The 72,089-nt window shown below is 40.8% G+C and overlaps 1 protein-coding gene across 1 annotated transcript; it reads left to right on the top strand.

Annotated features, from left to right (window-relative positions):
• Positions 1-39,209: 39,209 nt before the first annotated feature.
• Positions 39,210-57,362, top strand: LOC106543677 (keratin, type II cytoskeletal 75). Its single transcript, XM_014059734.2, has 9 exons — positions 39,210-39,793; positions 45,322-45,539; positions 46,916-46,976; positions 51,247-51,342; positions 51,806-51,970; positions 52,597-52,722; positions 53,462-53,682; positions 54,714-54,748; positions 56,308-57,362. The coding sequence occupies exons 1-9, from the start codon at positions 39,293-39,295 to the stop codon at positions 56,562-56,564; spliced, it is 1,680 nt and encodes a 559-aa protein (XP_013915209.2). The 5' UTR covers positions 39,210-39,292; the 3' UTR covers positions 56,565-57,362.
• Positions 57,363-72,089: the final 14,727 nt, after the last annotated feature.

Genomic DNA, 72,089 nt, shown 5'->3' with positions numbered 1-72,089 from the left:
TAAAATAGATGGTCCCTTTTGTTGTATTAAATGACTCTCCCCATTCAACCAGGAGTCAGAAAGAGGATCAAAGGAAAGATACTCCCACTGCAGAGGTGGTATTGAGCAGGTTCTGACCAGTTCTGGAGAACCGGTAGCAGAAATTTTGAGTAGTTCAGAGAACCAGTAAATACCACCTCTGACTGGCCCCGCCCCCATCTATTCTCTGCCTCCTGAGTCGGGAGGAAATGTGGATTTTGCAGTAACCTTCCCCTGGAGTGGGGAGGGAATGGAGATTTTACAGTATCCTTCTCTTGCCACCCCACACCATGCCACACCCACCAAGCCACTCCCACAGAACCGGTAGTAAAAAATGTTGAATCCCACCACTGTGCCCACTGATTGAATACCTGTCACTGATAAATGAGAACTAAGATAAAAATACCGGTTTTCTAAGATTCTATAATGTAAATCCTTGCTCTTTGCAGTTCATGAAAATCTTGCTTTCTTGGTAATGCTCCTGACAGAATTATGAAAAATCCCAGTTAACAATTAGAAACATCATTTGACACCCTGCAGCTTAAAGTATGCTAAGGGCTAAACTCCTGCTGAAACAGGACTGCTAGTAGTCCTGTATCTCTGAGTAAAGGGTGTTCCATAGAATGGGGATCACCACTGAGAAAGCTTGTTAAACTGGCCCACGCCCAAAGGAAGGAGAATCCATAACAGGCCTTCTCTTAATGACTGGGCTAGTTGGGCAGATTCGATCCTGGCAAGGCGTTGCCAAGCATATTCCAGTGATGTGCAGTATACAGCTTTGAAGATGATTATCAGGGCTTTAATTGGGTCCAGAAGTCTATTCGTAATCAAGGCAGTGACATCAGGAGCAGGATTATTCTAACTTGCTGGGGCTATCCTGTCAGGAATCTGGTTGCTGTGATTGATGCACAAAAATAGAGCATTATTATTTTTTTAATCAGAGAGTTGCTTTAAAATACACAGAAAATGTAAATGATACCCATGAATTTTGCTTCGCTAAGTTTTTCAATGAGGAACATTAGGGATACTTTCACAACACACTTTACCTAATTTGTCAGAGTGTACACAAAGTGTGCACAGGTCTATCCCATGTATCAACCCAGGAGCAACTACAGCCAACGGTGGTTTGTATCAAATAGTGGTTTTTATCTACAATAGGAATATAGGAGTACTATACATACATGTGCCACAAGCAGTATCTAAACAAACAGCAATTACAGCAGGGAAGAAACTCAATGAACCAATGAACACTCTAGCAGGGCCTCCTCTTATTACCCAGGCTCTTAATGGGATAACAGCCAAAGACCCTGCTGCCTCATTCCCCTCATTGCATCAGCTGATCAGCTCTTAAATTATCACCTTGACATAATTCTCAAGTAGCCAGGTAGGCAAGATAAGAAACAGGAGAGGTGACCTAATTCTATTTTACTGTAAGGCTACATTAGCAGAACCTTGCAAATCTGAAAGTACAACTCTCCCTCCATCTTTTTTTCTACCAGATAAATTAAAGATGTTCCTTTCTGAGTTTTTTTTCTTTGCCCATTCTGCAGCTGAGGGCTATACTCCCTCTTATCTGATCATTCCCTAGGTAGCACCTCTTTCCCCTGTCTCTCAAGGTCATTCTCACATATCAGTACAATAATGGAGAGTTACCGCTGCATATCAGTTGTCTTTCATTTGTTCAGGCTCCAAATCATATTTGAATAGCAATTTACATGTAAATCTTGGCAGGAGTTATGTATGTTTTGTTACAAGTGTTTCAAATTCAGTCAAGTGTCTGAGCATACATACCACCTTATTTTTGTAATTCTTCTGAATATACTGCAAATATTGAAACTAGAAGGCGACTTTTGACCAGTCTGAGAGTCCAATCAAATCAGATTCTTTATTAACACCCCAGACTAAATAAAAGTTATTGAATAAAACCTAATTATTAGAAATATGTTGTAATGATATGTGAGAATGACTTGGGAGACTTGAAAAGGGGGAGGAAAAGATGCTGCCTGGGGAAGATAAGATAAAGGGCACCTGGACAATGGGCAGAGAAAGAATCTTAGAATGGGAGCCCCCCTCCCTCAATTCTCAAAGAGGATGGTGAGAGATTTATACTTTCATATTTTCAAGATTCTATTAATGTAGCCTTTCAATAAAGTGGTAGTTCATCTCGTTGTGTTCCAGTCTGGTCCACCTAGCCTCTCCTATCTGACTGTCCCCTAGACCAGTGTTTTTCAACCTTGGCAACTTGAAGATGTCCGGACTTCAACTCCCAGAATTCCCCAGCCAGCGAATGCTGGCTGGGGAATTCTGGGAGTTGAAGTCCGGACATCTTCAAGTTGCCAAGGTTGAAAAACACTGCCCTAGACAACATCTCTTCCCTCAGCACTGCGTAGTTCACTTTAGGGAAGCAAAATGGAGGAATCCATCCCCGGGCGACAGGGCAGCTTCTTGCAAGTGGCTGCCATTTCGGTGCAACTCAAAGTATTGTCAAGAGTCAACAAGGGGTCAACTTCCTCTTTTCTAGTAGCTAGGCCCTAAGATGGCAGTTCCAGTCCCTTAAGAAGCTGTTTGTATTTTATTCTCCAGCCTTAGGCCAGGTGGATTAGTTATTTTTTCCTTTATAATGATTGCTGAATAAAAGCTAGCTATCTTGGATCCATTTGAGAATTTATATATGAGTTGATAAGAAAGCAGTCACTGCAAAGCAAGTTTATTTATGTTGGTAAATGTGGATATTTTTGGAATTGTCAGGCATGTGGCTCTTTCACTAATGGTTAAGCATTGTTATAGACTTTAACCACAGCTATTGACTCAGAAATTTAGATAATTCTGATAGGATCATGTATAAGCCATCAGTTTTTACATGACAACTTGTTTTTGCATATTGTTATGCATATTTTGCATAAGAGCCGAGGTGGCGCAGTGGGTAGAGTGCAGTACTGCAGGCCACTTCAGCTGACTGTTATCTGCAGTTCAGCGGTTCTAATCTCACCGGCTCAAGGTCGACTCAGCCTTCCATCCTTCCGAGCTGGGTGAAATGAGGACCCAGACTGTGGGGGCAATTTGCTGACTCAATTTGCTAAAAATCTGTAAACCGCTTAGAGAGGGCTGAAAGCTCTATGAAGCGGTATATAAGTCTAATAAATAAATAAATACATAAATAAATTGTTGTCTGAGTGCCAAAGACGATAAATAGAAGATATATGTAAGCAATATGTGATAGGTTACAAATCATTGTTCTCGCTCTCCACATTATCTGTTCACCTATAAGAAATAATAAAAAAGAAATGCATTTGCATAAACATTTATCATTTTAAAACTATTGCATAATTTCAACCCTAAACTACTGTTAAAAATGTTATATTTTATATAACATATATCTGAAATAAAATATAATTGTATACACTTTATCATATCTTAATTGTTCATGAAAACTAGAGTGAATGTCCATTGAGCTTCCTTATTAATTCAAAAACTTCTTTTAAAAAAAGCTGTTTTGCGTGATACTTTGTCAATTTGTCATACACATGAGTCATGAGTTTTAAAAAAGAGTCATCCTTTAAAACAAAAAGGAATCCTTAGAAATCTTTACAGCAGCAGTCTTAAAATGTCAGACAAGGATTTCCTGGGATTACATTCTTACATGGATGATTGCACAACGTTTAGGTTTTCTTATCTCTCTATTCATAGGAATTAGTCCTTGAAAATCTGAAAATGAGCACAAGATATACACCCATCTCAAAATATTAAACCAATAAGTTCTGAAAAAAGGGGGAGTCCACCCAAGAAAGAATTCTAGAGAGATTTTTTTTTAAAATCAAGTGAATGTTACAAATCTGCTATTCATAAATATTATGTGAATATTCAAACATTGTAAGAAAATTTGAAATCTGCATCGAGCAAGGGCTGATATTTGACATGGAAACTTAATGTCTGTCAGCACATGTTTAATGTACTGTACATTTCATATTCTATGAAAAATGTACAGAACATGCTAATGATTGTTATCTTGAGTCAGAAAATATAAAACTTATGGAAAAGTGGTAGAATGGCTAAGAGGTGTTTTTTTGTTTTACATTAGTTTCCAAAAATTGTTACCCACTCTAAGAAAGTGCCTGGTGTGTCTGTGTGTGTGTTTGTGTGTGTGTGTGTTTGTGTGTGTGTGTAAGCTGAAAAGCTAGCGCTGTCCAAAGACTTCTCTGTGGTCATGTGACCAGCATGACTAAACACCGAAGGTGCATGGAACGCTGTTACCTTCCCACCAAAGTGGTCCCTAGTTTTCTACTTGCATTTTTACATGCTTTCGAATTGCTAGGTTGGCAGAAGCTGGAACAAGTAATGGGAGCTCACTCTGTTATGCAGCGCTAGAGATTCAAACCACTGAGCAAAATTTCACCTTCAAAATTCAGCTTAAGACTTTAGATTTAAATGTTTGCATTCAAAATGTGAAAAGTTCAGAGGAAGATAAGGAGGCTTGTGATGCTACCAAAGAAACAATACATTCAGTGGTTGGATCTGTCTGCTCTGAAAGTAGCTCACTTTGTTTCATATCATTAATTCCCTTTTATCTGCTGGAGTTTCAAAAATAAAGTATTATTTTCAAGGTTCTCAAAATGTTTTCAGGAACAACAGCCTCTTTTTCCCCTCTTTTTTCCCCTCTCTGAGGAAACAATAGAAATCCACCTATTGCAAAGTGGTCTCATCCTTTTTAGCCAACTTTCCAGAATACCTGGGTAGAAATACTTTATAGGCAAATTCACTCAAGAGATTTTTTTACAAATAATCCTATTGTCTTCCAAGCTAAACTGCAATGCTTAGTCTGAGTTCTGAACCTTGTCTTTTGGGGGGGGGGGCTGTTTTAAATTCCTTCCTTTTATTTGATATTGTTGTTGTAGCACTATGCTTTGTAATGGATGTGGCTTTGAAATCAAATGGGAGAGGTGTAGCTTACTGCAGGATTGTAAACTGAGACAGGTTGGCTTAAAAATACCCATCCCACCTTCAGTGAAATAAAACTATCCTGAATAGCTATATTCTGTGCTGGGATCATGCTTTATCCCAAGACAAAACATATTTTTAGTGATATGTAGTCATCATTTCAGAATTAGAGAAAAGCAACACACTAGAAACAATAGAATGGTGGATAAACTATATTGGATGTGTGTATCAATTATAAATATATTGATTTATTGATACTATGCCACCAAATCAGAGTTGAGTCTTAGTGACCACATAGATAGATTTCCCCTAACCTGGTCTTTCTGGTCTCCCAACAGTGCACCCATCACCAATGTAATTGAGTCTATTCATCTTATTGTAGGTTGTCTTCTTCATTACCCATTCATCTTTCCAAGCAATAGAACTAGGGGTGAAATAGAACTACCGGTTCACACTGGTTTGGGCGAACCTCATGTTAATTTTGCAACTGGTTTGGCGAACCGGTTGTTGCAAGGACCGGATGCAGAGGTGGGTTCCTACCAGTTCACACCTATTTGGTAGAATCGGTTCATCAAATCTACCAAACCAGTTAGAAGAGGTTCCACCGGTGGACCCGGAAAGCAGGCCACACCTACAGAAGAGGTTCCAAAATTTTTTGAAACCCACCACTGGTCCTTGGATATGATTATTCTACACTATCATGCTCATATTTATAAAACTCAGTGCCTCTGTGAAAGGTAAGGATGACTACTGCGTTTGTGGTGCAATCAGAACATTGCGTGTGTTGAAGTTGTTTTAACGCAAACCAAAGATGTCTTTAAAAAAACAAGTTTACATCATATTCTTATGCATGCCAGTGCTGTGTGTGAGGTAATTTAAGGTGGTTCTGACAAATGTCGTCGGCATCCTTATATCCGGTCACATGGATGGCAAGCCACTCCCATCCGGTCACATGGGCGGCAAGCCACTCCCACAAAGGAGGCCACACCCACAGAGTAGGTTCGAACAATTTTTGAAACCCACTACTGACCGGATGGCTCCGCCCACTATGCCCCTCCCCTCCTATGAGTCTCTACATGGCTCGTTCATCATGCCAGGTATGTACAGGGCCTGCACAAAGGATCTGGGAGGGCAAAAAATGGGCCTCTTGGATGTCTGGAAACAGGCCCGTTTCTGGCCTTGGGAGGGCCTCCAGAGCCTGTTTTCGCCTTTCTGGAGGCTCGAGGAAGATGTTAAATGTTAAACCTTAAGACTGTAAATCTCTTGCCCTTTTCATTTCTGCATAGTAGAAATAGTTGGCTGATCTTAGCAGAATGAAAGAAATGAGGAGAAGAAAATTGTGGTTCTCTCAATATAATCCTCTATCCAAGGAAAATTTCTTCTCTAACTGTATTTTTCCCAGTTCAGTATAATTAATGATGAAGTCACAGCTTTACAAATGGCAATTGCATTGTGTTTTAAAGCTATGTTTTTAGTATCAGGAAGTTTAGATATATCTAAACAAGGAAATGCAGGCAATTGAAGATATATTTGATGAATCTGATAGTACAATCTTGCAAGAAAATGAAGAGGCAGTCATGCAACGTAAAAGTAATAGGCTTAGATAATTTGATTTGATTTTAACATAACTATTAAAGAAATGTTGGCATTTACAAAGCATGTTTATTTGGGAAGTCCTCCTGAAAGTATTAGAAAAGTAGTAAACTTAAAAAGGTAGGAAAACATAGTAAGTTATTTGAGATGAAAAAGATTTCCATCACCATTCTTATTATGAACAGGTTTGAGCATTTTGTTCAGATTTATTCCTGGTGGGATAAATATTACCTGAATGGAATTCCTTCCTTGGGAAAAAAATTCTGTAATGGGCAAATGGGAGTTGCATTTATTTACTCAGTGACAGACATGATAGTCTGGGGAGAAAAAGATGAGCTGCTTTCAGCTGCGAGATTTTCTCTCTCTCTAGTGCTGACTGGAATTGCAATATGATCATGTAACATTTATAATATTACACAGTCACATTATAATGTAACGAGGAGAGGAAGATATATATACTCCTCATACATTACTAATTATATACAATTATTCTACCCAATCTACTCATTTATATATTTACACATATTGCAACACTTTTCTGGTCTACAAATCAATTATATCCTGTTCTAACTTTCACCTCTCAGTTGGTAAAATTTATTCCATATATTGTGATATTTTGTCTCTTCTTTATACTTGAATTCTAGTGTCAATCTATCCAATTCTGTACAATCAAATACTTTATTATCTCTCTTTCTAAAGGTATTTTTTGACATTTCCATTGTTGGGGGTATAGTCTTCTCGCTGCTGTTACAATGTGTATTAAGTATGTTGACCCTTTATTGTGGTTCTCTGTTATAATTCCTAATAAAAATAATTCTGATTTAATTCTAATTTTTGACCATTTCTTCTAATCTCAGCTGAATCCATCACCAAAATATCTTTGCTTTTTTACATCTCCACCACATGTGATAATATGTGCCTGGTAGTTGATTGCAAGAAATGCACATTTCTCTTGTTTACCCCGTCGAACAACAGGATACGTAGGACGGGGAGACATTGCTAGAATAAAAAGTCCAATCAAAGCACAATATTCATTCACAGGTCCTACTTTACCATCATTGGCTGATTTAAGAAGGCTATTGGTTGTTACCAAATACTGCAGCTGGCTCTCGACTGTCACACAACAAATTGGAGATAATATATGAATGCCATAGTTTTCGGAGAATAAGACGCACCTTTTTCCCTCAAAAAAGAGGCTGAAAATCTGGGTGCATCTTATACACTGAATACAGCATTTTTTGCCTCCCGAAACCCCTCCCCCTTCACCAAAATGGCCGTGCATAGCTTGTAGGAGGCTTTTAGAGAGCTCCTGGGGGCTGGGGGAGGGCAGAAATGCCTGAAAAAACAGCCCATATTTGCTCAATTTTGCCCCCCCCCCCAGTCCCCAGGAGCACTCTATAAGCTTCCTAATGCACTTTTTTTTTGACAAAAATGGGTCCGTTTTTGTGAAAAATGGGCTGTTTTTCTGCTTGTTTTTGCCCCCCCCCCAACCTCCTCCCAGGAACACTCTACAAGCCTCGTGAAAAACGGGCCGATTTTAGGAGATTTGCAGAGTACAAAAACTTTTTAAAAAATTTTGCCTCTTCAAAACCTTGGTGCGTCTTATACTCCGGTGCTTCTTATACTCCAAAAAATATGGGTAAGTTCACAGGTAGAATCAAAGTCAAAGACCTATATTGTTGGAAGTACTGAAACACCTGTGATCCTAGTTAATCAAACTGATGGGAGGATGAAATCTGCTCAGAAGAAAATCTGCATCTGATAAAGTTTTATCATATTTCCTGCTGGGTATCTATGAAACAACAACAATCAGAGGAGTTCTAGTTTTTAGCGCATCCCTGATTTGCGGTTATTCTAATATAATCCTTTTATAATTATAGGGATAGGTGCTTCTTTACACAGCGAAGAGACAAGTTAAGAAAGAAATCAAATACCAACACACACACACACACACACACACACACACACACACACACACACACACAGGTAGTCCTCATTTAGCCACCACCATTGGGACTGGTGATCGATTATTAAGTGAAGTGTTGCTGAATAATACCATGACTGTGCTTATGGCCTTATTTCAGCTTTCTCTGCTTGAAATACCTGCGAAAGTCATGAATGTGAGGATTGCTCACAAAGGTCATCACTACTGCAACTGTGAATGGTTACTAAATGAGGCCCTTAGTAACAAGAACTATCTGTACTTTCAGGGTAAGGCACTGATGTCTGTAATCTCCATCCTTGCTACAGTACAGCCTTCATATATTCTTTGGTGCCCATTAGCTGAAAGGGTAATTTTCAAATTTAATACATTTATCCTTTCAGTTATTTGCCAAATTTCATTTGAAATCTGGATCCAGATTTTGAATATATTATCTCTCTTATCGGTGCACATTTATACTTAGAACTTAGAATAATTTTATTGTCACTTTGAATGTACTAATTGGCCTACATTAAATGAAATGTTATTGCATACAGCTCTCAAAGGGTTCCCACCTCTAATATACACTACATAAACATGAATAAACAAACAAACAAACAAACAAACAAACATATATATGACACCAAGAAACAAGACATTTCAGATGTATACATGCACAGGGTGAGATAAATGAATCTTGCGAGTTTACCAGATGGATGGCACATTTCTTTTTTATATAATCTTTATTAAAGATATTTTTAAAAGGAAGAAAATAACTCAACAAACTGGCATGACGTAAGGAAAAGATAAGAAAAAGAAGAAGAAAAGAAAAAGAAGAAGAAAAAAAGAAAAAGAAAAAAAGAAAAGAAAGAAAAGAAAAGAAAAAGAAAAGAAAAAGAAAAGAAAAAGAAAAGAAAAAGAAAAAAAGAAAAAAAACCAGGGATAATTAACAATGCCAAAAAAAAAGATAGATACAAAGAAGTAGCTACCAACCTTTTTTACAGCAGTTATTCGTACAATTATAAATTTACCTCCTATGCTTATGGTTACAGTTTAATTCTCCTTTTTTCTATAATCTAACTTGTCTAATGATCAAATCTTAAATCATGGGTGTCAAACTCACGACATCACATTGTCATGTGATGTATCGTGACTTTCCCTCACTTCGCTAAACCAGGGGTGGGTGTGGCTAGCGCGTGACACATCCAGCCTACCGGCCGCGAGTTTAACACCTCTGCCTTAAATTATAAGTTCATTTTTTTTTGTTTTACATAAAAAGTCTAGAGTTTACAGCCAAAAGTAAGAATAGATATTGTCTTTCTTTGTGTGTGCAACTTTCAAAATAATTATTTTTCCTAATGAGCATAATTGGGTAATCTTTATAATAATAAAACACAGTATTATCCTATAAAGATCTACCAAGACAAAGCTCCATGAAGTTCAAGGATATATAATTGTAGCATAGGAGTGCAGCCTTATTGCGTGTTGCCATCTGAGGTACTGAACACATCAATTTTCACTTCAGCACTTTTCTTTGCCAACTTTATTGCCATTATAAATCACCATATTTGCTTTATCTGACACCAGACACTAAGTATGAGGCTGGGGTGAGATTTTATTTGGAAACTTGTATCTCCACACTTGTATTAAAGTTGGAATTTTCAGAACCAGTTAAGGAAATCGTATGCCTGAAGCAAAGGATAAAATGGTATATCGCATCTGGAAGATGATAAAAATGGTAGTTGAATGGTACCTTCTGCCATACACAGATAGAGGGCTTAGGTTAAGAGGTGTGGAACAAATTGCCCAACTTGCAGAGCTTTTTCCTTCAATGCCTCATACTATCCCTCCATCTGCTGCTGGGGTAACTGGTTCTCATTGCCAAATGATAGGGCCAATCTTGAGTACCCTTTCCCAGCCTTTTATGATTCAGGAACAGGCTGTCACCAAACCTGTCATGATTTCAAATTTATCTGAAAAGGATTCAGTGTAGTCCAGTTCACTGGAATAGTTTTTGAGGGGGGAATTTCTCTTTCACAGTTGCTTTCATCTCCCCACATGACTGTGAACTAATCTGAAGACTTTTCTGGAAATTGCTGCACTATATCTGTTAACCTCACTAACAGATGAAGCCAGCAAACAGACAATAAAGAGATGGATAAGGATAGGACTTGAGATCACCCATAGATACCCCAGACAGTTGCTCTTCATGAGGAGACAGCAGTACAGTGCTCTGATGATTTTAGAGCTCTCCTAGATGAAGGAAGAATCATCTTGCTGAAATTGTGATCAGTACATTTATGGTTGCTGGGTTCACATCAGTGGTGAAATTCATTTTTTTTTTACTACTGGTTCTGTGGGCGTGGCTTGGTGGCTGTGGCAGGAGAAGGATAATGCAAAATCCCCATTCCCTCCCCACTCCTGGGGGAAGCATATTGTAAAATCTCCATTCCCACCCCACTCTGGGACCAGCCAGAGGTGGTATTTGCCGGTTCTCCGAACTACTCAAAATGTCCACTACCGGTTCTCCAAAACCTGTCAGAACCTGCTGAATTTCACCCCTGGTTCACATATTAACCTTTTTAAACACTTTCAGAAATTAACTTTTAACTGCTTTTCAGATATTAGGAACTTTTGGATTGACAAGCTTTACAGTAGTGAGCGAGTTTCCTTCCATCCTTAGTGAAAGAAATTTTAAATATAATTTTAAGGAATAAACAACAAAAGGTTAAGTAGTATGTTGATTTTGAAAAGTCTGAATTTGGGGAAAGTCCAATGGATTAAGGGTCCAGATAGATCTGAAATAAGATTTTGAAATTAATTATAAGAATCCTTCTTAAAGAAAAATGTTGGTGTTTTGAATTATTTTATTCATAATAGGATGAAACTTTGAAGGTTGGACACTAGAGGGAACCAAAAGGAACTAATGTTACAATTAAAGGAAAAGAACACTTAAATTTGACTTACTAATAAAAAATGAGCAAGATACTTTAATATTTGATGTATTGAATAATATTTGTGAGCAATGGACCCAGAAGTTAATTTTAACAGGGTCTGCAATTATGTGCAGACTGTGTTTAAAAGATGTTATGGAAGAGGAACAAGTTTTACCAGACAAGATGAGACTGATCTGAAAGTGGATTTTAAAATAACAGTGTACAAGAATGACACAGAAAAAGATGCTGCACTGGATAGACAAATAAAAACAGTGGATGGCTTAATAATTAAAAGGCTATGCAAATAACAAACCAAAGGTGACCTAGACAACTTTCCCATATTAAATTTACAAAAGAGTCTTGTGAAACTTTTGAAGAATTTTATGAGAAGGGACAAAGAAAAATAAAGGAATCAAGTTCTAGGACAGTATTTGAAGGGATAAAGATCAAAATGCTTAAAAATTGAGTAATATTATGTTGGCTAATTTGACCAAGATTAAAATAAATATATTGTTATCTCTGTTGACCCCTAATGTACTTTTGTTGACTACGGATCTGATGATGAGGATTTATGTATTTGTTTATAGATAAAGACATGGGGTATGGGAAGAAGAGATCATTTATTGTAGTTTAGGAGAAGGTGATAAGTTACTAAAATTGGTTATACTGAATAAATGAATGAAGAAACATATTTCTTTTCTGTTTCTGTATCACATTTTTTTTCTGTTTTCCTTTCTAGTTTTTCTCTTCTGCATCTATTTTTTTTAGTTTTTTTGGTTTGCAATGGTTTTTGCCTTTTTAATTGTCTAATATATATATTAGTACAGGACCCTGCATGTGGAATTGCTGAAAAATGAACAATTTGCTTCATGCTGTTCATTGTTAAATGCTAAATTACCCAAGTACTCATCCTATCCTCCCTTCCTTCCTTCCTTCCTTCCTTCCTTCCTTCCTTCCTTCCTTCCTCCCTCCCTCCCTCCCTCCCTCCCTCCCTCCCTCCCATTCTCCCTTCCTCCCTTCACCTCAGAGCAGATTAAAACCCCTTACTAATTTCCTTCCTCTTTCTCAAGATAATGAAAACCACACAATTAAAACCTTTTAAAAAATGTTATTACTTTTACTCTGCTTGATAAGCCGAACCTTAGGCAACTGGAGCACGTTAAACCACTCCTTTCTCTTATTTCAAAAAATGTACTGTCTTTGAAGTGACTTGCTAATCACATACCTGGTCCTCTCCCTTCTCCCATTTTTCAGGAGAGATCTCATTTCTTGTATATGACAATCAATATGTATTTTCATTTGCTAGTCAATGTTCATTTCTCTGCATACTTTCTCTCCCTCACCATGGTGTAACCTTCTCAGCCACAGGTTAAACTAGTTGTTCTAGTATCTACAGGAAGGGGTACCCCTGCCTTAGCTATAACCTTACATAGTGAGAGTCATGAGAAATGAAGCTTTGTTCACTTCAACAGCCATCCAATCCAATTGGATGATGAAAACAGACAGGCAGAGTTGTGTGGGAGAGGAAGGGGGTTAGAAATACAGAGCAAAAAATTGGGTAACTTGGGTCTGTTGAACCTAACACTCAATATAATCTCTGTTTGTCACTATCTATCACCATTAGTTCTGTTTAATCTTTAAAATCCCCCCAATACAAGCAGTTGTAAATCAATATAAAGTCAAGATTTTTTAAAAGGTATGTCTTTGATGGGAATGACCTATGTGACTACAAAGTGTTCAGCAAAGCAAAATTTGGCAGGTTTTTTTGGCCCCTTTGCCTGCCTTCCTATTTCTCCTTTAAAGTTCTCTTCTGCACAGATATAGTATTTTTTAAAGTATCCTTCTGCGGGGCAATCAATGTATGTCTGTATATGTGTTTATAAAGAGTTATCAGATGACTGTTGCTGTCTTTCTTGTGTCCTCCCACCGCCATTAAAAAAAAACCCACCTGTGTTTAGATAATTGAGAATAATGTTGTACCTGTTTCTCAGACAGGGATGAACACAAGTGAAAACATGCTTATAATGGATTCACTTAATCAACATGTTTTCATTTAGTTACAACCCACTTAAATCCCACAAGTAGTTTGATCTGAAAATGGGATTCAAGAGTGTTTGTGTTCTTCCCTGCCTTTATTGATTAATTGATTAATGTGTAATTAATATAATGATATATCATTATACTTCATGCAATCAATGCAGTGGGGTCATTACACATTGGGAGGAGTATTGTAATCTGTATCAGATTGCTCTTACCTGGGCAAGATGCTGTCTGTCAAATCCCTGGCAACTCCATTCTCCAAACTTGCCAGCAAAACTTGCATTCCACCCCCAGGTCCTCCTGGGCTCATGTTTCCTTCTTTTGTGCCATCTTTCAAGGCGGTGACATCTTTTTGGCCAAACTTCTGATGCTACAACCATATGAGCATTCAGTATGTTGGTGCTTTTGTTCTTTTGAGAGCAGATGTTGAAAAGAGGACAAGGGCAACTAAAATAAACTTTTATATAGCATTCCAACTTCTCTCTGTGTGTATGTTTTATCATGTTGACTGAAATATGATATAAATTACTGGTATGTAAATCTGCTATGTCACCAGCAGGGATGTAAAAGAATTCTGCTCCAAAATCAATTGGTGGTGAATTAGGGTCTCCCAATCTAACTTTCCTGTCATCAAGTGAGTTCTATAAATTATTATAGAAATTTTCATTAAGTAAAAAAGACTCGACCACTGGCATTGCATGGAAATCTCAGAATACTTCTTTGGTGGCAATTTTCCACTATACTGCAAAATTAGATTTATCCTCAATGCCAGCAGAGTCCTTGGGCATTGCTAGTGGTGATTTGCATGTAAGCAGGACCTTTGGAAACACTCCTATTTTAGATAAGGCTAACAGAGAATGAACATAGACTGCTCCTAACTTTGCTTCACATTATGTCAAATTTAGACTGTACCCTGAAGGATTCTGGGATATTCTTCACATTAATACTTTCTACTTTCACACTAGTCTTCTTCAGTTCTTTCCAAGAAAACAAGAGTTTCTTCTCTCCAAAGGTGCCTTCATAGGCTTACAGGCTTGTTTACCTTAAAAGTGTTGGGGGAAGTCAGGCTGGGTAGGATGAATATGAATATGAATGAAAATATTCCACACATATCTTATCAGTGCATGCATGCAAATTAGAAGGAGGCTGATTTGTATCATCAAAGATGAGTCTTACAGTTCAATAGCATCCATTAGTATGAGAGATAGTGTACCTCGCCCAGTGTATCTCTTTATCTTTTAAAGACTCAACACAGAATAGATTGCTCAGGATTATGTGCAATTTCTCCTTTTAATTTCCTTAAATTTGCAGTTAGCAAGCGATGGAACAGTTTTCTGTTAGAGAGTCTTGGAACTTTAGATCAAAATTTCAAAATCTGTTATCAGTCAAGATCATTTAATACTGAAGAGTTGCACAATAAAATGACTTCCAAAAATGGAAAGAAGTTAGAGTCTCATGCTTGAGTTGGTTGCTCCAGATATTCAGATCTCAACAAATATACATTTATACATTCCTAATCATTTCTATGATATACTGTGAATAAGAAACCCCCCCCCCACCAATTTACACAGACTGGTGGGGAGATGCTTTTACTCCTTGAACTTTCTGCTCATAGAAGAAACAAATAACAAATATTGCATTTACTGTATATATTCATTTAACTTGGAAATTCTTCCATATGGAGTCTGAATGTCAGAACCTCTACATACCACTTGTAATGTATACAGTATATTACTATTGATTTATGTAAGGGATTTATCATGCTTCAGTTTCCTCCTTAATTGTCCTTTATCTGTGGACTCCAAATGTTATGACAGCAAAAATACAAATGCTTTATTTTTTGTGTAGGTCTGCCAAGAAAAATGCTAATACTTCATGACAACAGCACAAATGAACCACTAGGTAAATATATTTCATCAGTGTTATTGCTGTGATGATGTTGATGCTGATTAAAATTAATAATGGATAGTAGGTCATCAATTCTACAGGTGATGTTCATTGTCAAGGATAGGTGTTACTTGTAAGCTATACATATTAATAACTTAATTTTTATTCTATTGAGAGAATATGCATGCCAGGCCCAAGCCTCAATTTCGTGTGCAGAGATGAGTTTCCTAGGTGTTGTCCTTAGTTTTGGTGATGCAATTCTTTGTTCATTTTTTACGATCCACCTCTTCATGATGCTCCTTTGTGACACAACCCTGCAATTTTCCAGTATTTTCAAATGTCAACCTGTTGTTGTTAAAACTTGAAGAGGATGGAGAAAGATAGTTTTCTGTTTGATATAATTTTGTCACTTAGCATTGGTGTATGTGTGGAAATTTCTATTTCCAACTATGTAGCATCCAATTATCTGCAGTTCCTTCTCCAATCAAATGCCATTCTTCTGGTTTACTCATAATTCCTGCCCTGACTTGAGCTATGGTCCTAACGTTGCCAAAGGATAGAGGGTTGATTTATAGGTATTTCAAAATTGTTCACATACCAGGTTTGTTCCTGTTGCTTTCACTGGTAAAAGGGAACATTAAGATTAAAAGTACTTCCGTGTCTTCTAAAACAGATGATTGTTATTGAGTTCAGCTTTTCTAATCAATAGAAATATCTGTTTTACTATAGATATAGATGGTTGAAAAATCTGTTAGGGGCCCTTAATCTACTATTGGTCAGCAAGATCAGAGAAGAACACATAATACACTGCTTTATTCTTTATTAAACTATGGGTCCTACTAGCTTAAAAATGTTTATACAAAGTTTTTTTTTAAAGACTCCTTTATTATTATTTTTATAAATAACTCCTAGCAGTGAACATACTTTTCTAATATCCTTTCCTTCTCCTATTTTCCCCGTGAGGTGAATTGGGCTGTTACAGAGTGACCTGCCCAAAGTCACCCAGCTGCCTTTCATAGAGTCATGAAATCACAGGGCTGGAAGGGAACTTGAAGATCTACTAAACTCATCATGCCCTGGTTTCTAGTCTCGTTTCTTTATCACTAGACAATACTGCCCCAATTATTATTTGACAATAGGCCTCCAGGTTTTCTGACAGAGAACTTCCAAACCATACTTGGAAGTGTTGGGGGATGAATTTGGGTCCTTCTGCATACAGAACAGAAGACTCTACTATTGTCCTTTCTGAGTTTGGGAACTTTATTGAAGAAATCAATGAACCCTACTTCAGTGATATGAAGATTTATAGCAGTTGTGTAATGAAGAGCCAATAGCAGCCTTCTTGTCACTGGGCAATGGCTAGTGATGTAAGCATCTGCAGACTCAGTGCCACTAAACATAAAGATTGCTCTGAAGAAAGGGTGGGTATGAGAAGTTGGAGGAATATGATAGATAGCCTTATTATTTGAATTAGCCTCATTTTCTATATCTTTGAAGAATCCAGTGTTTGCCTTTTTGTTACTTTGTCAATTCCCCATTTCTTTGTCTTCAATGCATTCTACCACAAACTAGTTGAAGAAGATTTAATCAATTCTTCATACATTTTTTAAAAAGTTCTTCTCCTGTAAAGTTACAGAGAAAGAATAAAGCCACAAAACCTGAGCATAATACATAATAATATGTATGTCAGAGACTTGTAGTTTGAGAGGAAAAAATAGAACAACATTTTGAACAAGGAAGAGCGGCTTTTTCTTCACCTAAAGTCACCATTGCTTGGACTGTACATATTTGGGCAATTTGCTGTAAAGAATATAAACCTCATAGGAAAGTTAAGTTATAGATCAATAGATTGTAGCTTATGGGAATCTGAGAAGACTTGCTGATGAATTTTGCATGCTTCCTCCCAATTAAAAAATGCTGTGGGGCTTTAAAAGGAAACAGCAATCATCCATGCATACATGAATTGATTTTAGCTTTTCTGCAAAGCAAAGAAAAAAAGTATAAACGTATGCCATATTGTTTTGTGGAAAACAGCTGCCCTGTTGGATCTGATATGCCTTCTATGCAAATCTCTCTATGAATCTAATTTACTAAGGCAGATTCTTTTCCCCTGCAAAATTACTCTGCCTCAAGACAATATTTCACAAAAAAATATCTCCTGTGCTGGAGATTCAGATGAGATGCCTTCCATTTATCATAGTGTAAGTGCTATTTCTCGGTGGCTTCATCCCACACCGTGATAAATAGATAAGTGGCTATCAAAGGTCACACACTACCTGGGCGAGATAAGGTTTCCAGAGCCTTCCCACACATTTGTCACCAGATATACAGGTAGTCCTTCAGGGGAAGTATTCAGCAGGTTCTGACCAGTTCTGGAGAACTGGTAGTGGAAAGTTTCAGTAGTTCAGAGAACCTGTAAGTAACACCTCTGACTGGCCCTGCACCCTTATAGTCTCTGCCTCCAGAGTCCCAGCTGATTGGGAGGGAATGGGGATTTTGCAGTAACCTTCCCCTGCCATGCCCACCAATCCACACCCACCAATCCATGCCACACCCACCAATCCATGCCACACCCACCAAACCACACCCATAGAACCGGTAGAATTTTTTTAAAAATCCCACCACTGTAGTCCTTGACTCATGACCACAATCAGAACTAGAGTTTTGGTTGCTGAGCAAGGCAGTTAAGTGACTCCTCCTTCATTTTACAACTTTGTTGCCAGGTTATTAGGCAAATAACTGTAGGTGTTAAGTGAATCACACGGTCATTAAGTAAATCCAGCTTCCCCCGTTGGCTTTGTTTGTGGGAAACTGGCTGGGAAGGTCACAAATGACGATCACATGACTTTGGGGCACTGCAACTGTCGTAAATACATGCTGGTTGCCAAGTGTCCAAATGTTGATCACATGACCATGGGCATGCTATAACAATTGTATGAGGGGTATCTTTCTATTGTTGTTTATTCAGACTCCTTAGTCTTGCCTGTTTATAAAATGGGGGGACAGGTTGTGTCTGAGGCAAAAGTGAAAGGATTTTCCACTTTGGCATAAATGGATCCCTTCATTCCTCTCTCAAACAATCTATATTCTCTGTCTAAAATGTGAACATTTTTGTTTCCAAAAGAGTGTCCTTTTTAAAATAAAATAAAATAAAATGAAGGTATACTGTTGATTCTGATCCTGTGGTGTTGCTTCTCCTGTGCTGGGCCATCTTTTTGCGTAAGGATTTGCACAACACCACAGGACCAGAACTGAGGACTATAATGTTTGCAAAATGGAATGGAAAAATTAGAGGGCTTGAGAGAAGAATAAAGGAACCCAAATCGGAAACGACTTCTTTTCTATTTTTCTTTACTTTCTTTTTCTTTTCTTGAACTTCTCTTTGATTTCCTTATATTTTCTTTTTCTTACTTAATTTAGTTTGTGCTTGTTTTTATATTCTTAAAAAAATTAATACAATTATACACAGACGCACACCACCAAATATGTTCAGGAATAGAACACTAATTTTAAAAAATTACAAGAAAAACACAGAAGAAGCCTGACAGGAAACAAATGAACTTTATTTGAGCAAGAAAGTTAGCTTTTTTAGTCAGTGGTCATGGTGTAGCTCCAACAGAGTGGATAATATAGCATTGATAAGAAGGATATTATTTAGTGAACCAATTTTATTTATTGAGATATATGATTATATTCCACATTTGCTGATACAGAAACCCTGGAAACACAGTGATAACCACAAGCTAGGATTTGTGTATTTCAAACTTCAGAAAAAGTTAAGTTCTTAAGCATCTTCATAGAAATTGATTTTCTGCATAAGGCCTGGGAGGAAGGTGTGTTGCCACACACACCTTGTAATAGACATTGTTAAATTCAGAAGAGAAATCTCAAGTGGCCACCATGTCACACTGCCCCATTAAATGCATCAGTAAGGCTGTTAAATTTAGGAGAACATGCAAGAAAGATCCCTTGCTTGCATTTGTTTTCTTCTTATATGTTTGGCTTATGTACTATGTTTTCCCCTGTTCTTTGCTGTCCAATCAAAACAGATTACAAATTTTGTTAACTGGATAGATGGATGAACAAATTTTACAAACATCTTCTTCAGCCCCTCAAATTGAGCTTACAGAGCTTATTATTTCAATTTTTTCAGAATCTGTTGTGAAGATGGAGGATGTAATCCTTATTAAGCCAGAAAAGGGTCAGTTTAATATAAAAGCCTTGAAAAACCTCTGGTGCATTAAAAATAATCAATAAAAAAAAATTGGCCTACTACTATTACAGAATATTTAAATTCGAATTGATACAAATTTGCTTCCCCACATATTGGCAAATGGATTGATATGTTAGGAAATATTAATGTTTTTGATTTGAATTGTCATCATGTAAATTTGTGCTCAATGCTATATTTGTCAGTTCTAATTTTACTTTTTTGGGGGGTAATCTAATAGAAAAGTTTTGTTCAGCCTAACTTTTGTACTGATTTTTGCATCTGATTGAAGAAAAATTTACATGCATTTTGTTTTCACAACTTTGTGCAGGTACGACCACAATTCAGCCCAAAATTTATGTTGCTAAGTGAGACAGTTAAGTGATGTTTGTCTCATTTTATGACCTTTCTTGCCACACTTGTTAAGTGAATCACTGCAGTTGTTCAACTAGTAACAGGGTTGTTAAGTGAATCTGGCTTTCCTGGGACACTGTGACGCCAAAAAATATGAACCAGTTGCCAAGTGTCTGAATTTTGATCACATGACCATTTTTTCCAGTGACATTATAACTTTGAATGGTTACTAAGTGAACTATTGTAAGTTGAGGACTACCTGTTTGCTTTTTGTCATTTTGGATTTTTTTAATGTAATGTATTTTGTTGTTATATACTAAATATATATGTATAGTATGTATGCATGTGTATGTATGCATGTATGTATGTGTATGTATGTGTATGTATGTGTATGTATGTGTATGTATGTGTATGTATGTGTATGTATGTGTATGTATGTGTATGTATGTGTATGTATGTGTATGTATGTGTATGTATGTGTATGTATGTGTATGTATGTGTGCACACACACACACGCATACACACACACAAATATATATATTTATTCATGTTGTGGGGGTGTTTCTCTATTTTGATAGCTTCCATAATTATTCTCTTGTTGAAATGTTCTGTTTTGGAGATTAACCTGGTTCCTTCAAAATTAATTTCATGTCCTGTAGCTTTAAGGTGTGGAAAAGGGAGGAAGTTTTTTCTTTTTTTCTTTTTTCTTTTTTTCTTATTTTTTTTCTTACTGCGTTCTTGTGTTCTGCGATGCACTGTAAGTATTCTGCATAGTCCAGCATAATATGTGTTTTTAACACACACAAATGTTCTGGTTATTTGTATATCATGTTTGAGAGGACTTCTCAGGTTCTGCCTGCCTTCTCCTACAACAGGGCTGTCAAACTCGATTTCATTGAAGGCTGCATCAGAGTTGTGTTTGATCTTGGGGGGCCAGAGTGGGTGTGGCCAGGGTGGGCATGGCCATCTCAATGTCACTCATGATGAGATAATGGCCTGAGCACTCTGCCAGAAAAAATGGGCTCCTGAGCTCTGTTTTCAGCTGTGACAGCCTACTGCAACCCTCTGTCAGCGAAAACAGAGGTTGTGATGACCTGCATGCAGCCCTCCTGAGCCTCATTTTCACTGGCAGAGGAACCATAGGCCGGTCCTTTGCTGTTTCCACGGCGGCTCCGAGGAGCACATCTAAGCACCCCACAGGCCGGATTTAGCCCCTGGGCCTTGAGTTTGACACCTTTGTCCTGCAATGTGTGGAGTCAGCTATTATAGGGTAGCATGAACGAAGGAGATTATAACCACAATTAGTCAAGAAATGATAGTTTAGCATGATGTGAAAACCCAGTTTATATGTTGGAATTCTCAGAATTCCCAGTGAGCAGGGCCAATAAGTGTCTTAACATGGATAAACAGATAGTGGTATTAATGAGGATGTTGTGTGTCTTCTGCTGAAAACTCTCCTTTTGAAAAGATGTCCACGTAATGTCCTGGGCCTATGAAGAAAGAGCAAAGTGACCAAATACATTGCATACTCTGAAGGAAAGGACAATGTTTCTACACAGTCTCAGAAATAAAGAAGGCTAAAAATAGCAACGCTGCATTGCTATGAGCAGTATGCACGATTATCCTTGGCTTCATTTCAAGTTCTAACTTTTTTATTTTTCATTTTGCGGTGAAGAGCAAACTGTGTGGAGTTCTTGACTGAACATTTGGCCTGCTTTCAAATCTTTTCTAACAGGTCATAGAATTTATGAATAGGAAACTGGATTGAAATCTGTTGAATCAGTATGGTTTAATCCTCTTCAATTTTGTCTCCTAAAATGCCCCCAAAGTATCTTTTTTTTTCTGACTAACTTTAGAAACCCGTTCCTTTCCCATTGCTGCTCCTGCTACACTGATTCAAAACCAGCTAACAGAGTCATAGAGTGAAGATTGCTATGCCTAACAATTAAACAATTACCACAAGACTATATTGGGTAACAGCCTATGAAATTATAGGGGAGATGACTGGGAAAACCTATGCACAACCTCCCTGGGAACTCCCAAAGGTTATTCTTCTCAAATTAGCCAATCAGAATCTAACAAATTTATTCACTTTTCTTCCAGACGATGACTTAGGTAAGTAGACGGAGAGTGGCACTGCCTTTTTCTTGGAAAAGTATAGCAAGCCTAGCAGAAAGTGGCAGGAGTAGCAGAATTGGGTGTGTTGTTGGCAAAGGATGTGGTTTTTTCGGGTGCAATTGTTCTTGGGACCATTTTATTCCTTCTGATTACACAGTCATAAATCTATTATGACATGAAAATTGTATAAATTGAAGAACCAGTCTATGGTTAAATGTTTTAGCAGATAGGAAAACACAAAATGAAGCTCAACATCAAAGGCAAGCCGAAATGAGCAATCAAGCTACATGACATCCAGTTAAGGGATGGAGGCATTTTACAAATGGATACAAGTGCACATAACATAAAAATTGCCTTGTGGCAAGATGGCTGGCAAACAAATGTAAAAATAAAATAAATAAATAAATAAATAAAATAAGTAAGTTTAGACAAATGTAGAGGATGTCATCTTTTAAAGGCCTTTAATATTAGCCTGATATTAAAGTCAAGGATAACAGACAGTAAATATCTTTACAAATCCACAATCAAATATGTACTAACAGCAACCAGTTGCTATTCATGCTATATTTCACTTTAATGTATTCTCTAAGAGAACTTTTGTTTTTTCTCCCCAAAGTACAAGAAGCTATCATTCAGTCACAGAAGAAGCCACCTATATGATTCAAAGGGGGAAAAAAGGCTGATGCTTGTCAAACACAAATATTTTCATGCCTACTTATTCTAGAAATGCATTCACTTACTTGCTCTTAATTTTTGGAATTATCAAAAAGTGTCATGTATTTTTAAAAAAGTGTATGAAAGTGTTTGAAATATACACATACCAATGGTGGGTTTCAAATATTTTTCAGAACCTATTCTGTAAGTGTGGCCTGTTTTGTGGGAGTGGCTCGGCGGTCAGGTTACCGGGTGGGCATGGCCAACTTGGAAAATGTGGTGAAACTCACTTAACAACGGCCTTGCTTAGCAACCAAAATTTTTGGCTCAATTGTGATCATAAGTTTCTTCTTTCTTTCTTTCTTTCTTTCTTTCTTTCTTTCTTTCTTTCTTTCTTTCTTTCTTTCTTTCTTTCTTTCTTTCTTTCTTTCTTTCTCTCTCTCTCTTTCCTTCCTTCCTTTGTCTCCCTCTCCTTTTCTTTCTTTCTTTCTTTCTTTCTTTCTTTCTTTCTTTCTTTCTTCCTTCCTTCCTTCTTTCCTTCCTTCCTTCCTTCCTTCCTTCCTTCTCTCTTTCCCACTTTCTTTTTCTTTGTTTTTTTCTTTTTTCTTCCTTTCTTTCTCTTTCTTTCTTTTTCTGTCTCTGTCTTTCTTTCTGTCTGTCTGTCTGTCTCTCTGTATGTGTGGCTCTTTGTCTCTCCCTCCCTCCCTCCCTCCCTCTCTTCCTCCATCCCTCCCTCCCTCATTCTCTCTCTGTGTCTCTGTCTGTCTGTCTGTCTCTCTGTATCTCTCTCCTCCCTCTGCCCTCTTTGGGGACAGATCCTCTTCAGAAGGACGAGGCCCCGCTGGTCCCCTTTGTGTTCCTCATCTTCTGGCCGTGGCCCCACGCCATGGAAAAGATAGGTGCATGTATGCCCTGCACAATTACAGGCCCGGAGATTGGAGCCTCTGCACAAGCCTTGGCAAGTGAGAACAAGGATGAGGGACAGAATCTTCACCGCGGGACAATAAAGCTCTGTCCGCCAGAGGCAGCAGGACCAAAGCTCCTCTCCCAACTGTCCCTTCCTCCCTCTGAGGGCAAGGGATCCAGCTGCCCCACTGCCTCTGGCTTCCCTCCGAGAGTCTCTGCTCTCCGGGGCTGTAATTGTACAGGCTGTGCGCACGGGCCTATATTTTCCACGAGGGTTGCGGATGGGCTGCAGAGTCGCTCCACGCCTTGGAAAACATAGGTGCTCATGCACAGCCTGCACAATTACAGCTACGGAGAGTGGAGACTCTCAGAGGGAAGCCAGAGGGAGCAGGGCAGCCGGGACAAGGGAGCGTGCCAATGGCCCTGCGCTGCTCTCTCCTCTGACAGCCGTCTCGTTTCCAATGAAGGGGGTGGAGAATCCATGTGATTTCCTCCCTCTGCATGGATTCCCCACCCTCCCTCCGCGCACCTGCCAGTCAAAACCTCCAGGAAGGCTTCTGCTGGTGGGCAAGTGGGTGGGGGACAGGCCAGGGGAGGGACCATTCCAATACCGTGCTCCCGGAAGCCCTGGTACAGGAAGGCATGCTAAATTCTTTCAACAGGTACGCACGTACTGTACAGGACTGGCTGAAACCCACCTCTCTCTCTCTCACACACACACACAAACACACACACACACACACTGTGTATGTGTGTATGTGTATACACACACATATTCTATCTTGATTTGCTGGCCAAAAAGGGGTGCAAGGGAGCTGCACGTGGCTTCCGCACCCTGTTTTGGCTGGCAGAGTGGTGCAGGAGGCTGACAGGGCCAAAAATGAGGCATGGGTGTGTGCAGGAGCTGTGCACAGTCCCTCCGCACCCTGTTTTGGCTGCCAGAGGCACTGCTGGCCAGTCCTTTGCTGTTTGCAGGCCGGATGAGTCACATGCTGGCCACGGCCGGTTTAGCAAAGAGGGAAAAATTGGAGATACGTCACATGACGATCCCATGATGACATGAGTTTGATACTCCGGCTTACATCCTGAGATGATACCTTTAATATCATCAAATGACATCTACCTATCCCAGGTCCTTGGGAAGAACTCGATAGATGAACAAAAATGCTAAATCCCATCTGACAAACCATAATAATAATATTATTATTGGTCGAACAGCCAGATGTTTAGACTGCATTTGACATTTTTATCCCAAGGACCTAAGACAGACAGATGTAATTTGATGGTGTTAAAGGTATTGCAGAATATAAGCTGTTCCAAACGAAACTGTCTTTTGCAATTGACTGATGCTGATTTGTCAATGCCAGTGGTGTCCAAGTGATGGTCCAGTTGTTTTGGGATTGTACCCAAGGTGCTTATTGCTATTGGAGCTACTGTATCTGCATTTCTTTTGCCACAGTGGTTTATATTAGCTGGCCTTTGTATATTGTTATTTCCTTCCATATTTCTTTTCCATTCTGCTGTGTCCAGGTATAACAATATCCACTATCCAGATTTCTTTTGTCTTTCTTATTGACAATAGTTAAGTCTGGGGCGTTTTCTATTCTAATAATAATAATTCTAAAAGTTAGAATTATTATTAATTATTAATAATTTGGCCAAATTGGTCCCAGTGGTTATCAGCCAAAAATATCTGAACAGCACTTGAAAAATTGATTGAATTTTAATCTGTCAATTGCAAACGGTCAGGTTGCTTGCCTTTGTGCATATACTATGCTGATGTTGTTGTTAGTTGCAAAGTCATGTCCGACGCATCGCAACACTTGGACAATGTTCCTCCAGGCCTTCCTATCCTTTACCAACCTCTAGAGTCCATTTAAGCTATGTATACTATATATACTATGCTGATACATTATGCCATTCTAGATTCTTGGGATGAACCAATTACATACAAAGGCCAACACCAGCTAAATAATTGGCAATGTGTCCTCACATTGTTATGAACAGATAATAATACTAAATGGAAAAGCCAATAGAGCTGCTTTAGCTTTACTGAGCTATATTCCAATGACTTGTTCAAATCAGCTGTTGCTGCTGGTCCTGTGCCTATGTCAGTTTGTAAGTGGTTTTGAAAAGCTGGTACATATATTACATTCTGCAATAATGCAATCTGATCTGAAACATTGGATGCCATCTAACAAAATGAAATTCAATTGTGGAATAAGTAAGGTTCTACATTTAGACAAGAAAAACCAAGTGCACAGGTACAGTACAGGTGGTGCCTGGCTCAATAATAGTGACTTTGAGAGGGATCCCTAGTGGACAACCATTTAAATATGAGCCAGTACTGTGCTGCAGCTGCCAAAGAAGCCAACACAGTTCTAGGCTGCAATAACAGAGGGATAGAATCAAGATCATGTGAAGTGTTAATACCACTTTATAATGCCTTAGTAAGACCACACTTGGACTACTGCAGTTTGGTCGCCATAATGTAAAAAAGATGTTGAGACTCCTGAAAGAGTGCAGAGAAGAGCAACAAAGAAGATTAGGAGACTGGAGGCTAAAACATATAAAGAACGGTTGCTGGAATTGGGCATGTCTAGTTTAATGAAAAGAAGGACTAGGGGAGACATGATAGCAGTGTTCCAATATCTCAGGGATTGCCACAAAGAAGAGGGAGTCAAGCTATTCTCCAAAGCACCTGAGGGCAGGACAAGAAGCAATGGAGAGAAGCAACCTAGAATTAAGGAAAAATTTCCTAACAGAACAATTAATCACTGGAACAACTTGCCTCCACAAGTTGTGAATGCTCCAACACTGAATGTTTTTAGGAAGATGTTGGATATCCATTTGTTTGCCAGGAAATTTCTCCTTAGTTCTAGGTTGCTTCTCTCCTTGATTAGTTTCCATCCATTGCTTCTTGTCCTGTCTTCCGGTGCTTTGGGGAATAGCTTTACTTACTTTTTAAGATTGGGCAACCATTTGTCTGAAATGGTATAGGGTTTCCTGCCTGAGCAGGGGGTTGGACTAGAAGACCTCCAAGGTCCCTTCCAACTCTTTTATTCTGTTCTGTTATTCTGAAAGGTAGAACAAGTTACTAGGAAAATTCTAAGTTGCATAATTTGGTTATTCTCTCTGCCTGGAGACTGTTATTATTTGCACTTGGATGTTTTCCAGTTAGTTCAGAAAGAATAACAAGACCACTTGTAATGTATAAATACTCCAAATGCATTTACTTCATAATAATATATTGCAAAAGTCTTCCATTACCAAGATTCATTTTAGCTGAGAACTGTAGCTTGTCAACACATTCAGTGACAAAATAAACAGTACATTTCCCACACATTGCACTTGCTATGTTTTTACATGCCTTTTTCTACAAGAAGATAATCTCTATAAATATCAGATCTGAATCATTTTATATACACCTAGATACTATTTACTGATATTTATGTTATGTTTGGAAAAATAATATGCAACTACACCCTAAAAGTTGAGTAAATTATATTTTTCTTCATTCAGTTAACTATTCATTACTAATTTTTTCCAAAATATAAAGCACATTTTTAAGGAAGTAATGGTAGAAGAGAATTGGAACAATGGAACATAGTTAAGTGAATGTTTTCAATCCTTAATATAAGAAAATGAATTGTTCCCAGATGAAGCTCTTCTAGAAAAAAATTTGCAACAAAATCTCAGTTAGCTGAGAATGTGAACAAAGATTTGTCACTAAACATACCAGAAAAAAGAGGTTTTAAAAATTTTTAAAAAAATGAGAATGCCAATCCCAGAGGGTAATTGGAATAATTTTTTCTTGCTGTACTTACAAAATAGGTTTTTAAAGTTTTGAAGTGATTTGGGACAAAGGAACAACAATTATCTGTATGGGTCAAGGAACAAGATTACATTATGCAATGTTGGCTTTTTCGATCAGAGTTAAAATGGGACCTAATATTTTGGGTGATCCTTTTTGGACTTGCTAACATCTGACCTGGAAAAATGGGCATTAACACAATAACTTGGTGGTTAAGCTTTTTTCCCCCTACAGTCACTTTATGTATCCTAATCTTACAGCCTCTAAATTGACCTAATATCTAATTGTCTTTTCACTTAAAAAATGTCTTTGTAAGCTTGCTCCATCATGTTAAATGCTTTTGCTTATATTAGGACACTGGGACCACTTTATGCCTTCTAAATGTAGATTTGCTTACAGTTAAGAGTTGAGATATGGAATGATGAGCTTTACATTTGTTAATTAATGCTATTATTTTAGAGCTCTATTTGGATTTTTTTGCTGATCCCTCTATTGGAGAAGACATTACTTATTGGATCTGCCTAAAGTTAAAAAGCGGATGATGAGTTTTGTACCTGTTAATTAAGAGGAGGTGAAAAGATAGTGAAATTGTTTATACTTGCTGTAATGAGCGTGGGAAGTAACTCTCTGAGATTCCCCCCCTCTTTCTCTTTCGTTTTCTTGCACCTTTTATTCACGCTTTCTACTTTTTCCTTTTTTAAAGTTTGTATTGCTTACTATTCTAATTAAATCTTGTAGACAATTATTAAGAAGAAGAAACATAATTAATATTCACAAATACTAGAAATTTTATTTTGAAGTAAAATCTCTTGTGTTATTGAATCAATCAGTGTATTCCATGGTTAATTTAATTTATTTTATTAAATGTGCATGCTACCCAATTCCCATTCATGTTAAAAATTGTTAAAACATTTTAAAACAAGTAACAATGAAAAAAAAAATCAAAACAAAGCTTCTTCTGAAAACCCATGGATTTCCAGAATGTAAATGTTCTGGTTAGTGGCTAGCCAGCCCTCTGTCATATCTTTGGGAATTTGAATCCCTCCCCCACTTTTTAATGACTGAAGCTCCTCTTATCTGAATGCATATGTTTCTTCTGAGGTGACCAGGAAATGGACTTCTTTATTTTCTTCTCACTATGAATTAAACTGATCATGAAGACTGAGTAGACAGGGATGTAAAACTCGATTTCATTGAGGGCCCCATCAGGGTTGTGTTTGACCTTGGGGGGTGGGGGACAGTGTGTGTGTTACCAGCTCAACGTCACTCATATTGGGGGTGCCTGTGGTGGCCCGAGCACTCTACCAACAAAAACGAGCTCCCGAGCTCTGTTTCCAGCTGCGATGCCTCCTGCAGCCCTCTGCCAATGAAAATGTAGCCTAGGAGGGCTGTGTGTGGCCCTCACGAGCTCTGTTTTCAGCTGCAATGGCCTCCTACAACCAGAAGTGGGTTCCTACTAGTTCAGACCGGTTTGGCCAAGTAGGTAGTAACTCGGCCGTGCATGCACCTGAACCGGTTTTATTGTCATCGTCGTAGGTGCCGCCATTTTGTTTTTTGCTTCTGTGCATGCGCAGAAGCATTTTTTTTTATTTCTGTGCATGCACAGGTGCAGGACCCAAAGCACACCCCTGAGCAAAACAGCAGTAAAAGGAGCCAGAACCCACCCCTGCCTACAACCTTCTGCTAGTGATGACAGAGGCACTGCGGGCTGGTCCTTCACTGATTCCAGGGCTGCTGTGCAGGCCAGATCTAAGCATCCTGTGGGCCAGATCCAGCCCATGGGCCTTGAGTTTGACACCCCTGGAGTAGACCATGACCTCTCAGGGAGCATCTTGAAGGAAGTATTTAGCAAGGATTCAAAAGCTGTTTTTTTCCCAGTCAAACTAAGCCTTTTGGTTTAAATCTTCTTGACCTTGTTGGGTGTCATGATGCTTCTTGTCTGAGCTATTTTGAAGGGCTGTCTTTGGGTCTCGGGGCTGCACTTCAAGTCTCAGCTTAGGTGTGAAGCCCTTTTCCTCAGAGCCTTAAAGTTTGGCCCATGCAATTGCTTTAAAGACCACCCCTGCTTTTTCTACAAGTGCACGAGTAATTAACATTTCTGTGTGATTACTAGCAAATTTTAATATTCTCTGAAGAGCCCTTCTTTTCAATGCCTTGCCCTCACATGTGCTCCATTCCCACAAAGAATTCTTGAAGGCTGAAGAAGCTTCCACCCATTTCAGGATTGTTGTTTCTCACTTGTACTAAAAGTGGACAGACAACAATTTCCTCCTACCCCCAGTCTCCCACACCCCCATTTCCACCATTCTTAAGCAGGTGATTGTTTGCATTGGAATCCTCTGACTTTGAGTGTGAAGAGCCATCCTTGAAAGCAACTTTGAAAGCACTCTATGATCATTCCTCTTGGAATGTCTGGGACCCTTCCCCAGAGAATTTGTTGACTAGTCATAGAGATCTGCCAGTAGTTGTTGCCAGAGTGGCTCTTCAACTCTCAAGGTCTGAGATCTTTGTTCACCATTAGTAAATTCTAACAGCATTAAAAAAAATTTTACTACTGGTTCTGTGGGCATGGCTTGGTGGGCGTGGTGTGGCTTGGTGGGAATGGCAGGGGAAGGATGCTGTAAAATCTCCACTCCCTCCCCACTCCAGGGGAAGGATACTGTAAAAATCTCCATTTTCTCCTGCTCAGCTGGGACTTGGAAGGCAGAAAATAGATGGGGACGGGGCCAGTCAGAGGTGATATTTACTGGTTCTCCAAACTACTCAAAATTTCTGCTACCAGTTCTCCAGAACTGGTCAGAACCTGCTGAATACCACTTCTGTCCTGTTCCCATTGACTGACTTAGCATTGAAAGTGTTATTTTATGGAAAAGGGAGATAAAATTCTATTTGCTTAAGTAATAATTAGGGTTGCCTGCATTCTTGCAATTCTTCTCCAATAGTGAACATTTCAACATTTCTTTGAAAATGGGCAGAGTTTGATGTTTTGAGGCCGCAGGTATGAAGGTATAAGGTGGATGTATTTGTACAGTGAAAAAATAGCAATAATAATAACAGTAGACTTATATACCGCTTCATAGGGCTTTCAGCCCTCTCTAAGCGGTTTACAGAGTCAGCATATTGCCCCCAACAACAATCTGGGTCCTCATTTTACCCACCTCGGAAGGATGGAAGGCTGAGTCAACCCTGAGCTGGTGAGATTTGAACCGCTGAACTGCTGATCTAGCAGTCAGCCTGCAGTGCTGCATTTAACCACCGCACCACCTTGGGTAGAGTGAAACTCTTGAACAGAAGCAGGAAGAAAAAGCAATTTGGCCATTTGGTTTGAATAAAAGGAATTTTAAAAGGTGATAGCCTTTCAAAATGTTTAGGAGGGCTGATCAACTGTTTCAAATGAAAAATGAATATGATTCAAATTCGAAGAACACTATCTTGAATGGAAGATCAAAATCACAATTTATTCCTTGCATACCTTCATAGGTAATAAGAATCTCTCAGGTGTGCCTGCTTTCACCTTAAAACCACTTTTGATTAAACAGTGTTATTATCTCCCTGCATCTTTTTTTTGGTATCTAGCTATGCGTTGTGTCAGTATAAAGCCTGGTTAAGCAATCTAATTATGTGAGCGTGTACAACCCTTGTCTTATGCAAGTGTCTTGGTGGTTAGGTTACCCTTCTGTGACTGTCTAATGCATTGGGCTCTAATTTTAGTGATTGAAGATGAACTTTAGTCCAATATATTTTGGGAAAGTCTCACCACCATGGAAGAAGTAGGCTATCAGGGATAGAGCAAGAGAAAGGTGTACATTTTGTGAGGTTAAAAAAATTGGAAGGGGTTATTTATTGAATATATATAGTTGTGTTAAGCCCTGCTAAAGTGAAGCTAACCTTTAGATGATCCTAACTCAGAGGGGGTATTCAGCAGGTTCTGATCAGTTCTGGAGAACCGGTAGCAGAAATTTTGAGTAGTCCAGAGAATCGGTAAATACCACCTCTGACTGGTTCTGCCCCCATCTATTCTCTGGGCCCCAAGTCCCAGCTGATCGGGAGGGAATGGGGATTTTGAAGTATCCTTCCCCTACCACGCCCACCAAGTCACGCCCACCAATCCACACCACGCCCACAGAACCGGTAGTATTTTTTTTTAATCCCACCACTCTTCTAACTGTTAACTCCAACTGTTTTGTGCTAAAGTGAAACTTACCTTTAGATTATCCTAACTGTTAAACCCAACTGTCTTGGAGGGAAACTTTGAACATTCATATTTGGGCATTTTTTTCACGTATTATGATTGGTTAAGGCCCTATGGCCCCAGAATATAAATTACAGGCCTTACCTGCTGTTCCTCAGTTCCAGTTTTAGTCAATAAATGCTGCTGCATCTATGCTGATCTGCTCCATGCCTACTGAAGCCCACTACATAATAGAAAGCTCAAGCAAGGATTCATCAAGTGATTAATAAAGTTGGTTTGGGGCAGCTGGAGATTTTACACTGAACCACTCAGAATGACTCAGACTGAGTCAGACTAATGGATCCACAGCGTCATGTGGGCTGTGCCATTTAAGAATAGTGAACTCAGCTTCCCATGAATGTTTTTTTATTTATTTATTTTCAAAATTTCCATTTTAAAGAACATGAGAGCTTCCTGTCTTTACTGAATTACATATATAGCACAGCAGTTATCAAATCTGAAAAAGATGCCCTATTGAAAGTTTGAAAAAATACAATATTGAAAGTTCTATATAAGCTATACTACACTTTAAAAAGTTTTTGGCTAGATTAGGAAAACAACATTGCGACTAAGTGTTCTTTGTTTGTAGCCTTATAGAAAGCAAAGAGTTACTAAATATGCCTCTATTTGTAATGAAAGTTGGAAGTAACTTCTTTATGTATTTATTTTCTTTTTCTATAATGTATTCTTCTTTCATTTTCTCCTTTCCTGTACTTTTTATTGGTTTTTCTATTCCTTTTCCCAAAGTTTAGTTTGCATTCATTTTTGCTAATGTAATCAAAATTCTTAATAAATTTATATGTAAAAGGTTTTGACAGTCTTAAGCTTTCACATAAAATCCCCAAAATCTAGTGAGATGCTATCCAGCAAAGTCACTTGGGAAAACAGTGAAAGTTAGTGATATTTCAGTGAAATAATGGAAAATTTAGTAACTCTTTGCTTCTAGGTAAAGGTTCCCCTCGCACATATGTGCTAGTTGTTCCTGATTCTAGGGGGTGGTGCTGATCTCCATTTCAAACCCAAAGAGCCAGCGCTGTCCGGAGACGTTTCTATCAGGGACATGCAGTCACTAGAGGCAGGGGAGGTGGGGCCTCACCAGTCTCCTGAGGGAAAAGAAGAATTTTAAATAATTTTTTTTAAATAATTAAAGCCAGGGTAGTTGCTACCAGATTCAAAGTCACAGTGGCTTGGTGTCTGCTCTCAGTGTTAACTATGGGAGGAGGCCAGAGAACTCGGGGCCTCTTTTGCCTAAGGAATTGTTCGCCTTTTAAAAGTTAAGGAGGAGTTAATAAGCGAAAACTTTCATATGTAAAAGAGGCACTGATTCTCCCGCCTCCTGATCGGGGAGTAGCGAATCATGCCTTATGAGCACGCTTACGTTGAGCACGCTTACGTTGGGCAGACAAGAGGAGAGTTGAGAGAGTTTCCACAGCTGGCAAAGGTGGATCGGACGGAGGGAGGGTGGGGATTCAAATTTATTGTAATTTAATTTGTAATTTTTTTATTGTGAGGTTTGTGTGTGTGTGTTTTTCTTTCTTCACAGCGGTGGGGTCGGAGGAGGCGGGGGGTGAGGCGGCGGAGCGCGGAGGCGGCAGGGACGTTCTCGCTGCTGTGTCCCAACAGGCCAGGTGTCTCGCGTTTATGTCCACCATAAACGCGAGACGTCTGGCCTGTTGGACACAGTGGTGGCGGGGGAGGAATGGGCTGGGTGGGCTGGCTGGCTGGGGAGGGGGGAGCCCTTTAAAGCCCTGCTGCCGCATCTTCCCAGCAAGACTTCCTTTCGGCTCGCGGTTTCCCTTGCCTGCCTTAACAAAAGCTTGGCGCCCTGCCTCTGCTTTTGCGCTCTCCCTCCCTCAGCTGTGTAGCAGCGTCAGCGGTAGCTCTCGGCCTACGGCGGCAGCATCACGCAAGCTGTGGAAGGAGGAGGAGGAGGAGGGAACCAAGAGAGGCTTTTACCGGGCGTGCGCCCCACAGCCAGGACCGTCATTGTGCCTCAAGCCGCGTTTCTTCATGCAAAGCCCTTCGGGCAACCTGAGAGCTCCGCCTGACACCCGAAGGGCTTTGCAGGAAGAAACGCGGCTTGAGGCGCAATGACGGTCCTGGCTGTGGGGCGCACGCCCGGTAAAAGCCTTTTAAACTTTTTAAAAGTGTAGCATAGTTTATATAGAACTTTCAATATTGTATTTTTTTAAACTTTCAATAGGGTATCATTTGCAGACTTCATAACTGCTGTGCTATATATGTAATTCAGTGCAGACAGGAAACAGTTGTGTTGAAATTCTTGGCCAAATAGTTGTATTTGAAATTCATGGGCAAATTCTCAGACAATTGCCAAATGTCCTGAGATTATTTTTTACAAACTCATAAGGTAACCTTGAATTTGAAATGTCATCCCTTTATTTTATGATGTGCAACATTTGGGGAATCTAGTCGATAGGTATCATGTTATTCACTAGTAAGATATGTCACTTTCTTCCTATGGCTACAGTTGGAGTCTTTGTTAACATGGTGTCTTCTAGTCTTCAAATCCGTGTAAATTGTATTGTGACACTTGCTGAATCCTTTCTACTTTGTGAACTGGCACATGGATTGGGACAGTCCTTAAAGTTTTAATGTAGTGTAAGTTGCACAGTGGATGGATTCTTCTGGGACTGTTTCCCCTCTCAAAGACACTTGTTGATGGGAAATGCAATTACCTACAGCTCTCCTTAATATGCTTTTGGCATGTGAAGGTTGCTGCCTAGGTTTAGTTGCCTGTAATAGTTCATACTTGGACAGATAACGAGTCTGACTGGTTGGTAAACAAGCAGCTGGAAATTCCTTTTTATTAGCAAAAAACATGCCAGTTCTCTAGTTCAATGGAAGGCAATTAAAAAGAAAATAAAGAAATTTCTATTTTGATGTCATTTCATGATGCATTGTTGTTGGTTTTTTTGGTGGAATTCTTGCAATCCCATGCTCATTTTTTTCTTCCGTAAGCTAATACATGGTAAATACATGCTAAAGAGACTCCATGAAAATTGTGCTTGGAAAAAAAAATCACATTTGGATTTTGACAAATACCAAACAGCTTGACAACTTGCCTCCAGAAGTTGTGAATGCTCCAACACTGGAAGTTTTTAAGAAGAGGTTGGATAGCCATTTGCCTGGTATAGGGCTTTCTGCCTAAGCAGCGGGTTGGACTAGAAAACCTCCAAGGTCCCTTTGAACTCTGTTATTATATTATTATATACTACTTTCCAAGCTGTCTGAGTGACAAGTCAGAGATGCAGAAGGACTCTGTGACCTGTTCCTTGGGTGATTCTAGAAATAAGGTTGGCAGTGTTTTGAAAGAGCATTAAATCTCCATCCCAAAATTGCCTCACCAAGAAATCATAGAGGCAAAGGAAGGATGTAGGAGAAAGTGGGAGAAAGGTCTAATCAAAGTGTCAGTTCTGTATTTCACAGGGGTGCTAAAACTCATCCTAAAGAAAGCAGGACTATTGATTTTTTTAGAAAAATATCATCAAACCTATAGGTCAGTGTTTTTCAACCACTGTGCCGCGGCACACTAGTGTGCCGTGACATAGTGTAAGGTGTGCCGTGGGAAAATTACTTTATATATAGTCAATATAGGCACAGAGTTAAATTTTTTTAACATTTTCTAATGGTGGTGTGCCTCGTGATTTTTTTCATGAAAAAAGTGTGCCTTTGCACAAAAAAGGTTGAAAAACACTGCTATAGGTATATTGTACATATGGGTGTTGATGTAGATTTATGAAACTGGCATAAAATATGAGAAGATCCTGGAGCACTGGGGAATTACCAGAGGGCTGGAAAAGAGTGGATGTAGTTCCCATCTTCAATAAAGGGGGAAAAATGGACGCAGGAAACTACAGACCTATCAGCCTGACATCAATACCTGGGTAGATTCTGAAAAAGATGATCAAGCAGTGTATCCGTGAACACCTAGAAGCAAACAAAGTCATAACCAAAAGCCAACATGGATTTATCAAAAACAAATCATGTCAGACAGATCTTATTGCATTCTTTGACAAAGTGACAAAATGGGTGAACCACAGAAATGCTGTGGATGTAGCTTATCTGGACTTCAGTAAGGCATTTGATAAAGTAGACCACAACCTACTACTTGATAAGATAGAAAAAAGTGGGTTAGACAGCATTACTATCAGATGGAGTTGTAATTGGCTGACCAATCGCATTCAATGTGTAGTCCTCCATGGAACTGCATCTACTGTATATGGAAGGAAATATGCAATGGGGTACCCCTAAGTCTCTGTCTTAAGCCCAGTACTCTTCAATATCTTCATCAATTATTTAAATGAGGGGATAGATGGCGAACAGGGTGGGTGAAGATTTTAGTCTTCTGGTTCCCTTGAGGGCTGGTGAGGAAGGAAGAAAATGGCTTATAACAAAGAGGGTGGATGCGGCATCAAAGTGACTTTTCTAATCACTGTTCCTCCCCCGATGTGGGTCACCTTGGAGTTGAAGGGCCTTTTAGATAATTTCCCCCTTTCTCTAAGGTGACCAGATTTTCAGATTGGTAAAGAGGGACACCTTTGACCGGGGGGGGGGGGTGAGGGGTTTGATTAAAAATTTTATACGGAGCAACAAAAATTTTCATACAATGCAAAAATAGTATTGTAATGTTTTTTTTATTTCAACATAACTACAATTTACAAATATAAATTGTAACTGTTGCCAAACATCCAAATTTTGATCACGTGACCATGAGGATGCTGCAATGGTCGCTAAGTGTGAAAATGGTCACTAAGTGTGAAAAATGGTCATCAGTCACTTTTTTCAATGCCATTGTAACTTTGGTCACTATATCACCTTTCTTGCCACAGTTCTTAAGTGAATAAATGCAGCTGATAAGTTAGTAATATAAGTGAATCTGGTTTCCCCATTTGACTTTGTCAAATGGTGATTATATGATCTCAATACACTGAAATCATCATAAATACGAATCTGTTGCCAAACATCCAAATTTTGATCACGTGACCATGAGGATGCTGCAATGGTTGCTAAGTGTGAAAATGGTCGCTAAGTGTGAAAAATGGTCATCAGTCACTTTTTTCAATGCCATTGTAACTTTGGTCACTATACCACCTTTCTTGCCACAGTTCTTAAGTGAATCTTAAGTGAAGATCTTATATCTTAAGTGAATCTTAAGTGAAGATGTTATACAGTAGAACCTCTGGTCACGAACGCTTCTGACCAAAATATTCACATTCTCCCCCTCCCCGTTGCTGATTTCCCCTTCTGCACCATTTTTTTTGTAAGCACCAAATTTCCAAAATTAGGTTTGATTCATGACCAAATCAGTTTGCGACCAATGTTATGGAACGAATTATGGTTGTGACCAGAGGTTCTACTGTATTCATGCCTTTACATACTCTATATCACCTCAAAATGTTTCTAATACAGATAAAATTAAATACAACATCAAAACAATAAAAAAGTAAAATTAACCTGGCTGGAAAATCCTATGCCTGTCTTGTTATTATTACTGACACATTTGCTGCAGTATTTGATGGCTAAAAGATAAAAAAATATTGTTAAAGTGTGTATTATGTTCACTCCCATGTCTTATCTGCTGCGTTGATTTTGAATTCATTAAAAGAGCTTATTTTACATCAAATCCCTCTCCTATTATTCTCCTATGTTCAATAAACCCTAAGAGACAGCATACTATACATGAAATTCCTGTAACTGTATATTTAGTAAATTGTGGAGCTGAGTTTATCCAATTAACTCAGTTTTGGACTTGAGTAATCACATACAATAAAGGAAATAAAACTATTTAGAATGAAGTGTAGTTGGCTATTTGTGATTAAGGGTGTTATGTAGAAACAATTATAGTTTTGATCAGGAAAATACCCTTAAAAACCCCTTTTGTTCTTTCAGGTTTTTTTTAATGATTTTTCCATGGCACATCATAGTGTTACACATATTGTTTTGAATAAAAAAACAGCAGCTGCACATTTTTAAAAACCTACATTATTTTAAAATGCATTAAAAATAAAAGAAAAAAACCCAGCACACTTACCAGCAGGCAGAAACTCCAAGTCAATCCAAAATGATATAGATGTTAATACAAAGAACTGAGCAAATTGAAACTTTCCCACCATTTTGGAGCAGTCCTCCAACCTCTGTGCCCCTCCCCTCCGGAAAATCCAGGAAGTAACACTGGCGACCTCTCTAGCCATTTCCTGCAGCTCTATGGTACTAGATCATTTTTTTCTTATAAAATGAGGTAAACGCAACACGGCGCGGCGCGGGGGGATCCGTTTTGTTGCTTTAACGTTTTAATATCTTCAATGAAAGTACTGAGACAGAGAGAGAGAGGGATTAGACAGGGTGTATTTTGTCTTGACCCGGTTAGGATTTCTTAAGCAAATCCACTGGGCTTTCAACATGAAGCCAGAAAATCGGGACTTTTTTAAAAGGCGGAGGGACGCGGGAAAAAATTATTATAAAGCGTGCTTGTCACGCTGAAATCAGTACGTCTGGTCACCCTACCTTTCTCACACATAGAGCCTACAGTTCTTCACACAAATCCTTTGCATTATTTCTCAGTAGTTGTTAGACCACATGATTTCTTGTTCGTATTTATTTTCCATAAAACTCAAAACTGTGCATTAAACTTTAGATTGTAACCAACTTGGGATAAGGACATGACTTATGCAAAATGCCATGTATTTGGGCATTAAAGAAATAATAGTATCAATAACGTTTATGTGTTCATTTTTATGTATTTTTAGTTTGTGTAATTTATACTAAAAAGTAATACTGAACGGGCAGACAGGTTTCTTTTTCCCAGAAATTTCCCAGTGATGGCAATAGCACTTAGCAGAGATGCTGATGGAACAAAATGTCCATTTTGGTAAGGAGTTGGAATAGATATTGCTCGATATTATGATTCTGTAGTTGAGAAAGTGTATTGGGATGAATTGGGGATGATCAGGAATCAGATATGTTGTCTTGAGTTCCTTATATTCCCGGTGAAAGGACAGCAGATACACTGGCTATCTTTGACTACATACTTTTTTTGTGTGGAGGGGGGGAATGATGCTGAGAAAATGTCCCCTCCCTCCTACTGAGAAATCAGAGAGATTTTTGTAGGATTTCTTTCTTTTATTTCAAGAAAAAAAAATCCAGGGACAGGTGGTGCAGTCATGGGTGTGGATTTAAAAAAGATTTTTTTTCTGGAACTTGCTGAAAAGAATAATCTGCCATCAGGTTTAAGCAAAAGAGAGGGATTAGGATGTATCTTAAGGCATTATTTTTTCTGCAGGGCTAAAGAATGTCAAAGAAACTAGCCAAGCCCTCTCATACAGACAGTAGTCATAGCAGCATCTAACATTCACTGACAGAAGGGTGATGCAGATAATCTGGGGTTGTCTAGAGTTCACAGTCAGCTTCTTTAGCTCCTTTGGGGTGTGTTTCAGGGAAGGTCAGTTTCTGGCACCGTGCAAGAGGGAGGGTTCGAAGCACACCTAAGCCCAGGAATACAATAAAAAAAATGATTTTCCACTCCCCTCTCACCCAAGCCAATTTTCTGAACAGATAAAAAGGAAGAGTCTCACCTTGTTGGGATAAGGGTTCAGTTGTACTCCGAACTGGGAACATCTTCCTTGAAAAAGCCACTGCCACCAGCCAGCTATTCATCATGTCTCGTCAGTCTTTTGGGATAAGCATGTCAGGAGGGAACAAGGGATTCAGCTCCAGCTCAGCTTGCTTCTCAGGTGGACAAAGAATGAGCTTCAACACCGCTTCCACAAACCGTGGATGTTCTGTCCGTAGTGGAGGTGGAGGTGGAGGTGCTGCCTTTGGCAGCAGAAGCCTATATAATCTTAATCAAGGGGGCAACAAGAGAATCTCCTATGGTGGAGTTGGCAGTGGCTTTGGTGCAGGTTTTGGTGGGGGTTGTGGCCAAGGGGGTGGAAGCTTTGGAGCTGGTGGTGGCTTCGGTGCCGGTTTTGGAGCTGGTGGGGGCTTTGGTGGTGCCTTTCAAGGTTGCCCACCAGGAGGCATCAAGGAGGTGACTATCAACCACCATCTCCTGCAGCCCCTCAATTTGGAGATAGATCCAGAGATCCAGAAAGTGAGGGTAGAAGAGAGAGAGCAGATCAAGACTCTTAACAACAAGTTTGCCTCCTTCATTGACAAGGTGAGACCGTTGCAAAAATAATCTTCTTATTTTTCTAAACCTTTCCTTACTTTCTTCAGCATAGTTTTAAGATTATGATACATGTAGTTTATGAATTGCTTTAAAAAACAGTAAACCTCAAGAAAAATGGAGTGATTTTAAAAGCTTTACAACGAATTGTGTTGTCATTAAATCTCCACTCCTTGTTTTATATTGTATGTATACTTTGGGGAGAAATGATAAAATGTGGTTCTTGAGAGAATAATAGATAAGTTGTTTTAGAAATGTAAGAGAATAAGAACAGAAATGAAGGAGAAAAAATATATTTGCTGGGCACATCTACTGTGATTAAATCTGTAACTGTCCTGTTTCATTCTCTCAAAGAATTCTGGGAAGTGCTAGAAATCCCCAAAGATGGCTCTAAGCTTAAAGGCAAAATAACTATCACATACCAGGATGTCGAAGAGAAATTTGACTCTCAATCTAGTTGAAATGTATACTATTGATATGCTGTTACTTTGCATCTCGTGCTATTTTCTTATGCTGTCAGAATTAACATACAGCCAATAAGACATCAGTAGAGAAAAGACAGGCCAATAAGAAACAGGAATTTTAGTTGTCCAGTTATCATTATGTCAAAGGGCAGAAAACTATATATATATGTGGTTGACTTTTATGACTTTTTAAATGACTTTTATTTGCAATTTCAGTACTCTTATCTCTCAGCCAACCTCAAGGATCCTATGGAATTGGAATTGATTTTATTTGTAGGCCGCCCTTTTCCCTGAGGGGACTCAGGGCGGCTCACAGAAACCAGGGAGAGGGGAATACAATACAATACAATACTAAGACAACAACACATAATAAAATAATACGCAACATGCATACAACATTCGGGCGGGGTAATGGTCCTTATCCCCAGGCCTGACGGGCGAGCCAGTTCTTCAAGGCTGTGCGGAAGGCCTGGACGGTGGTGAGGGTACGGATCTCTACGGGGAGCTCGTTCCAAAGGGTCGGGGCCGCTACTGAGAAGGCCCTCCTCCTTGTGGTTGCCAGCCGACATTGGCTGGCCGATGGGATGCGGAGGAGGCCTAACCTATGAGATCTTATAGGCCGTAGGGAGGTAATTGGCAGAAGGCGGTCTCTCAAGTATCCAGATCCACTGCCATGTAGGGCTTTATGGGTGGTCAATAGCACCTTGAAGCGCATCCGGAGATCGACAGGTAGCCAGCGCAGCTCGCGGAGGATAGGTGTAATGCGGGTGAATCGGGGTGCACCCGCGATCACTCGCGCGGCTGCGTTCTGTACTAGCTGAAGTCGCCGGATGTTCCTCAAGGGCAGCCCCATGTAGAGCACATTGCAGTATTCCAGCCTAGAGATCACGAGGGCCCGAGTGACTGTTGTGAGAGCCTCCCGGTTCAGGTAGGGTCGCAACTGGCGCACCAGGCGTACCTGGGCGAATGCCCCCCTGGTCACAGCCGCTATATGATGGTCGAATGACAGCTGTGGATCCAGGAGGACTCCCAAGTTGCGAACCCTCTCTGAGGGGTATAGAATTTGACCCCCCAGCCTGAGTGTTGGATTAATGGCCGAATTTTTGGGAGGAAAACACAACAGCCACTCGGTCTTTTCTGGGTTGAGCACAAGCTTGTTAATCCTCATCCAGTCCATGACGGCTTCGAGTCCCCGGTCCATTACGTCAACCGCTTCATTGATTTGGCACGGGGCGGACAGATACAATTGAGTATCGTCCGCATATTGATGGTATCTAATCCCGTGCCTACGGATGATCTCTCCCAGCGGTTTCATGTAAATGTTAAATAGTAGGGGGGATAAGACCGAACCCTGCGGCACCCCATATTTTAGGGGCCTTGGGGACGATCTCTGCCCTCCCACTAACACCGACTGCGACCTGTCCGAGAGGTAGGAGGAGAACCACCGTAACACGGTGCCTCCCACTCCCACCTCCCGCAGTCTTCGCAGAAGGATACCATGGTCGATGGTATCGAAAGCCGCTGAGAGGTCAAGGAGGACCAGGATGGAGGGATGTCCTTCATCTCTGGCTCTCCAGAGATCATCCATCAATGCGACCAAGGCGGTTTCAGTGCTGTAACCGGGTCTGAAGCCTGACTGGAAGGGGTCTAGATAGTCTGCTTCCTCCAAGGACCGTTGGAGCTGGAAGGCCACCACCTTCTCAACAACCTTCCCCAGAAAGGGGAGGTTGGAGACCGGGCGGTAGTTATTAAGGACAGCTGGATCAAGGGATGACTTCTTCAGGAGGGGTCTCACCACCGCCGCCTTCAGTGCGGCGGGGAAGTTCCCCTCCCGAAGGGAGGCGGTTACAACCGCCTGGATCCAGCCTCGTGTCACCTCACTGCAGTTAGGAACCAGCCATGAGGGACACGGATCCAAAGCACAGGTGGAGGAACTCACAGCTCTCATGGCCTTGTCCACATCCCCGGGGGTAACCTCCTGAAACTCAACCCAGAGCTGTTGAACTTGGTCCCTCTGAGTCTCGGCTGGAACTGCAGATGTGGAGTCCAAGTCCGTCCGAAACCGAGCAATTTTGTCCGCTAAGAATTGGGCATATTCTTCAGCTCTGCCCTGCAAGGGTTCCCCCGCCTCCCTTTTGTTCAACAGGGAGCGGGTTATCCTAAACAGGGCGGCTGGACGGGACTCAGCGGACGCAACCAGGGAGGCTATATGTGATCTTTTAGCTGCCCTAAGTGCCCTAGTATATTCCCTGGTGCAGGTGGTTACCATTGCTCGGTTCGATGCGGACTTATCGGACCTCCAACGGTGCTCTAGGCATCTCCTCCGGCGCTTCATCTCCCGGAGCTCCTCGGTGAACCAAGGTGGTCTCCGGGATCCGCTGCCTCGGAGGGGCCGCAGTGGCGCAATCCGGTCGAGGGCCTCTGACGCTGCCGAGTGCCACGCAGCAGCCAGAGTCTCTACCGGACTGTGGGTGAGAGTATCAGGAATAACCCCAAGCTCTGTCTGGAACCTTACTGGCTCCATAAGACGCCTGGGGCGGAACCACCTGGTCGGTTCCTCCTCCCTACAGTGGGGGTTTGGCCTCCGGAAGTCGAGCCTCAGTAGGCAATGGTCTGACCACGACAGGGGTACGATGTCACTCCCCCTCAGACCAAGATCACACATCCACTGCTCCGAGAGAAATACAAGGTCAAGCATGTGTCCCGCCGAATGGGTTGGGCCTCGGATTACTTGAGTCAAGCCCATGGCTGTCATGGAAGCCATGAACTCCTGCGCCCCATCAGAGTTTTCACCGAGCGTCGGCAGATTAAAGTCCCCCAGGACCATCAGCCTAGGGAACTCAACTGCCAGCTCGGCTACTGACTCGAGGAGCGAGGGGAGGGCTGCTGCAACGCTGTTGGGAGGCAGGTACGTTAGCAGCAAACCCACTTGACCCTTGAGGTCCAACTTTAACAGCAAAGACTCACACCCGACAATCTCCGGAGCAGGGACCCTACGAGGAACTAACGACTCCCGGATAACAGCGGCCACACCCCCACCCCTTCCCTGGGCTCTCGGCTGATGCAGCACCTGAAATCCTTCTGGGCACAGTTCTACAAGGGGGACTCCTCCCTCTGGGCCCAGCCAGGTCTCAGTAATACATGCCAGGTCTGCCCTCTCGTCTAAAATTAAGTCCCGGACGAGAGGTGCTTTATGTACAACAGACCTGGCATTTAGCGACAACAGCCTGAGACCAGGGTCCTGATTACTTACACCATCTGGTCTTGGAGTGGGACTCCTAGGGCCGGAAGGAGGGATCTCTGTGATGTAGCGAACCCTCCTTCCCCGGTAATGGCCTGCCCTAGAGTCCCCGCCGTATCTGCCCCTCCCTGTCACGACCGCAATACCCCGACCCTCTCCCGTGTCTTTAGCCCCCTCAGCCACCCCCATAGCCCCCGCAACTCCCGGCAGGTCCTCCGAATCAAGCACACTCATTTATACACTCAAGCAGTCCCCACGTGATAATTAAAACACATAAAATACAAGAGTCATAGGGTAATAAAAAGTGGGATCATCCAATTCACACATTCAATCCCATGCACTCACCATACCATTTAAAAGTTTGCGCAGCGTCCGTAGATCTTATAAAAGAGTATATATAGAAGGGGGAGTAGCCTTCGTCCCCTCTTATGTATTTGGGAAGGTCCCAAAAAGTCCAGGCGATTAGAAGAAATTATTAAAGCTGTGGAAGAATAGGAAGTAAAACCTCTAATTCTAAATATGAGGGGTGACCCCGATTGTGAGCCATGTAGGGGAAAATGCAGAAAGAAAGAAAAATAGAACATCCAAAATGGTTTGGAGAGAGAACGAAAATTAGTGCTAGTAGATGCCATGAATGTGCCTTTGTGGTAGATCTGGATTAGCAATCATTGTGAGTGTTCTATGGAAGATGTTGTGCTCCTGGTTCCTGTGGTTTGACTTATTTGGAGGCTTAGTGGTATGGAAACTTATTTTAGTGATGCGGTTGTTAACATCATCAGACAGACAACTCCAGGAAAAGAGAATAACCTAACTAGTATAAAAAAGAAAAACACATTTTTCCTGTTGCATAAAGTATTTTAAGGCCATGGTTGCCAACAACACGTGGCATGATTTCAAATTACCTTTGGTATGGTAATTGCTCTGTTGTGTCCAATGCTTTAGCTACTTTGTCCCTAAATCTTGATATTAATTTTTTATTATTAATGGAAAGGTTATGAGAACTTGATGAGGTGACATCCAGGCTTGATAGCTGTACTGATATGTACATGTAACACACAGTCCCCCCAGACCATTAGTTGACCTACCACATGTTCTTACATTCAAAAGGCAAGGAGAAAAAACTTAGATTATAAACTCAAAGTATGCAAAGTACTTTTACATTAGTTGCTGCATTGCTTATCTGCAATAAAATGTTTAATCTTACCAAGTTGTAGGTGGGAATCTTCTGTAGAGTCTAGTCAAGAAGACTGCCCAAAGATTGCACTGAGTTGAATGAGGCTCAGCTGTGAAGATGTATGCAAATTTTGTAGTTGAGAATTTGCTAGTGTTGGAGGCAGATATTGGTAGACTTGTTGTAGTGGAGTACAGTAAGTTAGTATATTTCTTCAAAGGATTCATTGATATAAAATGGGACAGATCTATTACATTTCATACTTAAGAGAACTGTTACTGATGTAGTCTCCTCAATATTCTTTGTTTTAATATTGCCAATAGCTCAGAATGTGTATTTGTAGCAGCAGTAAGTAAAATAACACATTGTTCTGTATGGATTGTCTTCATGAATTCTAATGTTTTCCATTGGGTTGAGGAATATTTCTCCATATGGTTTAAAATTCTGCTCGGTGCTGCCTGGGTGGCAGATGAGACTTGGGGTCTATCAGTAAACAAAGGTCCATATTCTAGAGAGAGAGTGAAGAGGACTGGATTCCGACACTCATTAATATTAAGAATTTGTAGAAAGAACATTTCTAAACAATCCACTCTGAATCATTCTAGAAGGCACAGAAATAAAATAATATCCATTCTCTTTTTAGGTTCGTTTTCTAGAGCAACAAAATAAAGTATTGGAGACCAAGTGGAAACTCTTGCAAGAACAGGGCCAAGGCACTGGCGGTCAAAAAAATCTGGACCACTTCTTTGAAGCTTATATTAACAATCTAAGGAGGCAGCTGGACAGTCTTCTGAACGAGAGGCGGGGACTTGACTCAGAACTGAAAAACTTCCAAGACCTTGTGGAGGATTTCAAAAACAAGTAAGGGAAGAATTACTTAATTTTCACGCAGCAAATTCATAAAATTCACCTAGCAATATAAAGTTTGGGCTCCATTGTGGTCGTAAGTTGAGGACTACCTGTAATTTAGACCAATATAATAGGGTTGAATTCCAGAATCTTTTTAGTACAGCTTCTTTTGCTCCATATTGTTCAAAACATAGATATTACCTTCAGCTATAAAGTAATGCTGTACAATAGCCCAAGCTTGGGAAACTTATGTTCCTCAGCATCTAGAACAGTGTTTCGCAACCTTGGCAACTTTGAAATGTGTGGACTTCAGAGCTCAGAATTCTTTAGGGAGCATATGCTGGAGAAACACACTAATCTAAATGGTCCTAAGTCTGAATAAATGTGATAAACAATGAAAAGCAGTATGTGAGTTACAAATCTGTAGGAGCTGAATGACTCACATAATAGTTAACGGTAAATAGATCTGTCATTTTCTTTCATTTGCATGCCACAAATATTTTAAAGCATTTTGATTGTTAGGACATTTTAGAAGTCATGGTTAATCCTATTCCCACTTTCCATATCTTTAAAAAAAAGTAAAATAGGGGATCACAAATATGGAAAAAAATAAGTGTTTTTGATTTCTTAGTTAAATATTAAATTATTATGGTTGATCAATCAGATATTATTATTATTATTATCGCAACAACAGAATTGTATCACAGCGGCCAGTTGTTTCGCTGGATTTGGCATTGGTTACTAGTCGGGCCCCACCCAGGGGCCTAGGACGTCGTAACGTATTTTCGTAATATGCGTGCAGATCCAAGCAGTGCGGCTTTTTGCATTTGACTGATGTGATTTTCTCAATTTTTAACTGTTTTAAATGTAATTCCAGTGCTTTTGGAATAGCACCCACTGTACCAATTACCACTGGAATTACCACTGCTGGTTTGTGCCATTATTATTATTATTATTATTATTATTATTATTATTATTATTATTATTATTATTATCAACAACTCCAAAGTAAAGAATCTTGCAAAGGGGAGTGGTTAAAGATGTTGAGTTTGTCAGCTGGAAAGTTGACAGCCCAGGTTTGAGACTCGAACGCCGCTTAAAAGATTAATAGGTACCATTTTAGTGGGAAGGAAACAGTGTTCATGTGTCTTTGGCATATAGCTGTGCTGACCACAAGACTATGGAAAATGTCTTCGGACAACACTGTCTCCCTCGGCCAAGAAACGGAGAGTCGGACATGACTGGACAGGGAAATCTTTCTCTTTTAAAGATTCTTAAAGAATTTGAAATGCCGTAGTTTGGAAAGTGTGAATGAATGGATGATACATTGGAGACCATAATATCAGACACTCAAAAGGAGAAATTTAACCTTTCTTTCTCTTTGTCAGATATGAAGAAGAGATTAACAAGCGTACTGCAGCAGAGAATGATTTTGTGCTCTTGAAAAAGGTAAGCGTTTCAACTGCAATGATGAAGGGATGAAAAGGAACATTGGTTTGAGTTTGATTGTAACAATAGGCATATCTTGTTGAAAGTTTTAGGATATTCCCACAGTGCCCTTCCCATTAAATTATGCTTGCCTTCAACACTGTTTGCGATAAATCCTACTGCTTCTTTATGAGTTGAGAGAAAAAAAATCTAAAATGGTACTTGTAGGAGATGACCAGGCTGAGCCCAAAGGAGGGAATGAAACCTGTCATCAGTTTGGAGTCCCTTCACATCCACAAGAGACCCAAGTCCAGCCTTCCTTGAATTCCATTGACTCTTATTTGCCACCAACTTGCCTTGACCATTAGTAGTTCAGATTTTTGTTTAGAGATAATGTAGACTAAACTTGTACTCATTTGAACAACCCTGGTTCCTGACTTCTTGTGCCTGACAGTAATCAGTTTCCTATAATATCCATTTCCATGCTGCTGCTTGTAAAAGATTGGGATTTGTTTGAGCGCCATGTTCACTATTTTAGAGATTAATATAAAATAGCACTGCCCAAGAGTAACTATACTGTCTAGGAAGTTGAAAATGTCCACAGCAGGTAATAAGTAAGGAAGAGAAGTAAGATGCTATTAGTTGACATTGATAAGACATATAGCTGCTTTTGATGTTTGGTTAAAAGACTTAGATGCTTTCATGCCAGACTGAAAATTGCACTTTAAAAGAAGAGATGAAAATAATAATAATAATAATAATAATAATAATAATATTGAAGGATAAGATCATGGAGCATTTTCTGCTTAATGAGGAAAGGCAACGTTTACCATCACTAAAAACTGTGCCGAAGAAAATTTTGGCCCCTATCATGAAAATGGTTAATGCAGTGTTTTCAACAATTGAACCGGAATCCATCTTGGAAACAAACCAGTTAATGTACAGCGCAGCTGTAATAGTCACTAATGAACTAGGCATTAAAATTAAAGTACCTAGTCACACAACAGAAAAAGCATCAAAGCCAAAGTGGAAAATCCGTCTAGAACAAAAAATCAAAAAATTAAGGGCAGATGCTAGTAACTTAAAGAACATGCATGAGCAACGGCTTAAAAACAACAAAATCATAGATCGGCTAATCAGAAGATATAGATTGGATACAAGAAACATCAATGAAGCTGTAGAGATTGTAAAACAGCAGATAACAGCAACAGCTAGAAAAATTGAAAGATATGAGGCACGAATCATCCAATATAAACAAAATCAGCAATTTCGATCAGACCAACGGCGTTTTTATCAAAGTCTTAATGTGAATGGTGACACCAAAAGTGAAAAACCAGAAAAGCAGGCCACAGTTGAATTCTGGAAAGAATTGTGGGAAAATGCAAAGGACTACAACAAGGAAGCAAAGTGGATACATGACTTTGAGAAAAGCATTGGCAACAAACAAATGCAAGTATTAGAAATAACAACTGAGATGGTCAAAAATCGAGTTAAAAAGGTAAAGAATTGGACATCACCTGGAAAAGACCAATTACATGGTTTTTGGCTCAAATATCTGACCAGTTTACATGCGATATTGGCCAGGCAACTGAATGAAATTTTACAAAAGGGCCAAATTGATGAATGGTTAACAACTGGAAAAACATACTTGATTCAGAAAGATCCAACTAAAGGAACAACACCTGAAAACTATAGACCAATAACATGCTTACCAACAACCTTCAAATTACTCACAGGCATTATTGCAGATAACATGATGGATTATTTGGAAACAAACAACATCTTGCCAGTAGAGCAAAAAGGCAACAAAAGAAGGAGCAGGGGCACAAAAGATCAGCTTCTAATTGATAAAATGATATTAGAAAATTGTAAGAACAGAAAAACGAACTTGAATATGGTCTGGATTGATTACAAAAAGGCATTTGACTCACTGCCACATAGTTGGATCATAAAATGCTTAGAAACAACTGGCATTAGCAAAAATATTACATCCTTTACTGAAAAGGCAATGAAACAATGGAGAACTGAGTTGGCAGTAGGGAATGAGAGCTACGGAATGGTTAATATCAAGCGAGGAATTTTCCAGGGTGATTCACTTTCACCTCTTCTCTTCATCATCGCAATGATCCCACTATCAGTAATCTTAAAAAAAATGAAATTAGGCTACCAAACAGCCAAAAAAGCTGAAAAAATTTCGCATTTACTATATATGGATGATTTGAAACTCTATGGAAAGTCAGAAATAGAAATCCAATCATTGACAAATACAGTCCGAGTATTCAGCACCGATATTTCAATGCAGTTTGGCATGGAAAAATGCGCCACTGTATCCATAAAAAGGGGCAAAATCACTGCATCTGAGGGAATTGAAATGCCCAATGGCCAACTAATTAAATGCAAAGAAAATGAAGCCTACAAATACTTAGGCATTCTGCAGTTGGATAACATCAAGCATGGAGAAGTAAAAACTATTGTCAGGCGAGAGTACACCAACAGAGTTAGGAAAATTCTGAAATCTAAATTGAATGGTGGAAATACAATCAAGGCCATAAATACCTGGGCAATACCAGTTATAAGATACACAGCTGGCATAGTTAACTGGACACAAGCTGATTTGGACCTTTTGGACCGAAAAACCAGGAAACTAATGACAATGCACTACAGTTTACATCCACGTGGTGATACTGATAGACTGTATCTGCCCCGAAAATCAGGTGGCAGAGGATTATTACAAGTGAAGCAAACAGTTGAAGAAGAAAAACATGCACTGGCTGATTATTTAAAAGACACTCAAGAACATCTATTAATCGAAGTAAAGAACAAAAATCTACTGAAGGCCCAACAGACAAAACAAGAATACAGAAAAGATGTGATAAAATTAAGAATGGAGAGTTGGCAGAACAAAGCACTGCATGGTCAATTTCTGGAAAAAATAAAAGATAAAGTGGACAGTGAACAAACTTGGTTATGGTTAAAAACAGGTACATTAAAGAAAGAAACAGAGTCACTAATCCTGGCTGCGCAAGAACAAGCTATCCGCACAAATGCCATTAAGGCCAAAATCGAAAAATCCTCTGATGATGCCAAATGCAGACTTTGCAAAGAAGTTGATGAAACTGTTGATCACATACTCAGCTGCTGTAAAAAAATCGCGCAGACTGATTATAAATTGCGGCACAATTCAGTAGCACAAATGATCCATTGGAATTTGTGCAAAAATTATAATATTAAAACAGCAACAAACTGGTGGGAACATCAGCCTGAAAAAGTCACCGAAAATCAGATGGTCAAGATCTTGTGGGATTTCCATATACAAACTGACAAAATACTGGCGCATAATACACCAGACATCACACTGGTTGAGAAAAACAAGGTCACAATCATAGACATCGCAATACCAGGTGATAGCAGGGTCGCCGAGAAGGAACATGAAAAAATCGCAAGATACCAGGACTTAAAAATTGAAATTCAACGACTATGGCACAAACCAGCAGTGGTAATTCCAGTGGTAATTGGCACACTGGGTGCTATTCCAAAAGCACTGGAATTACATTTAAAACAGTTAAAAATTGACAAAACCACCATCAGTCAAATGCAAAAAGCCGCACTGCTTGGATCTGCACGCATATTACGAAAATACGTTACGACGTCCTAGGCCCCTGGGTGGGGCCCGACAAGTAACCAAAGCCAAATCCAGCGAAACAACTGGTCGCTGTGATACAATTGTATAATAATAATAATAATAATAATAATAATAATAATAATAATAATGGCACAAACCAGCAGTGGTAATTCCAGTGGTAATTGGCACACTGGGTGCTATTCCGAAAGCACTGGAATTACATTTAAAACAGTTAAAAATTGAGAAAATCACATCAGTCAAATGCAAAAAACCGCACTGCCTGGATCTGCACGCATATTACAAAAATACGTTACGACGTCCTTGGCCCCTGGGTGGGGCTCAACTAGTAATCAATGCCAAATCCAGCGAAACAACTGGCCGCTGTGATACAATTGCATAATAATAATAATAATAATAATAATAATAATAATAATAATAATAATAAAAACAGAGAATTAGAGTCTTTTGCTACCATTCCCATTTATCCATGAGCTCTTACAAACATAATTTCTATGTAACAGAACAACATTCTTGGCTCCTTGTGTTGTGGTTTAATTCTGAAACTGCCATTTTTAGAAGAAACGCTATCCTTTAACTCAAGATCATTTTCATCATCTTTATTGTCAGATGTGCAGAAGACTGAACCATCTTTTGTTTTTCCTCCCCCAGGATGTAGATGCTGCTTACATGAACAAAGTGGAACTGCAGGCAAAACTGGATGCCTTAACAGACGAAATCAATTTCCTGAGGTGTCTCCATGAAGCTGTAAGTAAATGTGATCACTAAAACAAGTAACATGGCATGTGATAGAGCCCTTGTTTTGAGAGACTGTGGACATTTTTGAAATTTGCAGAGCACATTGTGGACTCTCTTGCATATGGTTCACAAAATCTGGTACACACACACACACAGACACACACAGACACACACAGACACACACACACTTTCCAGAGTTCAAACATGAGCATGGGTTTGATGTAGTAGTTAAGATGCTGGAATAGAAACTGGGAGGAGATGAGCTCTGCCTTGACCTTATGCATGGAAGCCAGCTAGTTGACTTTTGACACGCATGACAGAATTGTTATTGTGGGGAGCAGAAACCATTATGTATACCACCTTGAAGTAACACAATGAAAGCAAGATATAACAAAAAATAATCCACAAATACATTGGAGAAAATTAATATGTTCAGGTTGGATTAATTAAGCTGATCGGATTCCCTTTGCAGGAACTGAGCCAGATGCAACAAACTGTTTCTGATACCTCCGTTGTCCTTCAAATGGACAACAACCGGAACTTGGACTTGAATAGCATCATTGCTGAGGTTAAAGCTCAATATGAGGACATTGCCCAGAAGAGCCGGGCAGAAGCAGAATCCTGGTATCAGGGCAAGGTGAGCTTTCAAATGTTTGTACGCTTTTCCAATATAGAATAATACTCAGCTGAGACATAGTTATATCATATGCAATAAATCTGAATGAGCTCTCTTGGAGTGCTTTGACCATTGAACTGTACACTCTTAGGGGACACAATAAGCAGTGGGTGGACATTAAAAGCTGTCTGATACTGAATTAGCCCTTGGGTTTATCAAAGATCTGAAGCATCCTCCTGGGGAAAGTCTAAGGGGTTGCTAAGAGTTGACACCAACTTGATGATACATAATTACTCAATCAGTCAATGGGTTTATCTGGCTGAAGGCATCTTCCAGAGTTTCAGAGACAAGCCCCTATTTGTAGAAGCTGTGCATTGAACCTATGCCCCCAAGTACTGCCAAGTACTGCCAAGTACTAAAATGCCAAAGGGTCTTTTGGTCAAAGCAGCCAATGATCCATTTGCACTACTTCAGAAAGTTGTATTATAGACAAAGCCTTTGAAAAAGTGCATTTGCTATAATCACATCTGTTCTGGAGACAGCTTTGTAAAGATATGACAGCATTTGGGGGAACCTTAATTAGTTGGGCCTTGCTACTAAAGATTTTCAGATGTAATCTTTCACTTCCGTCTTTTTTGGAATGCTAGTATGAAGAACTGCAGGTATCAGTTGGGAGACATGGTGACAGTCTACGCGACACCAAGGCTGAGATCGCTGAGCTGAACCGGACAATTCAGAGGATGCGGGCTGAAATAGACAATGTGAAGAGGCAGGTGAGGCCAGAAGATTTTTGTAGGAACTTGAGGAAGGAGAAGTTTCTTCAGAATTTCCTAATGTGTAAAAACCTTTGGTTAGCCCGAGTTAGTTGTTGATGCCTTAATTGCAACAGTGTGAACAGAATATAAAATTAAAAAAATGCATCAAGCAAGAAGATGCAACCTCAATGTTCTTGTTTTCCATAAACTACAATATAAGTTTCCAAGTGCACGATAACTTTGATAATTGAGTTATCAGTGGGAGGCACTGATGTCCTTTGGGTAATAATAAAAAAGACCCTTAGAAGCATCATCTCCTATTTTAGCTATTTGTTTTCCCCTAAAAGCCTCTTGGACTATGGAATACCACTATGGTATATTTTCTGATGGTGCCAGTGTCCTGCAGGCCTGTAAAAAATGGCAGAAAGGAGTAGGGACATAGTTATAATTGTATTTGTATATATGTTGATGGACAACTAAGGCACCAGGCTGGAAAGTTGGGGACCATAAGTTCAAGTCCCACCTTAACTATGAAAGCCAGCTGGATGACCTTGGGCCAGTCACTCTTTCTCAGCCCAACTCACTTCACAGGACTGTTGTTGTGGGGAAAATAGGAGGAGGAAGGTGTATTAGACATGTTTGCCACCTTGAGTTATTTGTACAAATAATAAAGGCAGGGTACAAATAAATAAATGGACCCAGGAAGAAATACTTTTGCGATCTTCACTATTCTACAGAGGTTTCCTTTATCTTCCAGTGTGAGAAGCTGCAGGCTTCCATTGCAGAAGCCGAGGAGCGTGGTGAACTGGCACTCAAGGATGCCAGAGAAAAGCTCTCTGAACTAGAGGACGCTTTGCAGAAGTCTAAGGAAGAGATGGCCCGTCTCTTGAAGGAGTACCAGGAGCTGATGAACGTTAAGTTGGCACTTGATATTGAAATTGCTACCTACAGGAAATTGCTGGAAGGAGAGGAGAGCAGGTGGGTGAAATGTATTTGAATGGACAAGTATCCCAAATCTCCATGAAGGGACAATATAGGAGTAGTGGTAGCGCCCTATAGGAGACAATATAGGAGTAGTGGTTCAAATGCACTATTGCAGGCTAACTCTGCCCACAGCCAAGAGTTCGATTCTGACTGGCTCAAAGTTGACTCAGCCTTCCTTCCTTCCAAGGTTGGTACAATGAGGACTCAAATTGTTGGGGGCAATATGTTGACATTTTTAAATCACTCAGAGAGTGCTGTAAAGCACTGTGAAGTGGTCTATGTAAGTCTAAGTGCTATTGCTAATGACAAAAATAAAATAAAATGCCAAAATCTAGCACATGTTCCTTTTTTCCTGGCCTCATTTGTTACCTTTTGCACTGTGGATCCAGTATGCCACTCAGAAATCAATGCAACTTTAGACCCAGAAAAAGATTTATTGAGTTCTCTTCTTGTGAAAAATCTGGCTGAGTGCAGCCCTTTGAATGCTTCAAGGTGATTGTTTTGAAAAAACAGATTAAGCCTAAAGCTTTTTCATGTTTTTCAACCTCAGCAACTTTAAGATGTCTGGATTCCAACTCTCAGAATTCTGGGAATTGAAGTCCACATATCTGAAAGCTTCTGAGGTTGAGAAACATTGACCTATAGGGAATACATACTACAATGTAGATGTCTCAACTCAGATAAGGATTTATTTAAACATAGTGGCATGGAGAGACGATCCACACGACTTAGATATTTTTATCAATCACTGAGAGTCATGGCAAAGTAATATGAGATAAATATCATGCTTATCTGAACTGGAAGGACTGAAATAATAATCTGGAATTATTTCCTAAAAGTTGTAAACTTAATGACCAAGCAAGGAGGTTGCAGTACATTTATTATAGCTCTATGGCAGACGGTACTAGCAAAGTTTAAAGAGATTTCTTCATACTGATTATATATTGTTTTTAAGCATTTTATACGGTTGCCCAATTGAACATAACCATTACTAACACATTATAAATACCACTTTTTCTTCACAGAATGTCTGGAGAGTGCCAAAGTGCTGTGAGCGTCTGTAAGTAAAACTAGTCTTATGTTTTTATTCATAATCTACTTTTCACAACTAAATAAAAAATCCAGAATAAACTCTCTTTTTGTGATGTGCATGGCAGCAAAGCTGATTTTTGTTAAGCATTATATGATGGTCATATTCATCTAAAACCAGTGGTGGGATTCAGCCAGTTTGCACCACTTCGGGAGAACCGGTTGTTAACTTTCTGAGCAGTTTGGTGAACTGGTTGTTTGAAGAAATCATTAGGGAAGAGAATCGGTTGTTAAATTATAAGAATCCTACCACTGTCTAAAACCCATCATAAGTCTAGTTTGCAGGGGAATCTAATGCAAAGTTAATGTAATAATTTAACTACAGAACTTTGCAATAGTGCAGAAATGGTAAATTAATTGCCCTCCATATATTTCTGAAATACAACCATTACCATTCTACATGACCAATAATGAAGGGCAGCGATAGTGAAGTGGTCAGAATCTGGTGAGCCATGAATTCTAGTAATGAACTTTGCTGCAAATGCATTTTATTTATTTGTTTATATAACCATCTAACTTGCCACAGGGGACTCTGGACAGTGTTCAGTATACATGTTTAATGGTTATCATGCTGAATCTGTCTCTCACTCCCTCACACACACAATGTTTACAACATGGCTGTTTGGTAGCTTTATGACTATGTGTTAATTTTAAAAAAACACATTAAATCTGACATCCAGATACAAGTTTGAGGTTTCCCCTCTCCTTTCTTCCTTTTTTTTTATTTTTATAAATGTGTTTTTATTTTTTTCCATTTTCATTTCGTACAGTCACATATATACTGTGCATAACCGGGGCCATATAACATTAAACAATAAACACAGCCATTCCTCTTGTCAACAATACCCCCAAAAATAGAAACCCAATGTGTCTCTTCGACCCTACATACACCCTTTCTTTCGCCCCCCCTCCAACTTTCCATCTTTCCTTTCTTCCTTTTTTTAAAAACACAACAAAAAGTGTCAGTTGAGTTTCATGCATAGACGTTAAATTTTATTTTATTTTATTTATTTGTTTTGCCAAGCGTGTATAAGATAATAGATATAGGTACATACAAGATTATGAATACATGAAATAGACATGAATAAATGGGGTGGTTAGGACAGGAATGGTCGGCACATTGGTGCGCTTATGCATGCCCCTTACAGACTTCTTAGGAATGGGGTGAGGTCAATAGTAGGCAGTCTAAGGTTAAAGTTGTGGGGGTTTGGGGAAGAAACCACAGAGTCAGGTAGAGCATTCCAGGCATTGACCACTCTGTTGCTGAAGTCGTATTTTCTGCAATCGAGTCTGTAGCGGTTTACCTTAAGTTTGAATCTATTGTGTGCTTGTCTATTGTTCTGGTTGAAGCTGAAGTAGTTTCTACTTCAAGTTCCTACATCAAGTTCCTAGGAAAAATGTCTAGGATGAATCAGATTTCCTTGCTGTTTCCAGCCATGTTCAACATCATGGTTGTTTCCATTGTAACCACCATTGGGAAGTGTTTGCCTTAATGAAACTTGTAATAATCTTGGTTCTTTTTTCTTCCAGCTGTGATAGGCTCTTCCATGACTTCTGGTGGAGGAATGGGTGGTAGCTACGGAGGAGGATCATGCTTTGGAGGAGGATCTGGTGGTTTTGGTGGCTTCAGCTCTGGAAGCGGGAGAGGTGTATGCAGCATAGGTGGTGGAGGAGTCTGCTCTGTAGGAGGAGGGTATGGAGGAGGATATTCCTCTAGCTGCGGAAGTGCCATTGTGAAAAAAACTACCTCCTCCTCTTCCTCCTTCATGAGTTCAGGCAGGAAGTAACAAGTAACAGATGCAATGACAGCCTGCCACTGGATCAAAGAAACATTCTTCTGATGATCTTCACCAAGCATACCCAACCCAACCTTGGCATCTTTCAGAGAAAAGAACTTTGTCTCTTACAACCACTGTGTCTGTTTTCTCAGAATATATCTAGATCTTGCATTCTTTGTCCTTGACTCATTATCACGTTTCATGCCCAAATATCAATCAGAATGAATCAATCATAATAACAATTGCAAAGCACATCCAGGCTATGTTTGCATAAACTAAAATAACAAACATAGTTTCATGACGTTTATGTCAAGTATGTGTGCTTATGTTGATCAATACACACATTGTTGAGTGATAGGAGTAAAGATTCTGTGTTGCCCCAAAAAGGAGAATTGTTTCTCTATTTCCAAAACTCTGGGATTTTTTTTCTTGGTCTTTTTTTCCATGGTCAACTGAGGAAGGCCTGGAACAGGTTTAAATAGGAATGGAAATTTTTTTGATTATTGTGCACAAAGTGTAGGCTCCACCTAGCTGGGATTAAGTGCTATTTTAGGGCCTTATCATTTCAGTAAGAGAAAAAAAATAAGCACTTATTGAGAGCATATCCAGTTAAGAAAAAAAAATGTGGGATCTTCACAGATTTAACTTTGTCTGAATTATGCCCCATTTTCCTTCCTTCCTTCTTTTTTCCCTTTCCTTTCTTTCTTTGTCGCACTGAAAACTTCTTTGCTCATTTTAGTTTTTGAGTTTATTGTCTTTCATGGGTGTATGACTATCTGTATCTCAATAAAGCCTCAGTAAAGAGTGTGCCAGTGTGTTCTGTTTTTTATACCTTGTGTCATGAAAACTGTACTGTACAAGTAGAGACCTGAGTCCCATACAATGAGAACCTTGGAAAATGTAGCCAAAATAGAGCCAGACTCCTCAGAGCTCCTGGCATTTCTATGAGTCTATCAGGTGCATCCACAGCAAATGAACTTGCTGAAAATCACTACACGTCCATAGTACAGATGTCCCTAAGTAGTAACTGACATCGTTATAATAATTCAAATTTCAATCATATTGTTAAGAATCTTAAATTACTTTAACTCCAATTTTTGAACCTGAATTTAAGGACTGCTTTAAAAGTAGGATACTCATTTATAATCTTGGGCAATCATGTTAGATCTCAACAATCCACTCTTATTATAGTTGTTTTCCCCACACTCTAAACCTAATAGCCCCCATAATTTATTAAAATTGAAGCAAACCCCCCTCCCCGATCCTTACAGAGTACCGAGAAGACAGACTGACATATAGTATTGAAGCCACAGTAGTAACACTTGTGGTATGAGGCTAAAATTCAGTATTCATGATGTCTCATTTAAAGTTGCTGCGTGTATTTATTTCAGAGGGTGACAATCCTCCCCCAGGGATCGTATTTCCTTTGTTCTACAGATGTTACACCTATATGAAATTCACAGAATTGACAAAAGAAGTGATTAGATTTTAATGGAAAACAATTTCAGAGAAGCAGCTTCCCACATGAAACCAAGGGGTTTCTTGTACTAGGATTAAATCTTCCCACAAAAAGGCTATATAGCAATAGCACTTAGACTTATATACTTATATACGGCATGTGCGAGGATTAAGATGGCTGCAAGGCTCCGTCCGCTCTAAAAACTACCCGACGAAATGCAGGAAAAACCGCGAGTAATAACCTTAAAACATAATATAAGAGGCTCGTTCGGGAAGCCCAAGACCCAGGGAGCCCAAAAAGATCAGTTAGCGGTAGGGGCTACCTCTTTGGGGATAGCCCCGAACCGCAAGGGCTCCAGCGTCTTCAGCGGTTACCATCCTGGTCGGGCCGCTCGGCAGCGAGGAGGGGAATTTTGGCTTGGAAATGGCGGCGGCGTTCTTTGGTGGCTCCGTCGCCTGTTTCATCTTTTAGCTGTGCCTGCTTGTGACGGGAGCGCCCCACGACTGTGCGACCACCCCCAGGACCATCTCCGGGCCGTTAGGACGCTGCAGCTGCGGACTGTGGGGGTTTGGGCGGCTTTAGCGATCTCCGTGCTGCTTCATTTACATCAGCTGTTTGGCGGCGAGGAGAGGAATATCAGCTCGGCGGCAGTGGTGTCGTGTTTTGCCGGCCCCTTTGCCTCCCCCACCTCTACCCCCCGTTTGCCTGCAGTGGGATCGCGGAACTGGGGAGACCACCCCTGGATTTTGCAGATCTGGATGATCCCATTGGCCTCAGAGACTCCGGTGCTTCTCGGGCTGCCTTGGCTAATTAACACTGAGGGAGCAAGCTCCATCTTGAGAACAGCGACGGTGTCTCTTGGCAATTACAACGCCTGTTCCATCTCTCTATCCCATTTATTTTCAATGGTGTGCCTCTGGGAACCTCTTGGAGTGGCTTTATCTCCAGAAGGAAGACTCTGGATTTGTACTGCGGGTGGACAGATGATGATTGCACTGCGTGCTTGCTTTGAACCCCCACAGGACCTTCTGACTAACAAAGTTATAGAAAAAGAGAGGGGTTATAAGACACTCCCCCACATATTCTATCTGAACTATAACTGGTCCCCAGCCACTTCAACTCTGAACATTGAGAGCCAATTTTTACCACCTGAACTCGCACCTTAAATTAATCAATTGCGCAATTTTTAATTTCTTTCTTTTCTTTCATCTTTTTCTTCTCTCTTTGCATGGGTTATGTATGAGGTATGCATGAGATGAATGAATGTCCCACTTTTATGATCATATTGTTGTAAAATTTTGTGTTTTTTAACTTTTACGTGGGGACTGTTTGGGGGAGCGTATGAGTATGCGTGATTCGGAGGACCTGCCGGGAGTTGCGGGGGCCATGGGGGTGGTTGAGGGGACCAGAGACACGGGAGAGGGTCGGGGTATTACGGTCGTAACAGGGAGGGGCAGATACGGCGGGGACTTTAGGGCAGGCCATTACCGGGGAAGGAGGGTTCGCTACATTACAGAGATCCCTCCTTCCGGCCCTAGGAGTCCCACTCCGAGACCAGATGGCGTAAGTAGTCAGGACCCTGGTCTCAGGCTGTTGTCGCTAAATGCCAGGTCTGTTGTACATAAAGCTCCTCTCGTCCGGGACTTAATTTTAGACGAGAGGGCAGACCTGGCATGTATTACTGAAACCTGGCTGGGCCCAGAGGGAGGAGTCCCCCTTGTAGAGCTGTGCCCAGAAGGATTTCAGGTGCTACACCAGCCGAGAGCCCAGGGAAGGGGTGGGGGTGTGGCCGCTGTTATCCGGGAGTCGTTAGCTCCTCGTAGGGTCCCTGCTCCGGAGATTGTCGGGTGTGAGTCTTTGCTGTTAAAGTTGGACCTCAAGGGTCAAGTGGGTCTGCTGTTAACGTACCTGCCTCCCAACAGCGTTGCAGCAGCCCTCCCCTCGCTCCTCGAGTCGGTAGCCGAGCTGGCAATTGAGTTCCCTAGGTTGATGGTCCTGGGGGACTTTAATTTGCCGTCGCTCGGTGAAAACTCTGATGGGGCGCAGGAGTTCATGGCTTCCATGACAGCCATGGGCTTGACCCAAGTAATTCGAGGCCCAACCCATTCGGCGGGACACATGCTTGACCTCGTATTTCTCTCGGAGCAGTGGATTTGTGATCTTGGTCTGAGGGGGAACGACATCATACCCCTGTCGTGGTCAGACCACTGCCAACTGAGGCTCGACTTCCGGAGACCAAACCCCCACTGTAGGGAGGAGGAACCGACCAGGTGGTTCCGCCCCAGGCGTCTTATGGAACCGTCAAGGTTCCAGACAGAGCTTGGGGTTATTCCTGACACTTTCGCCCACAGTCCGGTAGAGACTCTGGTTGCTGCGTGGCACTCGGCAGCATCGGAGGCCCTCGACCGGATTGCGCCACTGCGGCCCCTCCGAGGCGGCGGATCCCGGAGACCTCCTTGGTTCACCGAGGAACTCCGGGAGATGAAGCGCCGGAGGAGATGCCTAGAGCACCGTTGGAGGTCCGATAAGTCCGAATCGAACCGAGCAATGGTAACCACCTGCACCAAGGAATACACCAGGGCTCTTAGGGCAGCAAAAAGATCCCACATAGCCACCTTGGTTGCGTCCGCTGAGTCCCGCCCAGCTGCCCTGTTCAGGATAACCCGCTCCCTATTGAATAAAAGGGAAGCGGGGGAACCCTTGCAGGGCAGAGCTGAAGATTATGCCCAATTCTTAGCGGACAAAATTGCTCGGTTTCGGTCGGACTTGGACTCCACCCCCGCAGTTCCAGCCGAGGCACAGGAGGATCAAGTAGAACAGCTCTGGGTTGAGTTTCAGGACGTTACCCCCGGGGATGTGGACAAGGCCATGAGGGCTGTAAGTACCTCCACCTGTGTACTGGATCCGTGTCCCTCATGGCTGGTTACTAACTGCAGTGAGGTGACACGAGGCTGGATCCAGGCGGTTGTTACCGCCTCTCTTCGGGAGGGGAACTTCCCCGCCGCACTGAAAGCAGCGGTGGTGAGACCCCTCCTGAAGAAACCATCTCTGGATCCAGCTGTTCTTAATAACTATCGTCCAGTCTCCAACCTTCCCTTCCTGGGGAAGGTTGTTGAGAAGGTGGTGGCCTTCCAGCTCCAACGGTCCTTGGAGGAAGCAAACTATCTAGACCCCTTCCAGTCAGGCTTCAGACCCGGTTACAGCACAGAAACCGCTTTGGTCGCATTGATCGATGATCTCTGGAGAGCCAGAGATGGAGGACACTCCTCCATCCTGGTCCTCCTTGACCTCTCAGCGGCTTTCGATACCATCGACCATGGTATCCTTCTGCGACGACTGCGGGAGGTGGGAGTGGGAGGCACCGTGTTGCGGTGGTTCTCCTCCTACCTCTCGGACAGGTCGCAGTCGGTGTTAGTGGGGGGGCAGAGATCGTCCCCTAGGCCCCTAACTTATGGGGTGCCTCAGGGCTCGGTCTTATCCCCCCTACTATTCAACATCTACATGAAACCGCTGGGAGAGATCATTCGCAGGCACGGGATTAGATACCACCAATATGCGGACGATACTCAATTGTATTTGTCCGCCCCGTGCCAACTCAATGAAGCGGCAGACGTGATGAACCGAGGCCTTGAAGCCGTTATGGACTGGATGAGGGTTAACAAGCTTGTGCTCAACCCAGAAAAGACCGAGTGGCTGTTGTGTTTTCCTCCCAAAGATTCGACCAATATTCCATCACTCAGGCTGGGGGGTCAAATTTTATACCCCTCAGAGAGGGTTCGCAACTTGGGGGTCCTCCTGGATCCACAGCTATCGTTTGACCACCACTTAATGGCTGTGACCAGGGGGGCATTCGCCCAGGTTCGCCTGGTGCGCCAGTTGCGACCCTACCTGAATCGGGAGGCTCTCACAACAGTCACCCGGGCCCTTGTGACCTCTAGGCTGGAATACTGCAATGTGCTCTACATGGGGCTGCCCTTGAAGAGCATCCGGCGACTTCAGCTAGTACAGAACGCGGCCGCGCGAGTGATTGTGGGTGCACCCCGGTTCACCCGCATAACACCTATCCTCCGCGAGCTGCGCTGGCTACCTGTCGATCTCCGGATGCGCTTCAAGGTGCTATTAGTCACCCATAAAGCCCTACATGGTAGTGGATCTGGATACTTGAGAGACCGCCTTCTGCCAATTACATCCCTGCGACCAATAAGATCACATAGATTAGGCCTCCTCCGTATTCCATCGGCCAGCCAGTGTCGGCTGGCAACCACAAGGAGGAGGGCCTTCTCGGTAGTAGCCCCGACCCTTTGGAACGAGCTCCCCGTGGAGATTCGCACCCTCTCCACCGTCCAGGCCTTCCGCACAGCCCTTAAGGACTGGCTCGCCCGTCAGGCCTGGGGATAAAGATAGTTACCCCTCCCGAATGATGAATGTATGTTGTTTACTATTTTATTATATGTTTCTATCTTAATGTCTGTATTCCCCTTCCCCGATTTTATGTGAGCCGCCCTGAGTCCCCTCAGGGAAAAGGGCGGCCTACAAATATTAATAAAATCAAATCAAAAATCAAATACCGCTTCATAGTGCTTTTACAGCCCTCTCTAAGTCTTTTACAGTGTCAGCCTATTGCTCCCAACAATCTGGTCCTCATTTTACCCACCTCGGAAGGATGAGTCAACCTTGAGCCGATGAGATTTGAACTGCCAAACTGCAGCTAGCAGTCAGCTGAAGTAGCCTGTAGTACTGCACTCTTAACGACTGCACCACTTCGGCTCTATATGAATTTGCCCATACTCTGTTCCAAATTAAACCAGGGATTAATGCAAATCATCTTTGTGCATTAAGAACAGTGTGCTGCAAGAAAAATAATGAAGGGTCCTTGGTGCTCTCTGCTCTCTTGATTATTTTCTTGTAGATGTTTCATTACCTAAAGTAGGTAGTACCATCAGTGCACCAATGATGTTACCTAGTTTGGGTAATGAAACATTTGCAAGAATACAATTAAGCTCAGAGAATGCCAAGGACTCCTCATTTCAATCTTGAGCCACAAAAAAAGATCCTTATGCTTCATGGCTCTTAGACAATTGCATTATAAAGCTGATAGTTCCTCTGCTCCATCACATACCTAGAATTCCCTTCTTTTCATTCTTCAGCACTTTCATCTCCTGAAAATGTCGTTTGCAAAATAAGAAATATGACTGCCCAGTGGTGGGATTACCTTTCCTACCCATTCGCAAATGTGAGCGCATGTGCTGCGTCTGTGCATGTGCACCACCTTTTGCACATGCGCAATGCCCGTGCATTATGTTGGGACGGGTGGGCGGAGCCTCTTGCAGCCTCCGCTACCGGTTCGCCCAAACCAGAGAAAATCAGCTGCATACCACTTCTGGACTGCCCCCCCTCACAATCCAAAAAGTTAAGGTCGCTGAGTTTGATTAGTAAGGATTCCTCTCACTTTATCTCAAATGTCTTGTGGCACCCTCTCCCTGGTCTACTTTTTCATCCATGGCAGGGGAGTGGGATAAATCAGCTGTACTTATGTTAAGGTTGAGAAGGATTTGGCCTCTGAACAACATGGCCAGAAAATAGAGCTCCTCTTCTGCAGAAGCTGAAGTGTTGGGGTGTCTCTAGAATGCCTTAGGTTGCCACTAGATGATCCAAGTGGATTTAAATGCATGAGAATGGGTGAGTAGCTAGTTTTTGTTTCCCTTGAAGTGAGAAGATAACACTGTATCCGAGTCAATATCTGCTGAGAGGGCTAAATGAAGCATAGTCACTTTCATTTTGCAATTTGATATTAGTACATGCTTAGCCACCCACAAATAGCAAGGAAAGAAGTACTACTTCCCGCAAGGAATTCCTCCCAATCCACAAACTTGGCAAACCTGGAGTTATGTTCCTCTCATAGCAGGTACCCACAGCATAGATCAATGATGGCGAACCTTTTTAGGTTCACGTGCTAAAAGCAGGGGGAATGCAAGGGGGTCATGCGCGGGCGTGCCATACATGCACGTGCTTCCCCCCTCTGCGCACATGCACACGCAACCAGTGCTTCCCCCTGCTTTTGGTGCTCTTTTTTGCCCTCCCCAGGCTCCGGAGGCTTTCTAGGACCTTGGGGAGGGCCTCTGGAGTGCAAAAAACTAGCCCTATGGTCAAACAGGAAGTTCCGGAACAGACTTCCAGCTTGCTCATAGGGCCGTTTTTCGCCCTCTGGAGCCTTCAGGAAAGCATCCTGAAAGCTCTGGAGGGTGAAAAATGGCCCTGTGAGCAAACCGGAAGTCTGTTCCTGAACTTGCGGTTTGCCTGTAGGGCTGGTTTTTCATGCTCTGGGAAGCCTCAGGAGGGCGAAAAATGGACTCAAAAGAAGGCTGAAGTCAGCTGGCCAGCGCGCGCATGCGTGCTGGTGCTGACAGGGCAATGCCTTGCGTGCCCTAACAGATGGCTCCGTTTGCCACCTGCCATCACGGGGATAGATGATTTAATAATCAAACAGACTAACAAATAGAATAGAATAGAATAACAGAGTTGGAAGGGACCTTGAAGATCTTTTAGTCTGCCTAAGCAGGAAACCCTACACCACTTCACACAAATGGTTATCCAACATCTCCTAAAATGTCCAGTGTTGGAGCATTCACAACTTCTGGAGGCAAGTTGTTCCACTGATTAATTGTTCTAATTGTCTGGAAATTTCTCCTCAGTTCTAAGTTGCTTTTCTCCTTGTTTAGTTTCCACCAATTGCTTCTTGTCCTACCCTCAAGTGCTTTGGAGAATAGCTTGACTCCCATTTCTTTATGGTAGCCCCTGAGATATTGGAATACTGCTATCACGTTTTCCCTATAGCAGTAATACCATAGCAAGACTCTGAAAGAGGAAATGGGGCAACATACCCATTCTGCTCACTCCCAAACCTCAGACAAGGCAAGAAGGGGCACAGATATGCATATGTCCTTAACCTGAGATGCACCATGCTTATCAGGTTTTGATCCTCCACACTGAAGCCGAGACCAATACTAAGGGAGTGGCACAGACATACATTTAACACATCTTTTCAAGTTGATGAGCAATGGTGTAGGCTGAATTGTGTAGAGAAAGAGTAAGGTCTCATACTATAGTATAATTAGGGCTGGATCATGGGGACATAGTTTAGAGTTACACAGAAGGGCTTGATCACCAAGCTTCCCCAGAAAACAATAGGTGAGAAGGCACCAGCCTCCTCCTCCTCTTCCTCCTCCTCCTCCTCCTTCCTCTTCCTCTACTCTAATTGTATAAATGGCCTCATATACACTGTCCCATTTTTAGTTTCCAGATGCCAAATAGCTCTATGATAAAATCAGAAGCTCACCACAGATCAATTATATGCCTAGGAACAGGATTTGCAGTCAAGTACAATTTTAATTTGTGGGACACTTTTAATTGAAAATTCCCTCCTCCCCAGACTCCTAGAAAGGCTGTAAAGCCTGGGGAGAGTCAACAACGGACCTTCCGATCTGGCCAGAAGTTGGCAAATGGGCCGTTTTTGGCCTCCAGAGAGCCTCTGGGGGGTGGGGTGGGGAAGGCCGTTTTCACCCTCCCCAGGCTCCAGACCCTTTCTAGGAAAAACAGGTCCACCATGCTATCAAGTGCCAAAACAGGGGAAGCTCAGGGTGTGTGTGTCATGCGCATATGTGGGGGGGGGATAGAATTATGGGTGTGGGCATGGGCACGTACGACCCCCTGTGCTCCTCCTGCTTTTGGCACACGATGGCAAAAAGATTAGCCATCACTGCTCTAGCACAAAGCTAAAGCTAGAGAATATACAGCTCTTTCCCAGCAATCCAAAATACACATGGGCAGAAATGGAAGAGGTAACGATTAAGATGGCCATATGGCCACATCAGCCATTGCTGATAATAAACAAACCCAGATCTCCAACTTGTCTTTAAAAACAACTGCTTGTAGAATCAAAGGCTTGAATACAATAAGCCGACACAATTTTTCTTCTGCCCAATCACGTTTTGTGTGAAATGGGCCAGTTCCTTTTAAATAGTTATTATTATTGTTAGCCAGTAAGAATGTCTTGCCTCAGATCTAATGGCTTTCTTAGATTCAGTGGGGAAGGGGAAGGAGGAAAAGTTGGATTGTATTGAGACGAACATGACAAGATACCGTAATCCATTCTGCCTGAAATACGGTTCTGTTTGAAAATGAAAGGAATGCAAAAATAGAACTGGAAAAATATTAAAAAGTAAATTCTGTGTGCACAGGTGTGTGAACAAAAATGGTGATGAAATAGTCTTTTATCTGAGAGCTTTTACGAGTTTAGACGCTCATTTCAAAAGCTAGGGGGAAAACGTTATCCCAAATTAGAATTGATCCTAAAAGCTTTAGTGTTCTTTTAATGCATAAGGGTGGAAAATGTATGCTTGCTTTATTTTTGGATTCTAGGTGAACCCTAGAATACTTTTGTGTGGAGTTCTTGCTTTGCATTTGGGTGTGACACTATTGCTATTGCAGCTTTGTTTTTCAGGGGTCAAACGCACTATTAACATTTGTAGATGACAAGAACAATTTACGCCCAGGGGTGGGCTTCAAAAATTGCCGTAACAGGTTCGCTGCCCTGTTGCTGGGTGGGCATGGCCTAGTTGGCCTCCTGAACCACTGCAGGGTGGTGGTGGTGCTTTTTGCCCTCCTCAGGCTCTGGAGGCTTTCCTTGGGCCTCTGAGAGGGCGAAAACGGTTTCCCCCGGGCTCTGGAGGCTCTCCGGAGGCCAGAAACAGGCCCATTTCTGGACTTCCGGAATCTCTGGTAGGCTCATTTTTCACCCTCCCCAAGCCTCTGCACGGGCCCTGCACTTACCTTGCATGATGGGTGGGGCGGGGTGGGCAAAGCCAGCCAGGCAGGGGTGGTATTTGGGGGGGGGGGTTCGCCAAACTGGACAGAATCCTAGCTAGAGGATCACCTAAACCTGTGGAAACGCCCAGCAGCCCTCCCCTGGCATGCACACAGATGTGCTTTGTGTTGGTTCAATAGAGCAGCCACTTCCCCCCCGCCCCAGGTTCATATGGAAGTCCAAAGACAGATACAGCTGCTTTGGATAGGTGCTGAATTTGCATGTTAAACATTCACTTCTGTTCATTCTAGATTATCTTTTCCCAATGACATTAAAAGGGTGCATAACCTGTGCATACAAACACATGCATGTGCTGTCTGCCTGATTGGAACAGTTTGTGGGAAGGAGAGAATCCAGAATGGTAGAATTGGATTCCATGAATAATAGAATAAGAGTTGGAAGGGACCTTGGAGTTCTCCTGGTCAGGCAGGAAACATTATACCATTTCAGACAAATGGTTATCCAAAATCTTCTTAAAAATTTTCAGTGTTGGAGCATTCACAACTTCTGGAGGCAAGTTGTTCTACTGGTTAATTGCTCTAATTGTCAGGAAATTTCTCCTCAGTTCTAAGTTGCTTCTCTGCTTGATTAGTTTCCATCCATTGCTTCTTGTCCTACCCTCAGGTGCTTTGAAGAATAGGTTGACTCCGTCTTCTTTATAGCAGCCTGAACAGCTTTCCTCCCTGCATAGAGCTTCCCTAACAAGTACTAACTGCAAGTTAACCAGCCCTGCTCTCTGACTTAATTAGCCAATAGTACAGGTAGTCCTGGGCTTGCAACAGTTCATTTAGTGACCATTTGAAATTACAACATCACTGAAAAAAGTGACATGACCATTTTTCACACTTAGCACTATTAATATTGTCATGTGACCAAAATTTGGATGCTTGGCAACGTACTCATACTTATGATGGTTCCAGTGTTCTGGGGTCATGTGATCCCTTTTTATAACCTTCTGCCAAACAAAGTTAACAGGGAAGCCAGATTCATTTAACAACTATGCTACTAACTTAACAACTGCAGCGATTCACTTTACAACTGTGGCAAGAAAGTTGTAAAATGTGCCAAAGCTCACTTAACAAATGTCTCACTTAACAACAGAAATTCGGGTCCCAATTGTGGTCGTACTATCTGTCCATCCTATACCTGTACTATCGGCCATCCTGGTGCTAAGTGAAATTGACATATCTGATAAGTCTACTCACGGAGAACCACATTCCAGGGGATTTAAATCCAATGGTAAGTGTAATAACAATAGTAAGATCAAAAAGCAGGAAATCAGGAATCCAGGCTGTTCAGATGAATGTACATATGGGTTTATTGTATGCTAAAGCTCTACAAGAAACTGAACTACTAACGGTCAAAGAGAGTTGGCAGTAGATAAGAGTCAATGGAATTCAAGGTGGGTGTGAAGAGATTTGAGATGATGATGAGTTTCACACCTTCCTCGGGCTTAGCCTGGTCATCTCCTACAAGTAATTATTATTAAGTATTATTAATTATAATAATTAATTCTCACCATCAGTCAATTGCAAAAGACAGCTTTATTTGGAACAGCTTATATCCTGGGACAATACCTTTAACACCAACAAACAATGACAAACTATCCCAGGTGATTGGGAAGGACTTGATAGGCGGATAAAAATACCAGATCCGGTCTAAATATGTGGTTGACTGTGGAATGAACAATAATAATAATAGCCATAGCTCTTTGTAATAAAAACCACAGAATTGATTTGTCTCTCATTTTAAAAGAAAATTTAATCAACAATCAAATCACTTAAAAACATTAGTGAAGTTTAATATATTAAAATAAGATATTAGTTCATTTGACAGTATAGTAAAAAAAAACGATGTTGTAGTGATGAAATAAACTGAACATAAAGAGAAAAAAAGGAAACTAGGTATAAGGAAAAATAAAATAGAATCCATATAACATCAATGTAAGATTTTCTTATTATTAAATCTAGACCACTAAGAAACAAATTTCTCTTATCATCTCATTTTAAAAACAGATTTTTCAAAAATTGAATGAACACATATCTTGAATCCATTTCTTAACCTCAAACAAAAATAAATTCATTTTCATCCATGCATAATAAATCATTAGTGCATCATAGGCAAAAGAGTAACCAACATTTCTGCAAGAAAGGGAGGGAAACATTGCCTGGACTTTTAATTTTCATAAGGATTTATATGCACCAATATGCACCTGCTCCCCAACAACCCTGTAGCCAGCAAAATGAATGTGGACTAGCATCTGCAGGTTTATTTTTGCAAAATTCGCAAGATGGAGGGCACAACCTTGTGGCTCAAGCCACACCGCTTTTAACTGTGCATGCATGTTAATGCAGATACAAAAGCAACAGGATTAGATTAGATTAAAAGAGTTGAAAGGGACCTTGTAGGTCATCTAGTCTAACCCCCTGCCCAAACAGGAGACCCTATACCATTTCTGACAGATGGCAGTCCAGTCTCTTCTTGAAAGCTTCCAGGGATGAAGCTCCCACAACCTCTGAAGGCAACTTCTGTTCCATTGGTTGATTGTACTCACTGTCAGAAAATTTTCTCCTTTTTTCTAGGTTGAATCTCTCCTTAATCAGTTTCCGTCCATTTTTACTTGTCTGGCCTTCAGGTGCCTTGGAAAATAGCTTGACTCACTCCTCTCTGTGGCAGCCACTCAAGTATTGGAACACTGCTATCATGTCTTTCTTGGTCCTTCTCTTCACTAGACCAGCCATGCCCAATTCCTGTAACCGTTCTTCAGATGTTTTAGCCTTCAATCCCCTAATCATCCTGGTTACTCTTCTCTGCACTTTTTCTAGAGTCTCAACATCTTTTTTTTATAGTGTGGTGACCAAAACTAGATACAGTATTCTAGGTGTGGTCTTACCAAGGCTTTATAGAGTGGTATGATGATTGGTATTTGGATTGATGAATGGTGTTTGGATTGATGAATGGTGTTTGGATTGGGATGACACACCCATTGCTTTATAGATTATGACCTTCCTGCAGACCCAACTAGATTTAGCAACCCAAAACTGTAAACTGCAATAAAATAAAATTACAGATGGTCTTTGTCCTTCCTCACGTGGGGAAAAAAAAAAGCTTCTAAAATGGTTAAATTCATTTTCAGTCTGTTAGGATTTTAAATTTAGTAGCTGGAACAGTTCAGTGTACAATGGGCCAGAACACACAGTTGTGATTGATTGGTTGGAGAGTGCTGCCTAAGGCAATCTATGCTATGATTAGTTGTGGGTGTAAAGGGGGAATCTCCCCTCATTTTCTCTGTGTTCTCTGTATGTTGTTCGATTTGCCTGATGATGTTCCTGTGTTCCTGACTTGTCTTTTCTGCTATAAATATAAATGTCAAATATATTTATTTATATAAAACTGCAAGTTTGTATAAGTATCTCTGACTTTATTTGGACAATTGCTGTGCAATTCCCTGACACAATCCAATACAAGGGCTGGCTCTATAACAACACCAGCAGTTGCTAGTTATCTCATGAAATTAATTGCATTGGGAAAAGGCTCGATAAGCGCCATCTTTTTTTTTCTTTTGACTTTTAAGTAGCTTTCAGTAACTTTGGTTGTGGTCTTCTCAGAAGAAAGGTGGCGCCCAACTTGGATGGCCAATTCTAAAGGATTATTATTCTGCTGAGGTTGTGGACATCGTTTTCAGCATTTAACTAAAACTGTTAGATGAGGGAGAGGTTACTGAGGGATTTGGGCTTTCTTTTCATCTAACTCACTTGAGCCAACTGCTATTTTGAACTCAGGCAGGATTATAGGATGGATGAGGATCAATAAACTGAGATTCAGGACCTATCTGCACTTGCTGAAATGAAACAGCAGATATTTTTGAAGGATAAGAACAAATGACATCTCTCTGTACTCACCTCACTCCCTTCTCAAGGACCCTGTTTTTTTCTTCCCTTCCTTTGTATTTAAAGTATTCTTTACTACCTCCAAAGTACTCCTGTTATTTGGACCTGTATCCCTTATTTTGTTACAGGCTAAACCCAGCCGTTCATTGACTATTGAGGCAATGACTATCATACAGGTAATCCTCGACTTCAACAGTTCATTTAGTGGCTGTTCAAAGTTACAATGGCACTGAAAAACATAACTTATGACCGTTTTTCACACTTACAAGCATTGCAGCATCCTCATGGTCACATGATCAAAATTTAAATGCTGGGCAACTGGTTCATATTTATGATGGTTGCAGTGCCCTGGGGTCTCGTGATCAGCTTTTACGACCTTCTGAGTTCAGCAAAGTCAATGGGGAATCCGGATTCACTTAACAAGCATATTATTAACTTAACAAATGCAATGATTCATTTAACAACAACAAAAGTCTTAAAATGGGGCAAAACTCACAACAAATGTTTCAATTAGCAGTATAAGTTTTGGGCTCAGTTGTGGTCATAAATAGGGGACTACCTGCCTTTTAAAGCAACTATTACATAGGATGTTATAAGATTGGGATTGTAAGTAAGTGGTTGTTATCAGCAGATTTTTTTTAAATGCCACTTTTCTTCTCTGAGAAGAAAACCTACATTTCCCTGTGCTTTTTAAAAACATATGTCCATTGGTATACCATTCAATTTTTCGAGCAGAACCTAGGCAATCTTGGCTGACTTCCAAAAGCTAAATGGTACCTCATTGCTTCTTATTTGCTAGAGATACTGAGAAATACCAAAGCTTAGCTAGACTAGGAAGTTGAAAAGTACCACAGAAGAAAGCAATGGCAAACCACTTCCACCTGGTTGCCAAGAAAACCAGTAGGATGTGTCTTATAAAATATCAGGAGTCATATATTACTTCATACTTTTAGATACAGTGTTCTGATGTGCCAGTTGTACTTCTGTGTAGGTAAAGGAGATACGTCCAGGGGCAATTCCCTTAATATTAAAATGATTGGTGCTGTATTATAATTACTGTGCTAAAATAAGTGCTCAAACTTGGTCTTGGGTAATAATGTTCAAGGGCATAGTAGTTAAACCAAAGCAGGTTTAAATTGAGGTGGATTTTAAAACAGGATTGATGAGATGATGATGAGGATATTTATATATTTTTTGGCCCACCTGTTTTAATTATAAGTTTTTTTAAATGAGAAAGGAAGAAGGAAAAAAAAAGGAAAATGTCACATAGCTCCAGCTATTATATATGGAATATATAAATATCAAGTAAACGATAAGAGCCT

Source organism: Thamnophis sirtalis, unplaced genomic scaffold (genome assembly GCF_051295495.1).
Source record: "Thamnophis sirtalis isolate CommonGarterSnake01/CBP01778 unplaced genomic scaffold, rThaSir2_p1.2 scaffold_3, whole genome shotgun sequence".
NCBI classification, from domain to species: Eukaryota; Metazoa; Chordata; class Lepidosauria; order Squamata; family Natricidae; genus Thamnophis; species Thamnophis sirtalis.
The sequence above is the reverse complement of the archived record's forward strand: the minus strand, read 5'-3'. Positions and strand labels throughout refer to the sequence as shown.

Bases quoted from the DNA above. Each gene is read 5' to 3' on its own strand.
- LOC106543677 (XM_014059734.2), top strand. From the start codon at position 39,293: ATGTCTCGTCAGTCTTTTGGGATAAGCATGTCAGGAGGGAACAAGGGA. The intron at 51,343-51,805 runs GTAAGTAAATGT...TTCCCTTTGCAG, and splicing joins TGAGGTGTCTCCATGAAGCT to GAACTGAGCCAGATGCAACA. The intron at 51,971-52,596 runs GTGAGCTTTCAA...TTGGAATGCTAG, and splicing joins AATCCTGGTATCAGGGCAAG to TATGAAGAACTGCAGGTATC.